The following is a 57332-nucleotide window of genomic DNA, read 5'->3' on the forward strand; positions in this document are numbered from 1 at the left end:
AATGAAGTCTTCATCAATTTCATTGAGATTTTTTTCCACCAGTTCATTATTAAAAATAATCCCTTCTGTCAATCAAAACGAGCAAAATTGTAACTTCTGAGGTTTTAACTGGGGCAAACAGGTGTCCTAAATGTTTCTATAGAGGATGATGACACTCTGTGCTGGGAGCCTGGGTCACCCTATCTGTGTGAAATTATTATTTTCTTTAATAAAATGAAAGGATGATTGCTGTGGAGATCGGTGCAATATAGTTCACACATATTGAAGAGAATATTGTTGAATATTAAATGGTTCCAATTTCACTCCAGGACTGTTAAATTTGCAGGAATAACCTACCCCCACACCACACACACCACACACACACAAACAACAAATTCACTGAAGTCCTAGCTTATAAGATTATATTAATTGAAAAAGGCGCTCCATACTTAACAGATTTTGCATACAAGTACAAGAGACCGATGGTTTAAAAGAAATAAAAAAACATTAAAAAATATTAACTGTAATCATTTGAAGACAGGTTTATGGGCATAAAGTTTTCATTAAGCGGCACTGACGCCTTCTGTGCAGAACATTTCTATGTTAAGGCAACTGCTCACTCCCACTCTGTAGAGTACAGTAACACACTCAAAAAACCAGTTACAGGTGGGTGACCCAAGTGTTAAACATGTACACAAATCCCCTCTCAACAGGCTGTGCATCTGGCATATTTAAGAGCCGCCAGATTGCCTCAAAATGCCTCAAGATAACCAGTATTGCTCAGTATTAAATAGTATTAAAATGAAACACTTGGTACATTGAAAATTCACAACCGCGAACTTTCTTTTTTTGTGGCTGACCCTAAAGACAACTGCATTTATACAGCTCCCCTCACACAGGGTAGTGTCCCAGGCCGCTTAAACACACATTGCCCTGCGCAGGTCCTTGCAGACAGACATGTGCTCTGAGACGCTATCCTGTGTGAGGAGCACTATATAATAATGTGTACATTGCTGTTGTTACATGTGCAGGAATCATCACTTGCACATTTTGCTCCTGCAGATTTCAGGCAGAATTCTCATGATTGCTTCACCCACACGCTGGGGTGAACCCTATATATATATGTGTGTGTATAAAAGTTTACAGATTTGTAGTTCGGGCAGTTCTGGGTGTCTGCCTCTGGGAGCAAACATTTTACAGTGGAGTGTTTTTCTTTTTAAAAATAACACCAGTCGGCCATTGTTCATGGCTCTCTTTTATCCACTCTAGTATTTTATTCGCTGCGTTTGCATTCACCATTCGTGTGCAACAGACACACACACAGACACACACAGAGACAAACACACACACAGACAAACATATGCACACACACACACACACACACACAGACAAACATATGCACACACACACACACAGACAGACAGACAGACACGCACACATACATGGAAATAAAAAGAATGAGCAACAGGCAAACTCGACACGCACTGGAAATGATCACAAAGTTGTTTATACTGTGTTCACATGGCGTAGTGTAAAAAGATGTGTGAATCTCCCCCCCCTCTTCCTTCCTCCCTGGAAAAAAAAGTTACTCTGACCTGCATTTAATCCTGCTCTCTAAATTAACAATGCTCCCCCCCCCCACACCCACACTCCCCCCCCCAACACCACAACCACAACCATCCGCTGGTCGGATGTGAAATAATTTGTAAAACAATATACAGTGCATATCGCCTCCCTTATTCGGGAGGTGGTGATGATGGATGCGCAGCCAGGGGTTAGCTCTTGGGTTCATCAGCTCAGCTGAAGTTAGCAAATAAAGACAGTCAAGTTAAAGAAAATAACACAGGGAGGGAGGGAGGGAGGGAGGGCTTGGCTTCCAACGCAAAGAGTTAGTTGCAAAACGCAGAGAAAGTGTGTGCTGGAGAGAGGAGAGGAAAAAGGGTGGGGAGAGGGAGCCTGAGGGTGTATTTGTTTTTATTTCTGTCACCAGAGAGAGAGAGAAAGCAAACTAAAAAGGAATAATGAAAGCAATAAACACGTTGGCAAATCAGCCCTGGTGGAATGGTTTGTCATTTCAGTTCAGCCCTGACGTCAGGTTAAAACAGACGCCTTTTTTGTGTGTGTGTGTGTGTGTGTGAGTCAGAGAGTGACTGACTGAGTGAGGAAGTGGGACAGCTCCACAGGTTAAAGGCAGGAGGTTTCTTCTGCTGGAGCTGCTTCTGCAAGCCTTGAGAATCCAAGCTCCTGCAAGGAACCCAGGTACTGTGCTTTGCTTTTACTTTCCTGTGCTGTACTTTCTCCATGTTGAAGTTCACAAGCGCTCTCCTCCTCCCTCTCTTAAACACACACACACACACACACCACACACATCGCCTCCTCGGGCTGTGCTGATTGTGCAAGGCTTCTCCTGTGGGTGGAGAATTCCTCCACTCTGCCCAGTCTGCTCGGCTCTCTCTCCCCCTGGGGTGGGTTTTTTTTAATGTCTGCAGATTTGATACACGTTACTGAAATGGACAGGAGCAGCTGATCTGAGCTTTAGTGGTTTTGGGGTGTGTGTTTGTGTGTGTGTGGGAGGGGTGGGGTGGGGTGGTGGGGGGGGAAGAGCCTCGATCGTAGGCAAATACATGCAGCTTTTTTTTAAAAAAATGAAAAAAAAGTTCAGTTGCACAATTGCTCTCAGAAAACAGAGACACACAGAGAGAGACAGGGAGAGGCTGAGCTGGAGAAAAGAGCCTCTTGTGTACGAAAGGTCACTTGCACATTATAAATAATAATAATCCTTGCATTTGATATAGCGCTTTTCACGTCTTCTCGACGTCTCAAAGCGCTTCCCGGAATATACTGTCAAGTGAATTGACCGTATATTTGTGGGCAAATTATATACCTATTTACAATGGGACATATGATGCTTTATTAAAAGTGTGATAAAACAGTAAATATGTATGGTCTCCCAATGCCTAAAATGCTTGATGCATGCATTGTTTTAATGTATGTGCAGCACTGTCGCTAACAGTGTATGTGTGTGTATGCACCAGTGTGGATGTGTATGTGCGTTTGCATGTGTCTCGTACTGTGTGTGCGTGTTTGTGTGTAGCACTGTGTGTAGCACTGTGTGTATCTGTTTGTGTGTAGCACTGTGTGTATGTGTTTGTGTGTAGCACTGTGTGTGTGTATTTGTGTGTGTAGCACTGTGTGTGTATCTGTGTGTGTGCAGCATTGTGTGTGTAGATCTGTGTGTACCATTGTGTGTGTGTGTGTGTAGCACTGTGTGTAACATTTAGTGTCTGTGTGCGTACCATTGTGTAGGGTGTCATTGTGTGGGTGTATGTGTGTACCATTGTGTGTGTACCATTGTGTGTGTGTGTGTGTGAACCATTGTGGGTGTGTGTGTGTGTACCATTGTGGGTGTGTGTGTGTGTACCATTGTGGGTGTGTGCCCAAACCTGCAGATTACTGTGCCGCCCCTGTTATTATTATTTGCCTTCCTGGTGGAATGCGAACTACAGTGACTGCATGGAAGTAAGTGACTGAGCGGAAAGTCCCGGCGTATTTACGGGATTTGAAAGGCTTCGTGCCATTTTTGGAAGCAGGAAGTGGGTGTGGAGAGAGATCACAAGGCTGCAAGTTGTGAAGAATCGAGTTCGCTTTCAGGGGTTCCTATTTCCTACATTTATTTACACGGACACACGTATCTATAATCTCTCTATGTATTGGCAGGAGCTTTTAACTGCGTTTGACTGTGCAATCTCTCTGTGTGTGTTGTGTGTGTGTCACCACCTACCCCCACGCACACACACACACACACAAAAAACAACAACAACAATTTGCATTTGTTTGGTCAGCCTGCGATGCGGTAAACTCTGACTCAGCTTTAGAAATGCAATCATCACCACAGCATTGCGTTCGTGGGTGGTTGGACAGGAGGAGGATCTCTCTCTCTCTCTCTCTCTCTGCAGCAGTAAGTGAGCACATTTCCAAAGTATTTTGCATTGTGTCGGTGCGTGTGTTATCTCTCTCTCTGTGTGTGTGTGTGTGTGTGTCGTTTGGTATGTGTGTGTGTGTGTATATAACTGTATAACACTGGTTGCTCGTTGCTCGGCTTTCCTGAACAGATCGCAAGTTGTGTTGTGTGGAAAGAAAATGGAAAACGAAATGCACAGACTGTAGCATCTCGACTTTTTTTTTGCAAAAAAAACACACTCGCACACACCCCCCCCCCCCCCACCCCATCCCACCATCTTTTAGATGCCCCCCCCAAAAAAGTTGTGCAATTGTGCATCTGAAATCTCCTCCTTGCCCTTTCTTTTACTGTCCAAAACAAAAAAAAGGGGGAAAAAAAGTTTTATTTTTAACACACACACACACACACACACACACACTGGGGTTTGGCCTTGGCTGACTTTTTAAAAAAAAAATTAATTATTTTTTGAAAAAAAGTGAATTAATTTTTTGGTTTTTTTTGGGGAAAAAAATTGTGTTCAATTGCACTTCGTAATGTGGGGGTGTTGGGGGGGGGTGGGTTAGTGGGGAGAGACTGGAAACAAAGTGGAGTTTTTTTTGTGGCTAAATATAATGTGTGTATATATATATATATATTTATATCTAAGCGGATCAGTGTTTATTTGTCAAATAAGTTAAGAGAGAGAGAGAGAGAGAGAGAATAGGGAAATGGGAAATGTGAATGAATGTGGAAGGTGTAAATCTGATCCCCCACTTGGGCTGCTCACTCCAGTTATTACATGGAAAATATTACTTTAAACCCCTTTTTGACTATAGAGAGATATACATATATAAATACCCCCCCAAGGCGGCGATCTCCAATCACCTTCCCCCCACCACCCCACCAACTAACCAACCAACTAACTAACCAACCAACCAACTTTATTTTTTTTCTCTTTTTAAAAAAATACCCGAAGTCTGCATGTTTTTGGAGTGACTGTGACAAGCTGTGTGGGGGCGGTGTTTGTGAGAGATTTTCTTCTGGAGAAAGGAAGTGGTTTAAATGCATTGCACGAAGCCAAGCAAAGCTCGTTGTTTATTACAATAGAAGATACTTTATATTTAATATGACGCTGATTATAATTGCTCCATCACACACACACAGACTCACTCTCTTGCCACCCCACCCCACCTCTTCTGAAAGCTCGAATCAATTACAGATTTGCCCTGTAAATTAGGTCAAGGTTGAAACAAACTTACTCCCTTTGCTACTCACAGTAATAAGGGGATAGTCAAGGGGTCTTGACACACACACACACACTGACATGAGCCACGGTGGCGCATGCAAAGGGCAGCAGTTGACAAATACCACCCGTGATACTCAATACACTTAGTAATATTCTCCTGTGTGGTAGCTCCTATGATCTGTAATTCCTCACGGTGATGAGGAATTTGGGGGGTGGGGGTGGGGGTCGGCCGGATGTCTTGACACCTGCGGAAACCCGTCACCGTGCTTAAGAGTATCCAAACCAAACGGAATTCCATGCATCCCAGCTACACGCGGAAATCCCAGCGATGGATCGTTGGAATGGAATGCGCACTCTCTCCCTGGATGGACGTCTAATTGTGGAGAGTATTAAGCGCAGGAGCGTAAATCTTTTTCCCCTAAATTGACCAATACTGTTTTTTTCACCTCCCCTAGGAGGGGACTGAGTGGCTTGCAGCAGTAGGGCCCACCAGGAGGATATTGTTTGGCAGTGAATGTGATGCACCTGTGCTTCCCCCCCCATCCTATATATCGAATATCAATCTATAATCAGTATTTATGTGCATACTATGCCACATTTTCACACCAGCATGTAAACCAGAAAGAATAAAACAGTGAAGAGCATCTCATAGCTAGTGATTCAACCCTTCACTCAGATAACACTCACCTGCACATCCCATACAACTACTATGTCCCCAGCCTCTGAAATTCCCTGCCGCAATCCCTGTGCTTTGCTCCCTCTTTATCTTTAAATCTCACTTGAAAACCAACCTCTTCGACTGTGTCTATGGTCACCTCAACTCCTCCTCCCTTGCTCGGCAACGCTCCTAGAATCATCCTGTGTGAAAAGGCACAATATGAATGCAAGTTGTTATTGTTGTTGACTAAAGTGTATTTGAGGTGTGGGATGGTGATTTTAGGTATATTGGGGTGGGGGGGGGGGGGGGGCGAGAAAAGGAGAAAATGGTATATTCATGAAATAGAGATGTCTGCTGTTAAAAGGATGTGTCTGATGTTGATCTGTGATCTCAGCTCCAGGTAGATAGTGTGAGATTCCTGAGGTCTTATCAGCAGCAGGTGTTCATATTTGTGAATCCAGGTTGTGAATGCTATCATGTCAAGCCTTACAGCAACTTGTATGTATGTCAGCCAGCATTTGAATAATAATAATAATTTGGTGGTAGCCCCATGTAACACTTTGTGCATAGTAATTGCCAGAGGTTTCTGCTGCATAGCTTTGTAACAATTAGTTCCTTGCCCCCCACACCCAAAAAAAACCAAGTATAAATAAATGGCTGTTTTGGTATTTTGTCCAGTGAAATGTGCATAATACAAAAGTAGAGCTAGATTTTTCGGAGGGGCGGGTGTGGAAAACATCACAAAATATGTTTAAATGCAAGACAAAATAGAAAGATGCAATGACAAAGAAAAAATTGACTTCAGGCCTGGGGAGTGGGGGAGAGGAGTTAAAAGAGGGAGATGGCGATCTCAGTGCTGGGTAAAGCTGAGAGGACAGCTTAGGGAAACCAAGGAGACTTTCCTGCCCCATACCTGCTGTTCCACCCAACAATTGTTCATAGATCTGCATAGGCGCAAAGAGGTCAAGAAAAGACGAGCAGCTTTTGAAAGCTTAGCCTTCAAATGCATTTGTACATCAGACTAGCTGTGGATTAAATTTGCTTTCCAAAACTGAAAGCGATCCCACAGCACATGTGAGTAGAGGGTGGGGGAAGGGAATCAGTGTGCTATATCTCCGTATATAGTAGCTTGTTCAAATTAATTGTAGTCTGGAACAAAAATATAAGCACCAAATTTAAGAATTCTAGTAACTGCAATAAGACGTAAGCATATTTGCTGTTGTGGACCTTATCATCTTGAATTAAATTATATTGATTTGTTTTGGTAATTTGTCAGCATTGGGTTGTGTTACCGTACAATGCAATTTACGCCTGGCAGAAAGAGTTAAATGTCAGTCTCCGTTCCTTTAGGGGCCAGCAGAGACAGATAATTTTGCTGCATAGTTTAAAAGCTGGAAATAAAACTGCAGTAACATTTGCCCGCACAAAAAAAAAAATGCGGACACAAACAAATAATCATAGTCCAGGCAAGCATTCCAGTGCAGTTACTGAGGGTGCATTGCGTTATTGGAAGTGCCGTCCTTCAGATGAGATGGTAAAAGTATTATGATTATTGGTGACACAAGAATTAGAGCTTAAACGCAGACAGTGTGTTTTCAACAAACATACAGATAGCTCTTATGACTCAACAGGTTTTGAAAACGAAAAGTTGAACCACATAGAGCAGGAAGAACCAATCTCTATCTGTCTGGGTGAGCTAGGTTTAATGGGAGTTGCAACAACTGGTTTCAGAATATCTGAAGCTTCCTCGCTCCTGATCACGAGTGGATAGTGAACAGGAGGGGGAAGCTTTATTGGAAAATGCATGTAAATGAGTTTGGGGTTGAGGTCTGGATCCACCTCAACTGTGGCCTCCCTATGGTCAAACAGCTTGAAGATGCCATCCACAGAGATCTTCTTAAATAAGTTGAAGTATCTTTTTATCATCTCATCACTCTGAAATACCACAGAACTCTTTGCAGTAATTACTATCAAGTGCAGTGACTAAAATTTGTAGCTACTTTGCATCAGCAAGTTCATTAAACTGTTCATTAAACAGTGGACCTATTAGCTTCCTGTACTAAATAACGTCTGACTTCAGGTTATCAGCTCATCTACAGATGAATCACCCAATTTATCTGAGGGATTATTGAGCATGACACCAGCAGAAACTTCCTTTCTTATTTAAAAAAATGTCACAGGATCATTAAAGCCCGCCTGAAGACCAGGTAGGTAGGACCGAGGTTTAGTGTCTTATCCAAATCACGGCATTCTCTGACAATGCAGTGATGTAATAATAATAATAGTAATAATCCTTGCATTTGATATAGTGCTTTTCACGTCGGGAGGACGTCCCAAAGCGCTTCACAGAACACACTGTAAAGTGAATTGACTGTATATTTGTGGGCGAACGCTGCAGCCAATTGCGCACAGCAATGTCCCACAAACAGTCGTAGATTGAAAACTACCAATTTATTATTGTTTTTTGTTTTTGGAGGGATTATTATTAGGCGTGACAATATAATTGCCAATCATATTCAGCATCACTCCATTGTCAGCAAGACTATGCATCTTGAACTCGTAACCGTCTGAGTCCGAGGTGATGGTGCTACAAAAAATATAGTTAATTCACTTTACAGTATATTCTGTGAAGAGGCTTTCAGACGTAGGCGCTATCTCAAACCCAAGGATTATTGTTATTATCAACTGAGCTCGGCTGCATCTGGTTCTAAGTGCATTTAGAACCTTACTATAGCAAAAATCAGTGTCTGCAGAAGGGGAGGGGAAATTAGACAAGGACATTACTCTATTTATGGAACATTTCTTGTCATGTAGAATTTGACAAATTCTTAAATGCAACTTTAATTTCGAAGCTGTTTTATTGTAAGGTTCTTTTTAAAAACTAGAGAGAAAAAGGGGTTCAAAGTTAAAACCGAATTAAAGTTAAAACTGAGCTGAAAGCCTCCATAATGCTAAGAAAATAGAGTAAATCTAGACTCGGGGTGGGGGAATTTCTGCATTCGTGCAGCAAGCCAACTTTCTCTCCACACACTGACCGGTTTTGCACTAAAAGGAAAACTGGCAGATGGGAGTTAGGTACTATATCATAGTGGCAGATGGGAGTTAGGTACTATATCCCCACTAATTTCGCTTCCTGTTTACTGCGCATGCACAAAAACAAACAGTGGTATTGCAGATGACCTGTTAACCTGAAGTCAGCCTTTATTTAGTACAAGAAGCTAACGTAGCCAACTTTGGGTCATAATGTCACCGCCAATGTCACTTCCTGCTTTGTGCCTGTGCAGTAAAGAAAGAAGTGACATTGAAGGCAATTTAAGGACACCGTAACTTGTCCATTTTAACATGGAGAGCCAGGTGGTGCATGGGGAGTGCAGTGAAAGGGGTTCACAGCATTATAAGCAAATTCACATGATAGTGAAACACATTACAGTGGTGCACTGTAGTTGCTCCAGTAAACAGGCCTAGTCAGTTTCTCTTTGGGTTTTTATGAGGAACCTGAACCTATGAGGATGTTGAAATTGTGTAACTACAGAAGTATGTTGCATAATCTTCTCAATTCTGGCTGTAAATGTACTGGCTATTGATTTCATTATAACTCCTGAGGGCACACACACACACATATATATATATATATATGACTTTTAAGATTTTTAAAAAACAAATTAATGTTTCCAATTATCTCAGCTCCTACACCCTCGTCTCCTCATGCTGCCTCTTACACAGAATATACTGTAAAGTGGATTGACTGTGTATTTTGTGGGCGAAACACGGTACCTAATTCCGCACAGGAGTGTCTCACAAACAGTTGTGGATTGAGTGACCAAATTATTTATTTATATTGAAGGGATTATTACCCCCGGAAAGCGATCTGCCAATCAACTAACAAGCAGGTTCCTTCTTACTGCTAGTTAAACAGAGTGATGTGGAGAAAGGAAACTTGCCCAAGGTTTCTCCCAGCCCGGGAATTAAACCCAGGTCCTCTCATTGCAAAGTGAGTACTCTAACCAATACCCTGCAGGACTCCAATGGTCAGTAGAAGAAAAGACCTCATGACTGATGGCTTAATTATCTCTTGAACTGGTCTCAGGAGGGAGGTGAAAATCTCCCAAGATTTTTTTTTAGTTCTGATTGGTTCCTGATCAAGTTACGTGTATGGGTGAGGGGCTTGCTTGGCTGTGATATCCCCCCCATCCCTTCTCCATAACACAGTCAAATAGTCTGCCTGCGCTCAGTTTCTGGGCTCACGCATCAAGAGGGGTCACTGAGCTCTCCGAGACTCTGCTCCACGTGAAAGGCACTATATAAATGCAAGTTGCTGTTGGGTGAGAGGGCTTTAGGGGAACTGTACCCAAGTAAGAGAGGATAGAAGGTTGTAGAGAGGTTGGAGAGCAGGAATAATTAGTTATTCAAAGAAAAAACAGCTCTTTTATAAAATGATTTGTTATCTCATCAGGTTTTGAATGAGCTGAAGGTCTCTCTCTCTCTCTCTTGTTCACATCCACAAAACATTTACATGAATAGACAGCAGTTCAGACATTCAGCTGTCTGAATGCATCTGGTTTTATGCAACAGGAGCTGAAGAGTGACTCATCCCTTTGCTGTGCCTGGCTGCAGCCACAGGAGTATGTGCATGCCAGCACAATCTCACAGCCGCCTGCCGTCAACGCAGTGCAGCTGTAATAGGTGCGAGCTTTGAGTGCACAGAGAGCTCGGATGTTAAAAACAGCTCAAAAAGGCCGTCAGTGCTGGCTGGCATCAAACATGGAGTCAGCCTTAGGCTGGCACAGCAGCATTGCTGACATTCTACACACACACATAAGCAAAACTGACTTCCCTGAAAAGAATTAATACCGTTGTGTGTTTGAGCTCAACCTGAACAGGCAAGCTGTGCACACCTGACCTAACTGAAGGATGACAGTAAACAATTCAACTCTGAACACATGGATTTTCCATTTTCGTAGCATTTCAGCGGTTCCAGAATTTTGTAAATTCTTGACCACAGGTTGCTTAAAAGAAGTTACAGAAAACCAGCTTCAAAATGAACAAGAACTTGGATTTATATAGCGCCCTCCATGCCGGATGGCGTCTCATAGCGCTTCACAGTAACGGTTCCCGGGGCCGAGCCAGGGGGAGGGGGAGGAAGGTGACCAAAGGCGCGGTTGAAAAGAAAGGTTTTCAGCAGAGACCTGAAAATAGGAAGAGAGAGAGCGAGGCGAAGGAATTCCAGAGCCTCGGGGCATATTGGCTGAAGGCACGGCTGCCGAGGGTGCAGCGGTGGCATCGGGGGACAAGGAGGAATTCAGACACGCAGGAACGAAGGCAACGGGTACTGTTTTGAGGAGAGAGGAGGTCAGAGAGGTAGGGGGTGCAGAGGAGTGGAGAGATTTGAAGACAAGGGTGAGGATCTTGAAGTTGATCCTCTCTGGGACAGATAGCCTGTGCAGTCTGGCAAGGACTGGAGTGATTGGAGAGCGGAGTTTGGTGCGGGTGAGAATGCGGGCGGCAGAGTTTTGAATAATCTGGATTTTGTGAATGGGAGGCCAGTGAGGAGAGCGTTAGAGTAGTCCAGCCGAGAGGTAACAAGGGCATGGACCAGGGTTTCAGCGGCTTTCGGAGAGAGGTATTGGCGGAGACGGGCGATGCGTCGGAGGTGGAAGAAAACGGTGCTGGTGAGGGACCGGATGTGGGAGAGGAAGGATAATTGGGGGTCGAACCTGACGCCTAGGTTGCGTATGGGTTCGGAGAGTTTTAGGGGGAGGTCGGGTAGGTGGAGGAGATGAGAACCCTGAGATTTTAGACGTTGATGAGAGCCAAAGAGTATGACTTCCGTCTTGTCAATGATCAGCTGAAGGAAATTTGCACCTCATCCAGCCCCTGAAGTCTGACAGGCAGGCTGACAGAACATCAGGGGACTGGGGGTCGCAAAGAGAGGTGGAAAAATAGAGTTGGGAGTCGTCCGCATACACGTGGAAATGTACCCCACATCTGTGGATGAGATCCCCAAGAGGGAGCATGTATATCAGAAAGAGGGGGCCAAGGATGGATCCTTGGGGTACCCCGCAGATAACCGGGTGAGAGCGGGAGGAGAAGCCGTTTGTGCAGATGTACTGCTGGCGCTTTGTGAGGTAGGGCTTGAACTGTGTCGAACGCGGCGGAGAGGTCCAGGAGGACAAGGAGGCAGAGGGAGGCCTGGTCACGGATAGAGAGGATGTTTTTTGTGACTTTCACAAGTGGAGTCTCTGTACTGTGGACAGGGTGGAAACCGGAATGGAGAGGTTTGAAGAGGGAGTGGGAGGAGAGGTGTTACGTGAAGCTGATTGGCAACGATGCGTTCTAGGACTTTTGCGAGGAAGGGCAGGTTAGAAATAGGGCGGTAGTGGCTAGGGGTTTGAGGGATCTAGGGAAGGTGTTTTGAGGAGGGGGTGATGACAGCAGTTTTGAGGGGGGCAGGGACTGATCCGGAGGAGAGGGACTGGTTGATGACATCAGCCAGGCGTGGGCAGAGGAGGGGGAGCTGGCTAACCAGCAAGTTGGTGGAGAGGGGGTCGAGGCAGCAGGTGGTGGGTTTCATGGAGGTGATGGTGGGTGAGAGGGAGGAGGGAGAGATGGGAGGAAGGAATGTAGGATGGGGGTGATGTTAGGAGCAGATGATGGGGAGGGTGAGGAGGACAGAGAGGGCTTGGTGGTGGGTGACAAGAGGCAGGTGGATGAAGCGGCCTAGCGGATGTTATGTATTTTAGATGAAAAGAAGTCCATGACCTCCTTGCACTTGGCATATGATATGAAGATTGAGGAGGCCTGAGTGGGGGTACGGAGGAAGTAGTGGGTGGTGGGAAAAAAGGATTTTAGGGTTGTGTTTAGCCTCCAAGATGACGTTGGAGTAGAAGACCATTTTTGCACGTGTCAAAGAGCGACGGTAGCTGTGGAGATGCTCGAACCACAGTTGTCATTGAACTGTCAAGCCAGTTTTCCGCCATCTGCGCTCAAGCAGCTGGGTTTGGGTTTTTTGGCGACGGAGATGGTTGTTGTACCAGGGGGATCGGGTGGGTTTGGAGATGGTCCTGGATTTTAGGGGGACGAGGGAGTTGAAGGTGGAGGAGAGGCAATCACTGAAGGCGGGTGGAAGGATAGGATGTTTGATGATGAAAGGGCCTTTGTGAGGGTCTCATGGGATAGCCTTTTCCAAGGGCGGTAGAGGATGGTTGAGAGCTTGGTGGAGAAGAGAGGGATGTAAGAGGAGGAGATGAGGAAGTGGTCCGAGATGGCCTATGCTGAAGTCGGAAATGTCAAGGCCGTGGGTGATAACGAGGTCAAGGGCATGACCACGGTTGTGGGAAGGTGAATTTATATGAAGGGTCGGTTTATTTGAAGGTGATGGGGTCGAGGAGAGAGAGAAGGCAGGGAGGGCGGTGGGAGAGAAGGACAGAGGGGGAGTAGTGGATAGAAGGGGGTGGGAGGAGAGACATTCAGAGGGGAGGGGGAGGCTCGGGTCGGGGCAGCAGCCAAAACGCGCACGCAGAGACCGGGAGCGAGCGATCAGCGGGACAGCATCAGCCCGCAGGCTGTGAGGTCATGGCCGAGATAGCAGGGGCTGCCAGGCCATTGTTGTTGCTGCTGTTTTTTTAACTGTGAATCGCGTCCGCCCCGTCACTTATCGCCCCCCACACCACGCGCTCTCCTGACTCTGCTCCTGACTGAGTGGCTCTTCACCTGGCTGGGCTTTATACCCGCAGCTAGGCATCAGATCCGCCCCGCGCTCTCCTGACTCCGCTCCCGCTCCTGAACATTTAAGACTTTTTTTAAAGAATGTAATAACAATATACGTGTTGATGAGACGTCTCAAAACGCTTCACAGACTTAAAGTGATTGACTGTATATTTTTGGGGCCAAAAAACACATTTTTATAAAATAAAACAATTATAGAAATGTGTCAATTTTTGAACAACGACAACAACTTGTTGAAATGAACACTGAAATGCTAAGAATAAATCCGGTCAAGGTAGAATTTCTCTCTTGCAGAGTACAGAGTCTATATTGCCTTCACCTTTACTACAATTTATAGGTGTCAGCCTGACTCAGTTTGTATCACCCTCTGATTCAGAAGGGCGTGGGTTCAAGTCCTAGCTTGACACTCCAATGCAGTTTGGAGGAACTCTACATTGTTAGAGGCCTTGGCCTTTAAATAAGATGTTTTTTTAAAAAAAGGCATCGTCTGCCTATTCAAGCGGATTTTAAAGCTCCCATGGCACTATTTGAAAAGAGAAAGCAGGCAGTTTGTCAACAATCCCAAGAGAAAAAAAATGCAACATTACTGTAGGCGAATTGGGGCCTCTGTTCTTTTACACAGTCTAAACTTTACAGAAAATGTTGTCAACATCAATAAAATTACATTTATATTGCACCTTTCACTTTGGAAGGACGTTCCAAGGCAGCAAAGAGTTTGCACCTGAGCTGGGGGTTGGAAACAAGAGGGGTGAATGGGAGGGGGAAGGAAGGTGGCCAGAAGTATGGACAAAGAGGAAATTCTTCAGACAGGCCTTAAAGGAGGCTAGGGAGAGGTGAATGAAGCTTTTAATAAGGCACTATATCAAATGCAGGTATTATTATTAAATAAGTACAGTTATTTCAGTATAAACAAGCCTGACATTTGATAGAGGATCACATGGACCAAAAAGGACCCAGCTGGTATTTATTTGCTCTGTCAAGGCAGTAGCAGTGGTTGGTATTAATAACTACCAGTTGCAGAACACTGGCCTGGGCTAAGGAAGGAAGTATGAGCCAGTATTCCTGCTTCTGATCATTCTCCAATGACCTCATTCACATCTCCTCTGAATCTCATCTGTTCCATTGGCAAAAGCCCCAATTTAGCAAGCCCCTCTTCATGTTTACATTGTCCCTAACATTATCATCTCCTCTCTTCTGCTCTATGTAAGCCTTCCTGTAATAAGGCACCCAAGATTCAAACCAATATCCTACACAATTTCAACATTACTTCACTCATGATTTGAGTGCAGGCTGACCCTCCAGTATGCAGTACTGGTACAGTACAGTATTGTCTGAGATCCTACCTTCAGATTCCAACACAACTTCATTCTGGAATTCAGTTCACCATCTGGGCTGATGCTCGAGTGCTGTCCTTCAGATAAGAGAGACATCAAACCAAGGTCTGTTCAACTGACGTTAAATATCCCTTTACATCATCTGAAAAGAGGAGGAAGCTTCTCCTGGCGACCTGGCCAAATATTTTCCAGATTAATTGGTCACTGATTTTGTGGTTGGTTTATGGGACCTTGCAGTGCACAAATTAGCTGCCACTTTCACCTATAAAAGCAGTTACCATAGTTAACAGCAATAAAGTATTTTGAGACATTTCAATGTTATAGACACTACATCAAATGCAAGGATTAGTTTATGTTAACTTCTCCAGTTTATAAAGGCAGAAACCAATTTGGCTTCTATCAGTATAGGGAAAATTTAGAAGAATGGGACTTAACAAATAACTCCTTCAGAGAGCCTACAGACCTCAATGCTGTACATTTCTATGCCTTTAGATGGCTATCTACCTGACGTGTCACATAATGATTATGTAATTGTAGCCTCAGATCCATCTTCTCCACTAAGTGTTTTACCTTTCATTGCTGAAGGCTACCCTTCTGATTGCACACCTTATTCTATTCCCTATATGGGAGTAGATTAAGGTGGAATTATAGCCTAATTTACTCCCTCCATTTGATTCCACTTCTTCCATTCGGAGAGAAAGAAATTAAGGAGGGGTAAACAAAGTCTGCAGTTGCCATTGTTTTAACTGGTGGTCATAACACACAAGAGTCAACAGATTAGAGAGTTGGCTGGCAACACCCATCCCACACCTGAAGGTTTAGGTGATAATTCGTATTGTATTCACCAATGTACTCTATATCCAGAAACTCCCTAAGGATTGGACGTACAATCAATGAATGTGGGGGAGGTGTGAGTGCATTTTATGAAGCTTATGTTGGGCTCACCTCACACAACGTCTCTTTACACATCTGAAGCCAGGGTCTATAGTATCGCAGCCCAGTGCAAGATAGAGGGAGGAGTTAATTTGTTGTGGAGTGTGTGTGTGTTCGCGTGGTGGTGGGGGGAGGGGGGTGAATTAAAGGAAGCTGTAAATGTTTCCTTTTGTACTCTGTGAAGTCTTTGCGCCATTCCACTATTGTAAGTTCTCATGACAGTCAAGGCACTGCAGGTAACCCTGAACAAATTTTATTGCACAGGAGGCCATTCATCCCTTTGTATGAGTGCTGTCTCTCTGAAAGAGTTTTGCATTGAGTCCCTGTACTCCCCGGGCTTACCCCCAAACGCTTTTATATTGATATAGAGGGGTCGGGAGCAGGAACCTGAACCTTGTCTAGGTACCGTTACCCAATGAAATCCCAACTGAGACCAATATTCAAAGCATCAATCTCCTGGTCCATAAGGCACAGCTCTCCTCACTATAACATTGGAGACTTGAAACTCCACCCCCGCCCCCCCCCCCCAAATAATTGTGCAGTGGTTCCACCAGAACGTAATGTGGAATTCATCGGCTGCTGCTTAACTTTGCACACCAGTCAAGATAGATACCAAGCTCTGGATGTATAAATGTTTGTTCAACCCATAGTCCAAGTAAAGCCTTCTAGCAGCTGTTGTATCTGTCAGTATAATTTTGCTCCCTACCCCCGCAACGTAAACAATTGTGGAGACCGCTGGCTGGAAAGTCCCACCACGTGGTTCAAATCAAAACTGTCATCAGTCGAGCAGTTAATCATTTTTACAGAAGAAGAAAGCTTGGGGTGATACAGGAGTACTTTTACTTTGTCAGAGGATCCTGACACATGCGAAAGCTCATCACCATGCTAAATAGTATCCATACCAGCCTGGGCCATCTGTAGGCCAGCTACACCTGGAAATTTCCTGCGTTTGGAAAGCGTGTCGCAGGATTTTATTTTGAAGTACAGTGACTGTACGCAAATTGACTGTCACATTCTCCTACAAATGCAGACTTATTACACCTTACAGAAACTTTGTGAAGCAATTTGAGATGTTTGAAGTTGCAGGCATAATGAAATGCACGTATTAGCTGCAGTACTCTAATCACATTGTCCTCCTCTTCCCTCAAACCCTGTAATATTGAATTGCAAGTGAACACCGTAAAAAATAAAGCCCACATCAATGTGAGATTCCCTGATTAATTTCAGGAACAAGCTCTCTCTGCTTTCAATTACAATACAGAAGTGCCAGGGGCTGTAAGTTAGTCACCACAGCTATAATGGTGGGTGTGGGTGAGATAGCTCCACTGTGTTTCAATGAAGCCAGTCTTTCATTCAGAGGGCCTGTGGTAGCTAATATTTTTGCTCAGACTTTCAGACTATTTTATTCAAATATGTTCTGTAAAAGGAAACGGGAGGAGCAGTTTGGATTTTTATTCTTTCATTGGCTATCTTACAGCTGGGCTCAGGCCAGGTCCCTGTTGTGTTGCATCAGTTTTTATGATTCTTCACATAGAAGCGTCTCAAAGTGATTCAAACAGTGATGTTTTGCGACTTATTATTAATAATATAATTATCCTTATTTTTGGTATAGTGCCGTTCATATCAGTCTCTTGCATACTGCAAAGTATAGTGACTATCCAGATGAAACGCGGCAGCTAACTTGCGCACTGCAATGTCCCACAAACAGTCATGAAGTTAATGACCAATTTTATTTGGGAAATTGGTGGCCAGAACAAACAAACAACAACAAAATTACATTTATAAAGCGCCTTTCACGTTGGGAGGACATCCCATGGCGCTGGACAGTAAGTGTTTTGGACCCGAGCTGGGGGTCGGGATTGGGGAGGGTGGAGGGTAGGTGAGCGAAGGAGGGTGATCAAAAGCACAGTCAAAGAAGAGGGTCTTTAAGGGAGGGGGGCGCGGGTGAGGAAGAGGGACTGCGGAATGATTTGCAGCCTGTGGAGGGAGGGGTTGGGGAGGACAATAAGCAGGGAGTTTGCATAGTCGAGCCTGGATGTTATGAACCTTGTATGAGGGTTTTGGTGGCCTGCGGTGTGAGATAATGGCAGAGCCAGCGATGTTGTGGAGGTGGGGGAAGGCAGAGCGGGTCATGGCATGGATGTGGGATAGAAAGGATAAGTTGAGGGTTAAGCAAGACGCCAAGGACTGGCTTAGTAAGATGGAGTGTCCTTGGATGGTAATGCTGTCAGCGCCTGAGGTACGGAGACGCTGATGGGAGCCAATCAGGAATGCCTCGGTCTTGTTGACGTTCAACTAAAGAAAGTTAGCTCTCATCCAGGATTTGATGTCTGACACAGATTCTGTCAGGACAGCAGTATCCTGGAGTGAAGGGTGGAGGCAGAGAGATACAGTTGAGTCATCCGCATACATGTGGAAGTTGATCCCATGTCTGTGGATGATGTCACCAAGAGGGAGCATATAGATGTTGAAGAGGAGGGGACCAAGGACAGAGCCCTGAGGAACCCTACATGAGATGGTTTGGGGGCTAGAGAAACCGTTTGTGGAGACGGTGTGAGAAGTACGATCTGAACCATTCAAGGATAGAGCCATGAAGGTTGAGGTGAGAGGAGAGGCGGTGGATGAGGATAGAGTGTTCGACGGTATCAAAGGCAGCAAAGAGTTCAAGGAGGATGAGGAGGCCATGGTCGCAGATGAACAGAATGTCATTTGTCACTATGACCAGAGCTATTTCTTCCTCCTAAATACAATTGGTCATTGGACATTGAAGCCTGGGCATCCCAAGTGGGTGATCCTTGGTCCCAGAAAAGTTTGGGAGCTCTTGAGATAATGAACTGTCGGAGTAGGATAAATGTACCTTGAATGGCTTCTTCCTAGAAGTTTAATTCTTTGGACTGAAACCCACAGACTTCTAACCAAGGCGAGACTGCTAGCAACTGAGCCAGAAGAACATTAAGTTTCCCCTTCAGTTCCTCCAGCTTTCCACTGCCCTGGTTCAGCCTGTGCACCAAGCCAAGCGACCCAGGAAATTATTCCTTTCCTTCCTTATTTCACATCATCCTATTTTTTACTGTCGACATTTTTTATCCCTCCTCTTCCTCTGGTGGTGATGGGGGTGGGTGGGAGAGATTCATGTGCATGCTCCAGTAATCATTATTTATATGAAGCTTGACAGTGAGATGTTGCAATTGAACGATAATACAATGATGGAATATGGCATCACTGAAACGATCTGTCAGACCTGCAATGTTGTTTTTCCAGTCTAGTTGAATCAGGCAGTCGGTCTCATCTTTCGCAACAACCACAGTTCTGTATATCTTCTGTAAATCGGAGTGGGGGGACCCTGCATTGTGTTCAGGAGCAGGTACCTTTATAGTAAGNAAAAAAATTAAAAATCTTCAGGAGTGGAAGTTATACCAAATGAATGTAAGCATCATTATTAATAAATGTTTCAAACACAGCTTTCCCAGAGTCCCTGTGAACGTCCTTTTAAAAGGGGCTTGCAAAGATATGCAGAGCCCTGCAGAACAGCAGTGAAATCTAATCAGACAGATAAACAGGTAGGTGGGTGGAAGAACTGAGTGAATACATCAGGTTCCTTTACAGGGAGTGGAGTGGAGAGACTGAGCTCTAAGTAATTCTCAAATTGTGAGCCTTGCAGGTTTGAGGCTCTGATTGATCCTAGGACTAATGAGGGAGACGGAGTAAAGGGGCTGGAATTATCCAGCATTGCATGTACAGTACAGCTCTTGCATCATGTGTATCTGTGTCTGTCACCAATTCATTTCTGGCTACAGACCAAGAGCAAGATTCAGGCTCCAAGCTGTTATATAACTCAGTAAACCTGAAGAACACTGTCAGAAACTTAAGGTCATCCCTCTTATATTAGATAGTGTGTTAGCTCTTCCCAGCACAGCCCTTGGTTTGTACTTTGAATCTTTGCTGATCCTGAAGGGTACAGATAAACTGAACCCTTGCAATGGATTTTCCGTTATCAGTGACCTCGAGGCACAAATCTGGCACATTCAGTGTGACTCTCTCACCAGCACAGTAATGTTTTCCTTATATATTTCCTGATCTACATTTATTTTTCTCTGATTCCCATCATCTCCTTTGCTGCTAGTTTTCAATTTATAATCCTTGCATTATAAGGACCACATCACTCAAACCCTCGCTCACCTCCACTGGCTCCCCATCCCCCAGAGGATCGAATTCAAGATCCTCATCCTCACCTACAAGGCCATTCACGGCCATCCACCCTCCTACCTCTCCGACCTACTACCCCCCCAAGTATCTGCCCGTACCCTCCGTTCCTCTGGCTCCGGTCTGCTCCACATCCCCCTCCCTAACCGCCCTACCATCGGTGGCCGGGCCTTCAGCCTCTCAGCCCCTAGGCTCTGGAACTCCATCCCCCAGTGCCTTCGCCTTGCTTCCTCCCTTTCCTCCTTCAAGGCCGGTCTCAAGACCTTTCTCTTTGACCGTGCCGTCAGCTCCCTTCTTGACTCTCTACCTCCTACTCGCTCCCTTCCTTCCCTCCCCGAGCATTTCCTCCCTGCTCGGGTCCTGACCCAACTGTCCAGCACCTTGGGACGTCCTCCCGACGTGAAAGGCGCTCTATAAATGCAATCTTGTTGTTGTTGTATTTGATATAGAATCTATGACGTTGAAATGTCTCAAAACATTTCACAGAAAATTCATGTCAGGTGTACTGACTATTTGTGTTTTTGCATTAATACTAATGATAATTCTTGCTTTTGGAGTCCTGTAGCTCAGTGGTTAGAGCACTTTGCAAGTGAGAGATCTGGGTTCGATTCTCGGCAGGGTGAAACCTTGGGCAAGTTTCCTTACTTCACACGGCTGATGATAATCCCTCAAAAAAATAATAAATTGGGCATTTCAATCCACGACTGCTTGTGGAACACTGCTGTGCGCATTTCGCCCACAAATATATATACAGTCAATTAACTTGACAGTATATTCTGTGAAATGCTTTGAGACAGCTAGAAGACATGAAAAGCGCTATATCAAATGCAAGGATTAGTATATTATTTTTGATGTATCTCATTTCCCATCAGGAGGACCGCTTAGAAAACAATTTACTGTAAAGTCGAGTGACTGTATTTTGTAAGTGAATGCAGCAGCTATTTTTGCCCACAGCAATGTCCCACAAGCAGCCGTGAATTGAATAACCAATTTTATTTGCGAGCACTGGGAGAGGGCCCCTTGTTTTTGCATCAGACCAAGTAGTGTGCTGGTCTGCCTGTCTTTTATGTGAGCTTCAAGTACTGGCAAGCATCTTGAACCCACAACCTTTTAACCCAGAGGCAAAAGTGCTATAGTAGTCTGGGTTAATTTATCTAAACCATTAAATAGTTTATAATCTTTGATGAGTTTCCACTTTTGCTGCGAGGGTGAGCTACATGCAATGATAGTTGCTGTACTCTCCATCGCTATCTCCACATCTAGTTAATCAGGTTAACCACAGGAGGACTCAGTAGAGGAGGCCTATCAGCTTTGAGAAGCTTGTGGGTACCTTCAAAAGACAAAAAAAATACTTTTGACACTCAAACAAAACATTGTCTGCTTACAGTTGTCAATGCAGGCAACTGGAGGGAGAAACATTCCATCCTCCAGCATGTAAGCTCTTTGAAGGCTTCAATTCTGCTCTCAGCAGATCCCCCGCTCTCTTCCTTCCCGACCACTACTGAAAATTGAAGCCAACCAGTCACAGAGGGACAAGGTGGAGTGCCATTTTAGCTCAGTTCGTAGCACTCTTACTACTTGGTTAGAAGGTTGTGGTTTCAAGCCCCACATTGCGACTTAAACAAGCATAGGCTGATTTTTTTTCTGGGTTGGTCAGCCAGTTATCAAACTTCCTTAATTCTCTCCAGACTAAACAGATTACTATGCATCTTCAATATTTCTATTTGTCTGCAATGGAGAGAGCACTCTCTCCTCTGCTTATGTAATCCTGGAAAGTTAGGCACAAGCTGGCAAGAGCCAAGGCTCGGGGACCTTGAAGCATGCCTTGCAGGAGTTGAACTAGTGTCCATACTACCGATGCTTCATTTCAGTACTGAACAAGGCATCAGCAAACAAAGTACTGTCAGCAGGCAAAGCAGGATTGTCTCCTGGGCAGAAACCCTGTTGTGTGGGATGTGGCAGTGATAGCTAAAGGTGAATCAAACCCATTCTTTTCTGAACAATTGGGTCAGCAGAGGCCGTGTGTGTGTGTGTGTGTGTGTGACTTGGCCACAAATAGATGGCCTGCTATATCTGACTGTACTGCATTGTTATTCCCACACAATATGGAACTTCAAATAAACTGTCTCTTCACAGTCAATTGAAGCTGATACATTTCAAGCAGGTGGATTTCAGTGTGGGACTGAGGTCCCATTTGCCTGTTCAGGAGGATGTAAAAGAACCCATGGCACTATTTGAAAAGAGAAGGGAATATCTTTCTGCCACTCCACTTTACAGCATATCCTGGGAAGCGCTTTGAGCCGTCTCGCCAACTTGATAAGGCACCTCAAGACCCTCCTCTTTGACCATGCCATCGGCCACCCCCCTTCCCCTCCCCTCCCCAACCCCAGCTCGGATCTGAAATGCTGTACTCTGTCCAGAGCATTGGGACGTCCTCCCGACGTGAAAGGTGCTATACAAATGTAATCTTGTTGTTATATAAAATACAAGGATTATTATTATTATTTCTTCACCATAAGTCTACTTGAAGCAGCAATGAGCTGGGAATGTGAACCAGCTACTTACCTCATTGTATGAGCACTGTCTGTCCAACACATATACTGAGCTTCAGCATTATAATTCCAGAACATTTCTGGTCAATTTTCTCCCTGATTAAACTCCAGCATTACCCCCAAGGCGGAGATTCTCAAATCTCGGCTCATTCCAACCCGTGCCTAAAGTATCTGGAACTAATTAATTAAGCAGACTGCATTCCTCTGGCGAGAAACTATGCGTTCCATTCAGAACAAACAGATTTCTAATCACATGTTGAACTCTCAGGAGCTCGGTTTGGAGGTGTCAGCCTAGCTCAGTTATAGAACTCTTGCCTATGATCCTACATCAGGCCTTTGAACTCATAGTACAGGCTGACACTCCAATATAGTGCTTAATGCTGTTGAACACCCCTAAGTGAATGGTAGGGTAATATCTCAGAGCACTTAATGGAAATGCAAGTTTTTATTGGGGAGTGCTGCACTGTCACAGGTGCTGTCCTTCAGATAAGATGCTAAATTGACATACAGTTTCAGGTGGATGTTTAAAGAGTCATTCAAAAAGAGAAGGGAGTGTTTTCCAATGCCCTGGCCAACAATTCCCCAGACAAAAATAATCATCATTTCATGGTTGTTTATTACACATTGTTTTGTGTAAATTGACTGCAGTATTTGCCTAAATAATAATAATAAACTTTGCATTTGATCTAGCGCTTTTCACATCTTCTAGAAGTGTTAAAGCGCTTCACTGTAAAGTGAATTGACTGTATATTTGTGGGCGAAACGCGGCAGCCAATTGCGCACAGCAGTGTCCCACAAACAGTCGTGGATTGAATGACGGAATTATTATTATTTATTTATTGCAAATATACAACAAATTACATTTGTATAGCACCTTTCACATAGGGAACCTTTTTCCAAGGTTCTGAACAGGATTTGGATCTGAGCTGATGGTTGGGCTCAGGAGGGGTGGAGGGTGAGTGTAGGAGGGTGAATAAAGGCCCGGTTGAACAGGAGGGTCTTGAGACTGGCCTTGAAGGAAGCAAAGGAGGGGCCTTCACAATAAAATCCGACGAAGGATTTAAGATGTTTCGACAATGGAATATGGTGCATTATCAAATGCAAGGAATGTAATTATGCTTACATGTGTCAGAGACAATGATGCTGTCAGATAGCTGACAAAAAAAAACTTTCAAACACCTAAATATGCTGCTGCAGAACTGTGTAAATGGAGCCTTTCTGTCAGCAAGTCAGGCTTCCGTCCTAGTTAGCGGTTAACATTGACAAGAATCAGAACAAAGGTAAATGATGAGTTAAGGAGGTGCTAATCATCAGGGCATTTCATTGAAAGGAAATTCTTGAAAATCAAACACAACCCGCAAACTACCTACTAAAAGGTACTTAATAGATCATTAAGTACATCACTGTGTGAAAATGGTCTTCCAAGTTTGCTACAAATTACAGTCACAACACTTAACAGTAATTACTGTAATGCGTTCTGGGACATTTCAATGTTGTAGGTTCCATTATTAACCACCCAGCAAAACACTGGGAAGGGGTATTAAAGGCCGTACCTGAAATACATGACGTCCTGTAGCGTATTGGTTAGAACACTTGCCTCGCAAGCGGGGTTCGATGCCTGGACAGGGCGAAATCTTAGGCACTTACTCCACATGTCTTTGTTAACCTAGCAGTAAAGTAGGAACCCAGTTGTTAAATCGACTGGCGGATGGCCTTCTGAGTGTGATAATCTCTTTTTAAAAGAAAGTAATAATTTGGTCACTCAATCCACGACTGTTTGTGGGACACTGCTGTGCGCAATTGACTGCAGCATTTCACCCACAAAATATACTTTACAGTATATATATGGTATATTCTGTGAAGTGCTTTGTGATGTCTCAACAACGAGTTAAGGCACTATATCAAAATGCAAGGATTATTATTATCATAAAATAATAGGAATCAGATATGAAGCCTGTTGTCAACACTTAGCAGCAAGTAACAGTGACCCTTGCCTGCCTGCCAGTTATATTGTCTGAATCACTGCCTCAAGTCAGATCAGTAAATTCCACACAGATCAAGGATTTGAAACCCAGGACCTTCTGCTGTGATGACTTTACCCACTAGGCGATCAGGAGAAGCAATCAATTCAGACTTTAAATTTAAAGTTCAGCCGGTGAAAGGGAAATACAAAAAAATTCCATGCTTTCAATCATCTCACTTTCTCCCCCCTCCACCCCCACTTGTGCTCTCAGTCAATTGTATGAAGCACTTTGAGATGTCTTCCTGACGTGAAAGGTGCTGTATAACTAAATTGTCGTTGTGAGAATATGGAACAGACGGCTTGTTAAAACATGAATGCATAATCCATTGAAGTATTCGAGAGAGAGAAAATAGATTAAGGATATTAAACAAACCAGAATTAAAGCACTTTCATGGGCGTAACAGGCTTGATAAGTCATCTTGTTTCTAGTTTCACATCCAGCGTTGTATTTTAAATCCCTTGTAGGTTAATAGCAGATATAGCATTTAATATTATGGGCTAATGTTTAATGTTACATGGCGACACCTAATAGGTTCCAAGGCCCTGAGTGTTAGTGAGTTCCTGTAAGGAACACTATTGGGGGAGGGAAAAGGAAATCAGCCACAGTTCCCATTCATGTGGCTAACTTTGCTTTTGCTTTTTAAAAAAACATGAGGGGACACACAACTTCCAATGGGAGTCTATATCATTTGATCATTTAATTTAGTGTGACACAGAGATGTAAAATTCCTAGTTATTCATTTCATGGTAATTCTCGAAATTGGTATAGCGCCATGTATCAAATGATCTCAAGTACTGTAAAGTGTAGTCTCTGGATTTGCACATGCACACAGTAATGATTCACTAACAACCAGGAGGTCAATGACTGTAGGATTGTTGGCTAGGACCTCAGGAAAATCTTTCCTTTCTGAATATTCCTTTGGGAACTTTAACATCCACCTGAACAGGCACAGATGTCTTCATTTAACGTCTCATCTGAAAGAGTAACTCTGACAAAGCAACACACCCCCAGTGTAAACTGCTGTCAGCCTAAACTGTCAGTGCATTCCTGACGTGAGGCTGGAACCAACAACAATAACAAGAAATTACATTTATACAGCATTGCGCCCTTCATGCAGGCCTCGCAGTGCTGCACAGTGGCAGGGTTGGACACCAAGCAGGGGAGAAGGGGGAGGTGACCATAGTCAAAGAGGTAGTTTTAAAGGGGGATGTAAATAAGAATAATAATGATCCTTGCATTTGATACAGAGCCTTATCATGTCAAGGAGACATCTCAAAGCACTTCACAGAATATATTGTAAAGTGGATTGACTGTATATATTGTAAAATGGTTTAACTGTGTATTTTGTGGCAGCCAATTGTGCACAGCAATGTCCCACAAACAGTTGTGGATTGAATGACCATTTTTTTTAAGGGTTTATTACCCCCAGAAAGTAATCCGCCAATTGGCTAACAGGATTCCTACTTACTGCTAGGTAAATAGAGGTGTGTGGAGTAAGGAAACTTGCCTAAGGTTTTGCTCTGGGAAACCTAGATAAAGGGGGAGCAAGCAAAAGATTAAGGTAGAGACTTCAGGGATGTAGAGGTTTCTGACCCAGTGAGATTGTGAACGGCTGAGATCAGGCTGATGCCTAACTGAGCCTCCAGAGAATCGGGTAAGCAGATAAAATCGGAGAGAAGACTAAACAAATTAAAAAGCTGCAGCTAATGGAAATGGTGCTGTGTAAACATTAGGCTTTGATGAAGCAGGACATTTACACAGAAGCAAATAATCTTAAAATGCAAAGATTGCTGTCCTGAGGCAAAATGCACCAGTTGATAGGGGAGTAGGGCCTTCAGACTGGATTCACTGTGTGAAAGTAGATAGGCTAGATTCTTGGTATTGGGATTCTCTGTCCTGAAGTATTTGAGCTTGTGTAAGGAATGCTGGTGGAAAGGGGCTCTGGTGGCTTGGAATCCGTGTGGAGGCTTGGAGTGAATGGGTTTTGTCCGACATCAAAAGGCTTGTGTAATTTCTTCCTTCCCCCAAAAATAACTACCCCCCCCCACACACACACACACACTACTCACACACAACCAGTCTATCTCTGTTGGGTTTCAGCACTCAGGCCTGTATCATCTCTAACCTCCTGACCCCATAATCTGACAATGCTGAGTGACAGGAATGCATCTGTCAAATGGTCTGAAGGTTACCAACTGATTTCCCAACTGAGTCAGAGTGCAGTTTAGACCTGTGTGGGAGCTGATTAGAAATACAATACCTTTGGACATGGCTATTTGGGAAAGCTGTGGGATGGCAGTATTTACTTTCAGTGTCTGAATGAGACTCATAACTCATATTTCAGGAATATGAACTAATTTTTGGAGCTGGTATGAACAGTCAGACTGCCTCCTTTCACACGTTGGTTCCTTCCAATTTCCCCATCCTTTTTTCTCCTCCTCCATCCATCTAATTCCATTGAGTATTTCGATACATATGTTGGAGAGAGTTGAAGAAAAATCAGAAATAACACGGGATTCCTGAGCAGACCCTCAGACAATGGGAGTTGTTGTTGGAAGGATGCATGATCTGGAATCTGTAGTTCTCAAAAACCTGAGAATAGCTACATTTCTTGGGATAGCCACATTAATAATACTACATGTATAAAATTTATGATCATATCTGGTTTGTTACAGATTACTGTTCTATATGTACGGATAATATAATTTTTACAAGGGACAGTCTCTAAAGTGATCGGTTTGATTGAAAGCATTTACATTGGTTGCCAGGCAAGTGAGGTTTCCCTTTCATTCAGGACATGAGGGGGCTGGAAGATAAAGAAAGGAAGTTCTGTCATCCTTTCCCAAACTTGATGACAAATATTTGTCTGTACTTCTTACCAGAGGCTGGATAACACTGGGCTGTGAAGGAATCTCGACTGATTGATTCATCTGCTTCATTCATTCTCCCACTCAGTCTTGCTGGCTTCCTTTGCTCCTCATTCTAACCATCTGCCTTGGCATTCGCTCTGCCTGCGTCCTGAGCACTCGTTCCACTTCTACAATGGAAAAAGGGCACAGATTATCTGCCATCACCAAGCCCCCACTTCTAGATGAACTTCATTAGTCAGAAAATGTTTTCTTTCTACCCCTCCCATGACATAAAGGGAAATGCATTCCTCAGATGCCCAATTGGCTGCTGTGTTTTGCCCACAAAATACACAATCAATCCATTTTACACTATACTCTGTGAAGCACTTTGAGACATCTCAACGACGTGCTAAGGTGCTATATTTAATGCAAGTATTATTATTACTGATACATGAACCTGTATAAATGTCCTGACCTGTGTAGTCGTTGATAATAAAAAGCACTGTAATTGACCTCAGTGCCCCTGGGCTAGGGACAAACAGAGAAAGTACAAACAAGTCAGACAAGGTTCCTGCTATTCAGATTGCTATTCAGAGACCATGTGTGCATGTGGACACAATGCAATAAGAGATTTGGTTAAAATGCCCTCACATAACAGGGAAAGGCAATAGAAAGTTTCATGGAACTACAAACACATAATCCAGGAAAGGCTATCCGAGACAACGTGCTTGGCAATGGAATATAAAAATTGAGTTAACCTTCTGTGGCAATCTCGATAGTCTGCTTCCTGAGCCAGGAGTGGTGCTCCAGGGTACTGTCAACCATTGGCTCATTGGTAGGACTTGGAGGAGCAGACTGATCACTGGGAGCAGGGATTCTTCCCCCTCAAATCTTTCACGTTAGGAGGATGTTCCAAAGCACTTCAAAGTTAAAAGTCACCATGGCAGTTCGGCAGAGCAACACAGCGGTAGAGCACTTGAATGTTTCGAGCTAACTTTTAAGATGATAACAGTGGCAGAGCATTGTGCAACATTCTTTCAAGCCAGGCAGGCTGCGTGTAATGACAGGCAAGAGGAATTACAGGAGCAATCCTATCCTCCCACAAATATTTTCCATATGCTTGGCCTCAGGAACAGGCAACAAGAGTCAGAGCCAAGACAACAACTGGTGCCAATCGGCTGAACTTTTCATTGAGGGTCAGGGCTGTTGACGCTGGGGTGTGAAGGAAAATGGGCGATGTTTGTGTGCAAGCTTTTTAAACCACTTTCTCAAGAACAGCGACAGGATTGGGGTCTTCATGTGCTTAATAGTGGAAGGAGTGAAGTAATTCCGTGGGACAGTATACACATGGCACACAGTCCCACATTTAATGATTACAAAGATTACATTTAATGATTACAAAATTACAAAGAGGTTGGTACTGGAATCTCAACTGTAGCTACCTTTCGGCAGATACTAGTCTAGCAATGGCTCTGAACACTTCTGATTGAGTGTGTGTATATATATATATATATATATATAACAATCCTTGCATTTGATATAGCTCCTTATCACATCTTCAAGACGCCCCAAAGCGCTTCACAGAATATATAGTAAAGTGAATTCACTATATATTTTGCATATAAAACACATACACACACTAAAAAATCAACACTTTCTAATTTATCAATAATGTTTTCACAGATTGGAACAGCTACTCTCTGCACCTGTACCTACAAACCCCAACGAAACGCTGACCTTGCTCAACACTTGTCTTTGTCTCAGAGTGCAGTCATTTGATATTGTGGGTGAAGAGATCGTTCAGTGATTCATGCAGATCATATACTTGATGCATATTATTTTTAGACTGGGAATACTTAAGTTCTATGCCAATTAAAGGTAAAGATATTTTTGACGGGAACCCTGAATAGGGGCCATTCAGTCAGTGACAGATCCCTTTAACAATGAATATTCAGCCCCCGGGGAAGAACTCAGTAAAACGAAAAGGCAAACAGATATCAGCCTTTGGTGAGAGAGTTTCTCTTCAGCAGGAGCCCTTTCCCCAGACAAAGAATGGACTGCTTTATGCCACTGGCAGCAATGTGCAGATCTCAGATGGTGGTTTGAATCCACATTCGGCAGAATCTAAACCTCTGAACGGATCAGACAGTGTGTTGATGGATTCAGAAAAAAATGACATAAATAGACTTTCACAGAAAAGTGCAAATCAAACCGTGCCAATGAAATGGACACAACCAGTTTCAAATCGTCATTCGTCCGAAAAGAGCAATGTTAACTGGCAGCTATCCAATCAGGGCAGCTCATGGACTCCGAGCACAAGTTTTGGTGCGAAGAAGGTAGCTATGAGCAGTGTTGATTCAAGTGCCCCAGGACCTTTCGTGCAGACTTATGCCAAGCAAAGACCATTAAGCCAGCTGCCGCATGAATCTTTTCAAAGGCACCCAGATGCAGCTGTCAATGTGTCGCAACTGGGTTTATTTGGAGATGCAATAAAGCAGATAACTGAGAAGGCTCAGCTAGCACAGAAGCAGGCTGTGACCAAGCAGCAAGTTGACTCGCTCAGTCTGGCACAGCAAATACAATACCAGCAGCACCCACACCATCACCAACAGCAAATCTTACAACAGCAACGCCAACACCAACAAACTCAACACCAACCAATCCAGCATCATCATCAACAAACCCATGTCCAACTCCAACAACAACAAACCCTTGTCCATCATCAGCAACAAACCCATCCCCAGCACCATGAACAAACTCAACCCCAACACCAAAACCACCAACAAACTCAAATCCAATCCCAACATCAACACTTTCAACAACAAACCCAACCCCAACAACAAACTCAACACCAACACCTTCAGCTAACTCAATCCCAACACCATCAACAAATTCAATCCCAGCACCAACAACAAATTCAACTCCCAAACCACCAACAAACTCAAATCCAACCCCAACATCAACACCATCAACAACAGACCCAACCCCAACAACAAACTCAACACCATGAACAGCAAACGCAACACCATCACCAGCAAATCCATCCACAGCAAAATCAGCACCAAAATCAACATCAACTGCAGCTCCAACATCAAGAGCAACAACATAATGAAGCTTTGCCTCACCACCCATTCTATCAGTTTCCGTACGATCAACAGAGGCAAGACTTGCCCCCGAATACGGTTATGAAGTTGTTCCGTCAAAGTCAGCAGCCTCTTTATAGCCATCCAACACAAAATATGTCTCAACAGCAGATATTTCAAAAATTCTTCCCTCACCAGCAACCTCCTCAGTCTCTTGGTCTTCAGCGGCTTCAAGCCAGCCGGATGCCCGATCCTTCCCAACCTCAGGTGCAGTCAATAGCAAATCAGTTCCAGCAATTCGCTGACACTCAGGTCAGCCAAGGGCTACAGAAGGTGCTGGTTTGCCACAAACAGGAACCTCCTCCGATTCAGGCGCCCTTAAAATTTCAGGCACAATTACCAAATCGAGTGGGGCAGGCCTGTAAGAAGAATGTGAAGACATCGAATAATACAGAGAACATTGGTAACCCTTCACTGCAGCATTGGCCTCAGGCATTTGGACCAGAGCTTCAGAAACTACTCAACGTGCCACTTGAGCATCATAGTACGCTCAGTCTTCGTCACAAACCAGAGGTGGATTTACTTCAGACGAAGAACAAGCAGTGGCAAGGACAAGCAAATCAAGTTAAGCACTTGAGTCAGAGAGAAAATAACACGACTCAACCTGCACAAAATGGTAGAAAGCAGCAGGGGACAACTACCCAGAAAGACATCACAGGAGAGGAGGTGCAAGCGAACTGTATTATCCAGAGCACCCCAAAAACTCAAATAATTTCTAATGATTTAAAGGTACTTCAAGCAGGTCAAAGAGAATCACCAGATAATTGGAACCGTTCGGTTAAGGTGAGTAAAAACCATCAGGTGAATGCACTGCATAGAAATCCAATTCATAGATTCTTAACTGAGCTGGCTCCAAGGTCACATGACTTGGTGTGGGAATCAAGTTGCCCCTCTGTGATGATCTCTGTATGGGGCAGGTCAGTCTGCAGTACTCCAGAGCATTGCAAACAGAACTTAGAGGGGGCACTGGGGGAGGGATTTTTCCCCACTCAGCTCCCATCAACCCTACAATCCAAAGCCCTAACTATTAGAGTAGTCCTAAAGGGACAGCAGCAGGAAGCTTGCCAGTTTTACTTCATGGTCAGCGTTGTGGTTTCAGCTGGTTGGACTCAACAACAACTTATATAGTGGCCCTCACTCAGGATAACACTCTAACAGTGCTTGACAGTGGCAGAGCACAATGACAAGCCGGGGAGAGGTGACTATAGGCACGGTTGAAGAGGAAGTTCTTCAGGTATGACCTGAAGATGGGGAAGAAGGGTGCAAGGCAACTCCTCCAGTACCCAAAATGCGCACTCTTGACTCTCCAATCTTTGGCTCTTGCCAACCTGCCCCAGAATTAGGGAAGCAGGAGCATCTCTTCAGGGGGAGAATGCACTTTCCATTCCAGTCACAGGGAAGTTTCCATGTGTAGGTGACACATTCATATGGAAGCCTGGTTTGGTTACTCTTAAGCATGATACTGGGTTAACACTCATGTCAGACATCTGAGTGACCAAAAAAAATAGTTTTCTGGATGGCTTTTGCCAAACCTAAACTCAATTTTTACTGTTTTCGTTCTGACTCAGGGCAAACCCGCTCAAGAGAAGAGGAAAGTGAGGGCTGCTGGGAACTCAAAGGTCATCCCACAGGTTGCTGACTCTACACCATCCACAGAGTCACAAAATGAAGGTAGCCTGATGCCACTTATAATACCAGTATCCGTGCCTGTCAAAAAGGAAAACTTAAGTACTACGAACAACAGAAAAGGTGAATCCAAGGACTCATCAGACAAAATGGAAACATCAGAACAAGGTCCGTCATCAGCAACTCGCAAACGGAGGTCTAGTAGGGGAGCAGTGCCAGAGCCTTCAGCCCAGGTAGGATCTCACCTGCACAAAATTAGCCCAATGGCCCTGGCAAGTTCCAATTGTCAGTATCTGTTAGTACAAGTCTCAAATCTGCATCTCGTGAGATTATAATATAAAAGTAGTAATTCTTGCATTTGATAAGAGCGCCTTATCGCATTGTCGAGATATGTCAAAGCGCTTCACAGAATATACTGATTGAGACAACTATCCTACTATCAAAGTAACGAGTAATTTAGAGCTGTGGAGTAGATGCCTGACTAAGACAGTAGCTGCTAAACCTCATATCAGTGAGGAGATTTAATGGGGAAAAAGTAGATAAAAAACGAAGTTNAAAAAAGATACATTGCTGCTTTGGGCATTCCTAGTGCAGATTATTTGGTGTGTTTCCTGATATAACAATCACTAGACTTCAAAGTGCCTCATTGTGCAGCTCTTTGTTGATGAAGCACAATGACAAAGTGTGGTTATTATTATTACATCCGAAACATTTAGCACCCACGAACCTCAATTGCTCAAAAGTACTACCTAAGTCCAATGTATGGCTTTTTAAAAAAAAGTCTCGCTGAAGTGACTTGTCTGTCCATCAAAACATGTCTCTGTTTACCCAGCAGTAAGTAAGAATCCAGTTGTTAGTTGATTGGCAGATCGCTTTCCTAGTGTAATAATCCCTTTTTTAAAAAAATGTGGTCACTCAATCTACAACTGTTTGTGGGGCACTACTGTGCGCAATTGGCTGCTGTGCGCAATTGGCTGCTGCATCTTGCCCACAAAGTACAGTCAATTCATTTTAAAGTAAGTTCTGTGAAGTGCTTTGAGACGTCTCGAACATGTGAATAGGCACTATATCAAATGCAATGATGCTTATTATTATTATCACTTTGCAGAACAATGATGGTCCCAGGAGGGACGAGAATCTGTCGGCAAAGTTAAAACGAAGGCCACGGCCGGAGCCACTCTTCATTCCGCCCAAACCTCTCAACCACGTCTCTGTCATTACCTACCCGCCAGGAGCTATCTACCAGAGCAACCTGAGGTCGCCGGTCCGATTACTCGACCACCACCCCATGGACAGGAACTTCCAGCCTCCACCCTACACCCCTCCCCCCATCCTCAGCCCCATGCGGGAGGGCTCGGGGCTCTACTTCAATGCTTTCCTCTCGTCCAGCCGGTAACACCAAAGTCTACGACTAAAACCTACCTGTACCGATCAAGTGAGTTCAATTAATTTGAACCTCAGGTTTGATAGCTACGTGCATTTTACATAGCCCTACTATGCTGGAATGTTATGTACCTTCCATTTAGAGAGGATAATACTCTTTTGTTAAATATGATTTCCCTTCCCTGGCTCTAACTAAAATGACATGCCACATCTCAGTTGGTAAGTAAATCCCATCTGCCATATGGAGCTGAGCAAGACGGACCCAGAGCATCCCAATGTTGAACTCCCAGTATGTGCCGTTTACTCTTCAGTGTACAAGTGCACAAGGAGGCTGGCAGGACAAAATCAGTCTCGGCTGTAATATTTGCATATTTATTTTCCTGCTCTACCTTCTCTCCTAGAAATGGTGACTTTTATTCTGCTGGGCTATAATGATTCTGTGGCTGCTGTGTACTTTGACAAAGTGGCTGTTAGTAATTGTTACTGAGTGTTCGTTAGCAGGTTATTCAACTGTAGGAGCCGGATCTTGTTAATTCCGTCATCACAGATATCAAGGGATATGGAGCAAAAGTGGGTAAATGGAGTTGAGGTACAGATCAGCCATGATCTAATAGAATGGCGGAACAAGTTTGAGGGGCTGAATGGCCTACTCATGTTCCTATGTTTCCTATGCCAATCATTGTCACACATGAAGCGTGGCCTTTGGTACAAGATACTGGATGGTGCTGTACTGTACCTTGCATGACCAAGCACCTTCAAAAGGAGAAGCACCTCGTCCTCATATATCATATCATGTGAAGACTTCTTGTAAACATGTATGTAGCATTAGCACACTGTATAAACTGAAGGCTTCAAATCTTAAATCTTCCCCTTTGCTACACAACCCAGTCCTTTAATATTGGCTGACACATCTGTAATGTGCTGCTTCTATTCTAGAGAGTGCTGAGACTCCTCCTGTTCTCTCCAACGTAAATGATGCAACACCGGCCTGCATTGAACCGTAAGTAACTTGTGTCATGGAACTTGTTTTGACAGAGTCTATCTCCAATATAACTGAAACAGAGATCTTTTGGTCTGTCTCTAAGGTCTGATTTACCCACTAAGTCATCAGTGTTCCTATGGCCCATTCGGCCCAACTAGTCCATGTTGGTGTTTATACTTCACATAAACCCTTATATTAGGAGTCCTGTAACTCAATGGTTAGAGCACTCATCTTGCAAACGAGAGACCTGGGTTCTACTCCCAGCAGGGTAAAAACTTGGGCAAGTTTCCTTACTCCACATGCTCGATAATAATCCTTCAAGAAAAAAATCAACAATAATAATTTGGTCACTCAATCCACGACTGTTTGTGGGACACTGCACAACATATATAATCCATTCACTTTACAGTATATTCTGTGAAGCGCTTTGAGACATCTAGAAGACATGAAAAGCGTCATGTCAAATGCAAGGATTATTATTAGTATATTTCCATGTCCCTCATGCGTGCATTAAGTTTCCTGTTTGCATCAACCATAGGTTCCGGCATTGAGTTCCAGATTCTCACCACCCTCTGCAATAAAAAACAGTTCCTCCCAAATTCCCTCTTAGATCTGTGACTGGCTGTGTTCTGTTTATGTAATTATACATATTTATTGATAAGAAATATATCATTATTGAATTTCTAAAACATCAAGTGCCGTTCTTCACCGCATTTGATGCTTCTGAAATTTGCTAAAGACACTTATTAATTCAATTAAATGCTGATTGATAGGAAGAAATATCATCCGGGTCTAGATTTATTTATATGCTGCATTTAGAGCATCCAGAATTTGGCTCATTGCTAAATGCAGCCTTAATTTTAATGCTAGATTTCTTTAAGTTGTCTTAAGAAAAAAAATTGGTTACTCAATCTACGACTGTTTGTGGGACACTGCTGCAAAATACACAGTCAATCCAGTTCACGGTATATTCTGTGAAGTGCTTTGAGACTTCTCAATGACATGATAAAGCACTATAACAAATGCAAGCATTAATATTATTATTAAGAATATAGACTGAGGTTGAATTTCTCCCCATCTGCACCTAATTACACGACAATCTTTTTATATCCTGTCTCTCAGGCAGATTAACATTGGTCCCCGATTCCAGGCTGAAATACCAAGGCTGCAGGACAGGTCCTTGGCAGCACTGGATGACAACCACGCTGACCTTGTGTGGAAGCCATGGGAGGAGCTCGGAATCAAACACCTTACTCAGCAGACAGGTCAGAGTGTGAAGCTTAATTAATTTCAACTCACCACAATCACTTCAAAATCCTCTTCCAACGCAGTGAACTACCAACCACTTGTGAGGATAGGCACCTTCTAGCTAAGGTCTACCATGGCTTCTTCCTCTCTCCTAGTAGATTGTGGTTATGGACATCAGTCTGCATCAATTGATAGCACCTGGCCATCCCCATTTCACCCTTGGTGGTAGAACGCAAGCCAAAGTGAAGGAGAGCAGACTTGAGAGTCACTTCCAGGTTGCTCCTGCACATCTCATACAGCCACACTACCTAAATAACAGGTTGCATATCTATAGCGCCTTTCATGCAGGATAGTGTCTCTGAGCGCTACACAATGGCGGGGTTGGACACCGAGCAAGGGAGAACAGGGAGGTGACTATAAACCTCAGTTAGATCAGGAGAGTAAATAATGGGCAAAACCGGATCGCTCTATTTAGGGAGCCTCTTCCTGTGCTGTAAATATTCTGATTCTAGATTACTATTACGTATATAAAATTAACTTAAAAAGTTGACTTACATTAACAATAATCAGAGAGAAGTGGTGTCAAGAGCTTTGAGACGTCCTCCGAAAGTGAAAGGCGCTATATATAAATTGTACTGAATTGTATCACATACCTATGACACATGACCACATCCGCCTATTTTATCCTTGCAGTAGACGATCTGTTGAACCTGTCTTGCTCCAGTGTATTGTCAGGAGGAGGTACAAACCAGGAGCTAGCCTTGCACTGTCTGCATGAATCCAAGGGCAATGTTGTGGTAAGGCAGCTTGGTATCCTTTCTCAGTCCGGGCATATGTATTATTTGCTGTTCTTTCATGAATGTGCCCTGACATATCCTTGGTGTGCTCCTCTCAGGCAGCCCTGAACATGCTGCTACTAAGAAGGACCCCACGAGCCAGAAGCCAGGTGATGTCAAGTTATCACTACGCTGGTGAGCATAGCCTCTTTACCCTGCGCACTGGATGGTTTTTTCTGCTTGTAAAGTGCTCAAACAAAGCGATTTAATTTGCAATACTTGACAGATTTCTTGCCAACCTGTACCTAATATTCTCCGGCATGAGGTAAGCAGAATGCATCCCTCCAGAAAAGTGGGATCATTTGATTTGAATAAATATCTTAGGAATTTCCATGTATTGGTGGGATCCATGGAACTCAGTTTCGTTTGGAAACTTTTAAGCATGGTAATGGGTTTCCGCATGTATCAAGACACCTGACTGATCAAACAAAATCACATAGGGTAGTGGGAATGTCGTACCCTAGTGAAAGTAGGTACAGATACAATTGAGGTGTTTTAAGAGGGAGATAGACAAGCTCCGGGATATTAAAGGATATTAAAGGATATGGAGAAGACAAGGAAATGAGATAAAGAGTGGATCTGTACTGCCAAACCAAGCTCCATTGTTTTGGGCATGTTGGAAATAGAGGTTGTACTCCTTTGATATCATGTGGCTGATGCACTAGATTCAGCCATAAAGAATTTCTTTTACTATCAGGGAACAAATACAGTTTAAGTAAAACATTTCTGTATGTACATGCAGTACTGAATGACATCTGTTTTCCTGAATTGTCCCCAGGTTCAGACAAGTGGACGGTCACAGAGAAGAGGTTATTCAACAGGGGCCTTGCGACGCACAAGAAAGATTTCTTCCTGGTTCAGAAGCTGGTGAGAACTGTGTTGACGAACTTCCATCAATGGGAGAGTGGGAGGGGAAGGGATAAAGCGGTGGGAGGGGGGAATGATAAAGCAGGGGGTGGAGATGAAGCAAGGGGTAAAGTGGAAAAAGTGAGGGGGCCCACTGGCTTAGTGATAAGACAAATAACTGGCGATAAGCTTGATAATTCTCCTCGCAGGTTAAAACGAAGACGGTGGCGCAATGTGTGGAGTTTTACTATACGTACAAAAAGCAGGTGAAAATCAGCAGGAATGGCATGCTGGTGTTTGGGGACAGCGAGGTGTGCAGCAGGAGGAACGTGGAGGAGCAGGTTGAAGTGGACAGGAAGGTAATGTCCCCTTTCCGACTTCTTAAATTCAATTTTTTAAAAAAATCCAGAAATTATTTCCTGTTTTTTTCTTATGTATTTTAAAGTGTTTAGCCTCCACTCACTCCTCCTTCCTCTCCCCGCCACACCTGGTGCCCAAGAGGAAAGTTTCCGTGCTCCAGAGTCTCCCTTTTGTTTCTCTGTAGGATTCTCTCCATCGTAAATGTCGAATTCCACTCCCCCTTGACATTGAGTGGGAATCAGAGGAAGAGGATGAGTCAGCCGATGGGAAGCCAATCCTGATCCCTCTGAAGGTCACACAGGCAGGACGGGCATCTGAAGTGGTAAGTTCAACCGGGGTCAGGAGTATATGAATGATTATACCCACAAGGTTTATTGATTTAAAATGAAAGTGTCAGGCAGCCGCTTGGCTTAATTGAGAGCATTATATCTTTGGGCCAGAAAGTTCAAGACCCACATTCTGGACTTTGAGCTCACAGTTGACTCCACTGCATTCCGGCATTGTTGGAGGTGCAGTCCTTTGAGTGAGATGATAATCTAGGGTGCTATTTGCCTGTTCAGGTGCACGTTAAAAGATTTGAAGACCACTACTCGAAAAGAGAAGGGAAATTTCCCTTTGTTTCCCAGCCAACAATCCTCCAGGTCGTTCAATTCGTGGCTGTTTGCAAATTGGGATATTGCTGTGTGCAAATTGGCTGCCACATTCGCCTGCCTTTGCAAACAATTACATATAAAACAATAAGATGTTTCGACAATACAGGTGCTATAACAGCAAGGATTATTTACAATAAAACTAAAACTAGCATTAAATTGTAAAAATCGCCTAAATCATACATGCACCCAAGTCCCATTCAGTTTCTTATCAAAACTACTTAGCTTACTTTGCACTAGTCATATTCATCTCCTAACACTGCTCCCTTATCCTCCATTACTCCTGTACTTACCAACTGCATTGAATCATAGGAAATAATGTCCTGACCCTTCAACACAAGCACACTTAACAGCTGACTGCATTGAATCGCGGGAAACTTAGTCTTGACCTGTCATTGCATGGGCAATTTCTGGCTACAGTGACGAAGTACCACATGCGCAGTGTAGATTATTGATTAAATCTGATTTTATACAACATAGTTTGCCTGTAACTTTGTGCAAGTGTTTGTGTTATGGTTCCCACTGATACAACTCATGTGACTTTACTGTACCACTTTCTTTGACTAATATAAAGAAATACACAGCATCACTCTTTTACCAGTCGTCTATCTCGTGCTCACCAGACTCCCTATGGAGAGGGGGCTCTTTTTTTTAACAAGGTGGAGCATTCTCTTCTGACGCAGAGCAGCACTCCCACAACCCCAGGTATAACAGGAATGTAGTCATTGAACACTGGATTACTATAATGATAAGAAAGGAAGGGACAATTAGAGGATGATTTTTAAAAAAATATTTATATGAAAATATAATCAAACCTGTCTCTGGGGACCGGGCCAAAATGACCTTTATGCCATATAAAAAGAGTCGCCTCCTGAGTAAGAGTTTGTTGGTGTGTGAACTGGACTGTCCCAGGGTGGTTGTTAACAGGGGTGGTTGCTTGAATAGGTTTGACTGTATATCAAGACATCTATCTCTTGGTCTTATCAGGCATTGAGAATTTAATCATATTTGAATTGTCTGTTTTGTTTTACCTTGCTGGTAACTCAGGTTTTGCTTCTGTTCTTAAAAGGGTCATGACGTTCGTGTGCGGAGGAACCATGACCCCACGTACAGGAGCTCTTGCAGACAGAGGCAACCGGCTGCTGTGGCCAGACCCTTGCCTCCCACCGGAGACAAGCTCCAACCGGACGTCTTGGCCAAACGCGTCAAACAGGATCAGGAAAACACCTTTCCTTGCAAGAAATGTGGCAAGTAAGTGGAGACTCAATTGAGGATTCATTTGGATTTGTGGACAGTATTTTTCTAAACTGGAGGAGGGTGGATACTCGCACTATATTTTGCCACAAAATACAGTCAATCCACTTTTTCAATATATTCTGTGAAACACTTACAGTTGTCTCAACGTCATGATACGGCGCTAGATCAAATGCAAGGATTATCATTATAATTTAATGGATTTTCTAATTAAGAAACCGGAATTGGGAGTCCCGATAATGGAGAATACATGACTCTGGGAATGGCTTGAGATAGAATGATGGATTCCACCCAGGCACTTACTGTTCCGCCAGGTTTAATGTGATCACTTTGGCTGTGAAACTCTCAACCCGCTTTCTCCATTCTACTCTAGGGTTTTCTCCAAGGTGAAGAGTCGCAGTGCTCACATGAAAAGCCACAGTGTTCAAGAGAAGAAGCAGCGGGAGGCGGAGGAGCAGGAAGCCGAGAGCAGTGAACACACAAAGGACCAGGAGGAGTTAGATGACCTTTATTACTACTATGACCCTGCGTAGCAGCAATGGGCTTGCTGTTAGAAACGAACTTGGAAAGCCTGATCTGCCCAGGTCAGAAACGGGTCAGTCACAGCCTGACTTTTGGGTGACGATTCCAATGGAGCAGATCCCCTTAGATTTCTTCTGTTGCCTCTTGATCAGCCCAGTGACCAGTCACATTGCAGCTTGGACAATACAGGCTGCTGTGGGGAGTTTGACTCCACTCATTGTCACATCCACTGCACACGTGGCTGGTGAACAAAAGCACGAAGCCCTCACATTTGACTGGACAGCACTCCTCCTGACCCCAGCCTCTGCCACCGCCTTGGTTTTGTGCAATCCTCCTGACGTTCCTGATGCACATCCTGGAATGTGTAACGTGGGTTCAGCTGCACATTTTGCTGAGTGTAGAATTCTGAGTCATTCATTGGTAATGCTGACTTGGAAAAAATACATGTATCCCACAATACCGCACTATATACATACATATATATATATTCTATTTTTTCATTACACTATTTAGACTGAGTTGAATTTTCACATCTTAAAGCTGCAGTGTCACCATTGAATGTTGTACGTGAGTTTAAAAATGCCTTCATTGACTGTTCGACTGTGGTAAATAATTCTTGCTACTCAAGTTCAACAACTATCTGTAAGTCAGTTGTCTACAGAAGTTCTACCCACATAGATCAGAATGCCTTAAATTCTAGATAACGATAAGTAAGCGAGTTTACACCTCAGCCTATTTAATTGTCTTGACACCTCAGCCACACATGAATTGAATCATAAGGAAACTTGGCAACGGAGCAAATTCAGCTCTGAAACCTGCTGCCATCTGCCTGTGCTGGGACACTGGTTGCTTCCACTGTGTGAGGTTTTATTGAAGGACTGCTGAGGCAAGCAGCCTCTTAGGGTGAAATAATCAGCTTGGATCAGCAGTTTTGCACAGCAGCAATTGGCTGGTCTATAATATCAGAAGTATTGACTTAGCTACAAAGTGCTATAATTGCCCTCAGAGCCCATTTTGGAGGGGAGATGGGCTAAAAAAAATAATCAGCCAGGCTTCCTGCTGCTGTTGACTATCCAGCAACCTATGTTAGCTAGTGTGAAGACATTGAATGAGGACAGGGTGGGGCTCAGCTGTGATCCCCTTCCCTGGCTGTTAAATAACATGACAAAGTTGACCGATTCGACTCGCAAATGAACAACGGAAACCTGGGCGAGGTACTGAAAGATGCCCACGAAACCCTATCCTCAGTGGAAAAAGGAGTCAAAGGAGAAAAAAAACATTTTGTTTAAAGTGAATGCAGGTTGATAGGCAATACACCCCCATCAGCATTTTGCTCACAAAATACAGTCAATCCACTTCAGAATATATTCTGTGAAGCGCTTTGAGAAGTCTGCAGGTTTCCTCTGTGATAAGGCGCTATCTCAAATGCAAGGGTTATTATTATCTTTGCACTCTACCGTTTAGGAAGCAACCTGTGCCTAATACTTTCTGGAATTAGGTAAGCAGGATGCATCCCTCTAGGGAGAGCGTGTGCATTTCATTCGAACAATCTATCTGTGGGATTTCCACATGTAGGTAGGATGCATGGAATTCTCAGTTTGGTTTGGAGACACTCTTAAGCACGGTGATGGGTTTCCACATATATATATCAAGACACCCTGCTGACCAAAAGAAAAGGAAGCAGTTAGAAAGTCTCCACATCTCTAACACAGGACTCATTCAATGTGATCATGCAGCTTTTTGAAGGGAAATTGTGCCATTGTGCACAATCCGTGGCCAGCATCCCAACGGTAGCTAAAGGTACTGTGCTTAACCACAGGCCTTTGTAAATAGGACTATTTATCATTCTGGCTATGCTTATTTGATTTCTTCATAAACCTTTTTTTCAAAAAAAGTTTTATAATGTTGATTAATATTAATGAAATCAGAGAGAAATTTAAACTATGTTTCTTTTGTGAAAGGTTCTATATTTCACGTTTATTCTTTTGCCCCTATTTAAGGTCCTAGAGCTGGAGAATATTTGTCCAGTCTCCCATCATTTGCTGAAGATGTCAGTCGTTTTTCAAATGCAAGATTTGTACATGTGTGTGTTCTTTTTTATATCACTAAAACTTTTGCAAGATAGAAAAAAAGATTGAAAATACCATTATTAAATATGGCTGACAGCAAAATTCATCGAGGAAACTTGCTAATGAACTCTGTCTTTAAGCACTCCGAGACACTGCCCCACATGAATGGTGCTATATAAATTCAACTTGTTCTTGCTGATTCTTATAAGCCAGAACACTAGAAAATGCACTTACCCACTGAAACTTTTCTCTGTGCTTCAGTCTCCACATAAACCTTCTGTGATGACACCTTGCCTGTAATCCATTCCCTCTCCTCCCATCACTTTAAGAATGTTCTGGTTCCTCTTGATCACGATCTAGTACAGCAAGATTTAAGGTAGAGTAAACTCCTGATAATGTGACCCTGGCTTAACATGCCACTACTACTTAAGTCATTATGCTGTCAATATTCCAGCTGCATTTATTTATGTATTGATGTGTCCCTGAGCCCTTTGCCCTTGGAGTGACGAGTTATCAAAAGAACAACAGAAGAGGTTTGGAGAGACATTTTTCTACATGGAAGGTGGTTAGGAAGTGGAATGCCCTACCTGGTTGAGGCAGCGTCCAGGTTAAGTTTTTAAGGGGGAAATTAAGTAAATACCTAAAAATATGGTATGTGGTGAAGACGAGAACTGAATGGGTTGCTATTTCTGAGAGCCAGGTATGAAAGCACAAGGGTCTCTTTCTGTGCTGTGACAGGCACCCCTGTTCTGCTTTCTACTTCACACCCATCATCATCACCACAGGTGAACAGGCCATTGATCACTTGCTTTCTGGGCTTACTTTGGTGAGACAGACACAGGTAGCTCAGAATGATTTATCACCTTTAAAATAATTAAATGGGGCATATGTATAAGATAGCTAGTGATCTAATAACTTTAGGGGGAGCTTCTTCATGCAGAGGACAGCAAAATTGTGGAAATTGTGGTTCAATCAAATAGTATCACTATATTTAAGAGAAAAATTGATGCGTACATGAAAGGAATAGAAAGGAACAGGGAGAGGTAGGGGCTCTTCAGCTTAAATACCAGCACGGATTAGTTGGGCTGAATGGCCTGCTTCTGTGCCCTATCACTGTGCAACTTCAGGAGAGGAAAATTATAAGTTATTTTCTTTAGAGCACCCAGAAAGCACTGTTGATACTCACCATTGCGGTTCACACATGAAAGGCCACTTGGGTGAAGCCTCATATTAGTGGCCATCGACAATAGAAGCAAAGCCCAGTGAAACAGTGTCCGCTGAGAGAAAAAGGGAGAAAATTAATAGGGACAGGGAAAATAAGAACTAAATTTGCCTCTTGGTACAAGTATAATGAGGTAGCCCTTTTGAAACAAACAGATGCAAACACATCATAGTCTCTGTGTAGCAATTCAGTCACTGATTATCAGAAAGAGACCGAATAGGAAGTTACCAACGACCCTTTAATAGTTATTAGAATAAACCATTTTTCACAAGATAGAACACTGTGATGTACAATATCTTCTGATAAATAATTTTGTATAAAAACATTTTAAAAAGCACCTTACAAAAACACTTTTCAAAATCACGACAACAGTGGGGTGCAACACACAGATGGAAGGTTCTGTTCTATCACATGCGTGTTCATTGGAAGAGAAGAGAACAGTCTGGTTGAGCACAACATCACGTCCCTTACAACAAAGCTGCCTCAGAATAAAGCGCAATTAATTTACAATTACAAATAAGTTAAAAAAAAACTTCAAGTACTGTACTAGAAAATAACAAAAAAATCTCACTTTGACTGTTTTAATAAGTTAACCATTTCTCATATGAAAGGAACAGTTTTTAAAAAAAATTCTTATAGTTTAACAAACAGTTGTGTTGCCCATTTTAAATGGTTTAAGAGAACAAAATGAGTCTTGGAATATTTGTGAACAATATCAAAGGCTTGGAGACCAGTTTAATGCCATAACCTAGTCCTTGTGCAATTGCCTTAAAACGCTAAGTGAAAATGGTTTTGAAAGGTCAAAAAGCCTAGCAACTGTGATTTGATACCAGTTACTGTCCTGTAAAAAGGATGTTATAGAAAGATAGAAAGTGCAATGGGGAGAGGAGGGAAGCGGGAGTGGGTGGGGGGAAAGGGCACACGCATGTGAGGAGGTCTTTAAGAAGTTAGCTTATGTAACGTGACTGTTCATTTCCAGATTGGCTTTAAGCCTCTTCGTCCTCTTCTTGTTTGATCACAGTGTTCCCTAAAATTGAAAGAAAAACATACATTTATGAGTGCAATTTAATACAGAAGAAATGCTTAACGAGAGCAACACTGAGGAAGAAGAGAGAGGAATGTTTTGAATACAGGGAGAGTGGTAGCAAGGTGAAGTACTTTTAAAGTGTGTTCCAAAAGAACAGAAGTGTGTGGCAGGTGATAGCTTTGCTTTTGATGGTAGAGCAGAAGCAACAGGGCAACGTGTAAAGGTTTTAGCACTGGTGAGTGTCAGTGGGCAGTGTTCCAGAGATGGAAGAGGGCAACAACAACCACCACAAATTACATTTGTATGCGCCTTTCATGTCGGGAGGATGTCCTAGCGTTAGTAAAGAGATCAGATGTGGAATTCTCAGCTTGGGGTAGATGGGAATACCCATGGTACACTGGCCCAAGCTCAGCCTGAACGAGTAGTTAGGAAATTAAGCACTCCAGGTCTCTACCTGGCATGAAGGGCCTATATAAATGCAAATTGTTGTTGGAGTCAGAGACATGGAGATGCTAGCCAAAGTGGCTACAAGCTGGCTACAGACCTGTCAACATTGAGCCATCAGTTGCAATTCTCCATTTTTATAACAGGAGCAACAGGCAGATACAACATACCGTCCAGCTTCTTGAGTTTGGGGAGCCTCTTGGTTGCCTCGTCTATCCAAGTCCCATCAGATGAATGTTTCTCTTCCAGAGGGTTTCCTACAAAGACCAGGTCAGTCAAGACAGGCAAATCACCCAGCTTGCTGAACTCCGCTTTGGGTCAAGAAAAAAAATACAATCAAAGTGAGAAAAGTAGGCGAAACGATGAGATTGTTGAATGCACGAGCCATTCAAAAAATCTAATCACTGGGCTATTCAGTATCAACAACAACAACTTGGATTTATATAGTGCCCTCCATGCCAGACAGTGTCTCAGAGTGCTTCACAGTAAAGATCCGAGCCAGGGGGAGTGGGAGGAAGGTGACCAAAGGTGCGGTCGGAAAGAAAGGTCTTTAGCAGAGACCTGAAAATGGGAAGGGCGGGAGCGAGACAAAGGGAGTGAGGAAGGCAGTTCCAGAGCCTCGAGGCATAGTGGCTGAAGCCACGGCCGCCGAGGGTGGAACGGAGGACTCGGGGGACAAGGAGGAGGCCAGACCCGGAGGAATGAAGGCAACGTGCTGTTTTGAGGAGGGAGGACGTCAGAGAGGTAGGGAGGTGCAGAGGAGTGCAGGGACTTGAATACGAGGGTGAGGATCTTGAAGTCGATCCTCTTTGGGATAGGCAGCCAGTGCAGTCTGGCAAGGACTGGGGTGATCAGGGAATGGAGTTTCATGCGGGTGAGAATGCGGGCAGCAGAGTTCTGCATGAGTTGGATTTTATGGATGGTAGTGGATGGGAGACCAGTGAGGAGGGCGTTGGAGTAGTCCAACCGAGAGGTGACAAAGGTATCATTTAATCCTCATATAGGGATTGCTACACAATGCCACAATATTTTCTAAATGGCAATGACTACGGTACTGTCTCAATGCAAAATGCACATCTGAATGTACAAAATGACAAATTGAGAATGTGTAGACTATAAAGACCATAAATCCTTTAGGCTTTGGACCAAATCCAGAGGTTTTTAAGGGTCTAACTGGTGAGGTTTAGGTCTCTGGCTACGGGAATGGTACCTGGAAATGCTTGGTGATAGTCCTGGACAGAAGTGGTCGAATTCTAACACCAAACACTGGTCATTACTCACTTAATGTATGACATAAATATGTACATAGATGTAGTTGGAAAGGAATGAAGATAGCCTCAGGGGCCTATCGATTCTGCACTTGGAGACATCCACCCACAGCTAACCCCCTTACCCACTCACCCACCTCACACACCACCCCTCACACACACACACACTCCACTTGCCTCACAATATACATCTATACCTGTCCTGGCGCTGTCCATTCCCGGGGAAGGTGAACAAACAGAGACAAGCAAAATCCAAGAACAATTTTGGGGGGGGGGGAGAGACATTACCCGGAAATTGCCAAGAACAGTGAAGCAAGTCACCACCAATACAAGATAACTGCTAACTAGTCCACAACGGTTGACCTTTTTTCTCTCCTGAATTCAATTTTGTGCTAAACAATGTGAGTTTTAGTCAACATTGGGGAATTGTAACACAATCTAGTAGTAATTGACCGTGTAATTTGGAGGCGAATAGAAATTATTTGCCATGAATATAAAGTCTCCTGGAACTGTTACAACACAGCAATGTGCAGAATAAAGCTCCCACTAATCATCCCAGTTTCAGAGAAGCATTCCATCAACTGTATCCAAGTACATTTCATTTCCCTCACTATTCATTCTTATTGGCTGTGAAATTGCAAATTTATTTTCAATTTCTGCTGAATTAGTCTTTGGTTTGTGGTCTAAGCTTGCGATTACTTGGAATAGAGTTGGCCGGCCCACCCCGACATTGGTCTCTTACAGCCACTGAATGTGGAATTTGGATGCAGACCTAACAGTGAAGGAACAGTACAGTTGTCAGTCACTCCATATGTTATCTTGAATTCTTAAGACTCTGTATTAAATATCAGTTTGGCTGCCACCAAGGTGCAGATGTTGCCTGGCACACCCGATGAGTTTCAAATTTCTGAAATAGTAGTCTTGTTCCTGGAGCTTACTTTATTTCTTTCAAGCAGGTAAACCTCAAATAAGCGCATGTCATCTTAAGACTGTATTAAATATCAGTTTGGTCTCCACCCTTCAGGTAGACGTTGCCTGGTGATAGTATGGATTAGGTGCATTTTTGCAGTTGTGTTAGGGACAGGGGAGGAGGAAACACATCAGCCAACAATCTCACTTTTTATCTTTAGCAAATCTTCCTGGAAGGAGAATGGGTTCGGTCATCCCAAGGAAGGAAGGGATTGGATCAGGCTTGGATGCTATGGTTGTCATCCACTTGCAAAGCCTGCTATAATATATCCGGCAGATAGCTGAAATGCCTTGATATTTTTCCTTTTAAATTAAGTGGGCTTTTCAGAATTCAGTGATTGATGCTTAAGAGCGACAATCACAGATAATCCTTGCACAAAAAGGAGTGGGTGGCGCTGAATGAGTATTTCAAATAAAAATCTCCATCTGACAGGTTAATGATAACATGCGAATTCTGCAACCTTTGTGTCTTGTGAATAGGTCCCCCTGGAGGTCTTTAACTCAAACGTATGTCACAGTTGTCAACAAAATCACTGCCTCCAGGAAAAATTGATTGAAATCCCCTATATTTTTCAACAGAAAGACAAATATTCACTGGATTTGATGCAGAAGATCATTCTTCTTCTGCAGCCAAGCTGTCAGGAAGTAACTACTGATGTAAATCAACATCCATTTTCCTTGCTTATACCTTTCATTTAGGATTTTCCTCTGAGACGCACATTCAATTTCTGACAAGGGTTAGGTCACATGCAGGGAGATTTAAGCACTGTGCAGGCTGGGGAAAAGCTGGGGGGGTGGTCAGAGCACACTTGCAGTCCAGAGTCGTAATTCAGCAGCAAACCACGGGTATAAGCAAAACAGGTGTTTTTTTCTTTAAGTGCATCAATTTCCCTCCTGAAGGTATTTGACTGTTTTCCCCTCTAATACCTTGCCCAAGTAGCCATTATGAGCAGCAGACTGGCGAGCATCACAGCCAAGCTCAACACTGGCCTCCCTCCTCATCAGTGCCAGATGCACACGCACACTCCAGCGTGACTCGCTCACAGGAACATTGGTTGATTTTCCACTCCTGAACCCGGAGTACTTAAGCTAGTGCAGTAGTGACCAGCTTTTTTGGTCAGCCAACAAAATACATTTTCTTGATATTCAATCAAGAAAATGTATTTTCTTGGCCGACCAAAAAGGCTAGCCATCACTGTTAAAAAAGCATATGGGATACTAGGCTTTATAAATAAGGGCATAGAATACAAAAGTCAGAAAGTTATGATGAACCATTATAAACCGCTGGTTAGGCCTCAGCTAGAGTACGGTGTTCAGTTTTGGGCACCACACTTTAGGAAGGATGACAAGGCATTGGATAGGGTGCAAAGGAGATTTACCAGGATGGTACCAGGAACGAGGGACTTCAGCTATCAGGAGAGGCTAGAGAAGCTAGGATTATTCTCCTTGGAGAACAGAAGATTAAGAGGCGACTTAATAGAAGTTTCCAAAATGATAAGGGGTTTCGACAGGGTGAACAAGGAGAAACTATTTCCTCTGGCAGGTGGGTCGGTAACCCGAGGACACCGATTTAAAATAGTTGTTAAAAGGAACAGAGGGGAGGCGAGGAGAAATTTTTTCACACAGCGAGTTATTCGGATCTGAAATGTATTGCCTGAAAGGGTGGTGGAAACCAATTCGCTAACAACTTTTAAGAGAGAAGTAGATAATTATTTGGGGAGAATAAATTTGCAGGACTATGGGGAGAGAGCGGGATTGATTTGGACAGCTCTTTTAAAAGAGCTGACACAAGAAACAATGGCCGAATGACCTCCTTCTGTGTTGCATAATTCTATGATTCTATGGTATACCAAATACAAAGATTATTATTATATATTATTATCAAAGAATCATTGAAAAGGGAACTGGATAAGCACCTGAGAAGTACAAGCATTGAAGAGTATGATGGAATTAGCTAAAGCTGGCTTTTTAAAAAAGTGCAGTTTATAAAAACAACAGTGGCACAGACACAATAACCTGAATGGCTGCCTTGCGTGCAGAAAATACGTAGGTTTCTGTCAGTGACTGCAGTGTGTTCTCATACGGCCACTCAAAAGACAGTTTCCTGTCCTATCGCGCCCCCTAGAGGCATAAACACCCAACCAAAACATGTTTTCATTGGAAAGATTGGACCACTTTGACCCAATTTTCATTCCCATCCTCAAAATCCTGCAAATTCGCAGTAGCCTAATTCTCCGTCAACTCTCTTCTCATCTGTTCAATGACCAAAGCTGCCTTTCCATCCACAAAGGAAGCAACCCTTCAGAACGCAGTAACAATTTCTTTCAAGTCTCTGCCTCAACCTCTCACTCTAGTTTTTGTGTCACTTACACAAGCTAAGAATGAAGGCATTGGCAATTATGATTCTGAGGTCTCTCTCCATTAGTGCCTTCAACCCCTCAGATGCCTTATGCGTGAATACATAATGTATATGTGATGCAGTACCTCATGCTGAAATGTCTCAAAACACTTCACATAATGACTTACAAGAATGTCAACTATTATTACCCACTAAGTACTACAGTTAGTATAGCTGACCAACAATCCCCCAGATAAAACTGGTCATTCATTTCCTAGCTGTTTGTGAGACATTACAGTGTGCAAATTGGCTTCTGCTTTCACTTACAAAATACAGTCATGACATTTTGCAGTAAATTCTGTGAAATGCTTTCAGATGCACTGACAAAATGATGAGGCTGTATATTAAATGCAAGGATTAGAATTACACTGCAGTAATTAAATTATTCACCTACCCCAATCTTTCACAAGGTTATTAGCCATGTACAATACAAGCAGTTTCTTCATTGCATGTACACCTTTCAGCTTTTCAATCAGGTTATAAGAGATCCATAACTCTTCCAGTGTTTCACCTACAGTTTCCTGTAGAAGGAAAATAAAATTGTTTCTTACAGCTAGATCTGTAAAGATATTCCGACTTTGAGAGTATCAATGAAGTGATAAGGCGCTATGTCAAATGCAAGGATTATTATTATTAAGTAAAACAACGACACCAAATATTCCCCGTCCTCCAACTCAACTGCCAGGGAGTAATGCATGGCAACAAGAAAGCTCATGGATCAGTTGAACAATCCAGTATTGAACACTGATCTTTCAGCATGAGGTACTGCATCACATATACATTATGTATTCACGCATAAGGCATCTGAGGGGTTGAAGGCACTAATGGAGAGAGACCTCAGAATCATAATTGCCAATGCCTTCATTCTTAGCTTGTGTAAGTGACACAAAAACTAGAGTGAGAGGTTGAGGCAGAGACTTGAAAGAAATTGTAGCAGCTACAATTAACCCTAAACGAAGTGGAGTGGAAAGGGAAATAATCAGGCTACTGCTCCTGATTGTTACCAGTGGCTCAGGATAGGATAGATTGCACTGCAAGGATCTGTATTCGAGCAAAAGTCAGCACCTTCAGGGAAGGGGGTAGAAATAGAAAGAGGGGAGGAGAATAGCAGCACTAAACACAGTTTTCAACAACAGGATTAGAACCAGAAATTAAAAGGTATATTTACGTACCAGACCATTCAAATTCTTTATGTTGTTTCTTCCCAGTGATAGAATTTTTAGCTTCTCTGCAAAGCACAAAACAAAGATTTGTTCAGGATTTAGCCTCTTGTTACACATTTATAATCACTCGATTTAAAAAAAAAACTGCAGTGTAGTACAAGGTTGCCCAGCTGTTGGCTTGCAGGGTGAGGATATATACCAAGTCTATTTAATGATGTCAATAATGGCTCATAATGTAAATAATAGCACAAATTTACTTTTGCTTGTCACCTCTAGTTGGAGTAAGTTGAACTTCTCGGAACTTTTAAAAAGACATAGTATTCATTTTATGAAAATCAAAAGCTCTGTGCAGACCCACAGGGATTTGAACCAAAACCCATTTGTCTCAAATACAGTGCTCAATTAAATAAATTATCTGAGAAGTTACATTACCATTTAACCCAACTCAATCAGAGGAAGGTTCTCTTGAATTTTAATATGAGCACTAAAAGGGTCACGCATTATTTTCTTTGCTTTCAAACACAGTAAGTCTTCATATTCCAACAACACTTTAAAGGTGTATTTTTTTTAAAAAATGGAGATATCTTGAGCCAAGCAAAGCGCAGCTCTCTTTGCAATCTTTTGATAAAGTAGAGAATTAAATGTTACTTCCAGCAAGGAAAGGATCATAAGACAAAACATACTTAGCCCATTCAGATTAGCTATCTTTTCAATGCAGTTAGTCGAGAGAGAGAGTTTTCTGGAAAACAAGAGAAAGCATGTTTCAACACACAATATATTTTTGTACAAATTGATTTTTAATCAGTTCAAAGCAGGGAAACCATTAACAGGAAAACAATCTTATAACATTTTTTAAAAAATATGTCTCGCTCTTCTAATTCAGGCATGCTCCACCATTAGTGGTGATCTTTCAGCCACTTTGGCCCCTCTTCAGAAATCTCTCTGAATACCCACTGCCTCACCTTGGCTAAAGGGGCAATGAGCACATTCCATGGGTGAAGATAGGTTGTTTTGGTCATTACAGATTTTGTTGTTGTTTTGGTCAAGCATCAGATATACAATGTAAGAGAGCCAATAGTCGACCAAAACACTAAGGCTGTGTACTGGCTCTGTAAAATGGATTAAGCAGCCTAAGGAGGTTGATGGGTTAGAGCTGGAGATAAGAAGACATTGACAGGTAGCACCCAAGCAGGATGCCTTTGGTTTTCTTTACAAAGTCTTGTGTTTTGTTCATGCATAAAGAAAGGCCACTTGAGAGAAGTACTACCTATCTGTGTTTCTGAATACCAGCACAACTGAGCACCTTCAGACCTGAGAGAAAAACTGGGACAAAAAAGGTGAGCGAGCAATATCGTGATTTTACAATACTGCATTGTTACATTCATAATCAGACTTTTTTTTACTATTTACCACAATGAAACAACTCAGCACTCAGCAAGGCTTACTCGCAATTGGTTAGCATGGAGAGAGATGCATCCATCTTTTCAATAGGGGGGATCTGGCCGTACAATTTCACCTCAGTCGCTTCATTTGCCTTCTGACCCGTTCTTTCCTCCTGAAAATAATGAACAGTGCACCAATGTCAGTTCCCTTTTTTATGGCCTTTATACCACTGACACTATGTTTATGATAAGAGGAATAAGTATCTGAGATATCAATTTGAAACAACATAAAATAACAGAGGGCCAGAAGGACAAACAGCAGGTAACTGGAGCTCAAAATGCCAATGGCAGATGGAATTCCTCATGTGGTCAATTTAGAACAGCAACCGGTCTGTCATTGAGAGGCTGGCCAGAGATACTTCACACCACAGTGAAAGAGGGAAACTCCTGGGAAAATCATCTTGACTTCATCATTGATACCTCTTAGCAATTAGGACATTATTAAGACATTCTATAATAATTCTTATAACAACAATCCTTGCATTCAGGAAGACGTCTCAAAGCACTTCACAAGACATACTGTAAAGTGTATTTGTGACTGTGTATTTTGTAGGTGAATGCAGCAGCTAGTTTTCCCACAGACAGCCAGGAAGTAAATGTCCAATTTTATTTAGGAGGACTGTTGGCCAGGATATCAGGAGATATTCCCTTTTCCTTTTCGAACAGTGCCTTGGGATCTTTATTGTTTCCCTGAACAGCCAGATGGGACCTCGGTTTAACACCTCATTCTAAGGATGGCCCCTCCAACTATGCAGCATTGCATTCAACTATCATAGCCTACAAGTTCAAAATCCTTCATGAGGCTTCTGACACAGAGCAGAGCGTGCTCAGCCAGGCTAGATGCCTCCTTGCCTCACTCGTTGGGCATGGGGAAAGATTGTTTCTGGGACCACTGAATTTACTTACTCTTGTGTTACAAGCTCAAATCCCTGCTCAGCCAACCAACAATCTATTACACTACAATCTTTTTCCCCCCACCAAAACATATTCAATGATACACACGTCACTGTGTAATTGCATTTGCTATAAAAACATCCGTATTGATTATGTATACTCGTACAAAATGCCATTTCCTATTGAGCTAAACGTCTGTAGATTTTATTCTCCGTGAAACATCCTGTTTCCCATACTGTATGCAGATCAAGGTCATCAGTAAGCATTAGGAATAGAGAGGTCCTAGAATGAGTATCGAGGGAGTTGCTCTGCCTGTCACATCTGCCTGATCACTGATCGCACTCCTCCCATGCCTGTTATTTAACCCATTCACAACGTAATTTACAACTTCCTTCTTGGCTCACAAGCTTTTACTCAAGCCACAAGTTATTTATGAAAGAACCTAACAAGTGACGCCTTATCATTCAGAACGGCAATCCTGAGGATGTAAATTTCACCAAATAAGTAAGTACCTAAATGCTCAGAAAAAATTCTCAATCCTGATTAAGTGCCAGATGGGCAGCACAAAGGGATAAATCAGTGTCAATCTGTACCAAAGAATTAAAAAAAACTTCCTCTTCCCACTTGAATTCCATACACTCTTTCTTAGTTTTTCAGGAATTTGACAGTATCAAATCACAGCAAATTTAGTACTGATCCATCCTTACTGTGTACTGAATAGACTCTTCTTATTGGCTTCCCACTACACACTCTACAAGTTTCAATGCATCCAAAACTCTGCAGCCAGAGTTACTCTCCTGCATAAGGCTCTGTGCCCCCATTACCTCATTCCCACCAAACTCCAATAACACTCCTTTCATTTGATATATAGATCCTACAATGTTGAAATGTCACAACAAGTTTTTCAGTAATTATTGTCAGGGGCATTAACTGTGCAATCAAACACGGCAGCCAATTTATACATAGGCCCATCTATAGCCTGGACGCAAATGCCAATTTACTTTTGGAGGACTGTTGGTCAATTATAATGGGTTCCTTAAAGCCCACCTGAACAGACAAACAGGATGGGATTTTGACAATAAGGAGCTTCCCCCAACACTGCATTGGAGTGTCAGCCTATTCTGTGAGCTCAACTTCTCTGACTCTGTAACTCAGCTGAACAAATTTAACAGCCTTAGCCGCTGTCTTTAAGTCTATTTCATATAATATATGCACAACATTTCTATCAAATGAAAGTTGTTATGCTGCCTCAGCAGTCAAACATATCTCCTCCCCCAACAACAACAGTGGTATTAATCACCAAGATTACCTGACATGTGCAATCTTAAGAGAAGCATCTCCTGCACAGCAACATTTACATTAATATAACATAATAATCATATAATTATATAACATAATTCATGCAAAGGAAGACTTCAAAGCACCTGGTAAACATAATGCTTTAGTATAACCAGCAGGGAAACCAGATAAACATTGATCAAACAAACAGTCAATGGGATGTGTTCTTCAGAAGCTTTTTGAAGGCAAAGGAGATGGGTAAGCACAGTTACTTATATGTGCATAACAGTTAGCCTGCTCGCCTCCCAAGCGAGAGGACCCAGGTTCGATTCCCGGGTGGGGCAAAACCTTCAGCAAGTTTCCTTACTCCACACGCCTCTGTTTACCTCGTAGTAAGTAGGAACCCGGTTGTTAAGTCAATTAGAGAATTGCTTTCTGGGGGAAATAATCCCTCAAAAAAACACACACAACTGTCTGTGGGACACTGCTGTGTGCAATTGGCTGCCGCGATTCACCCACAAAATAGGCAGTCAATCCACTTTACAATATATTCTGTGAAGCGCTTTGAGACGTCTCAATATATCGCGATATCAAATGCAAAGCTTATTATTGTTGTCTCTGTGGAGTGCTTGGAGATGTTCATTCTTCAGGAAAGCTGCTATATAAGTACGGATTGAGTGTGCTTCCACAGGGACAGTACGGTTGTTCAGCCCGCGCGCTCAAAAACAAATTGCGTCACTCAATTCCACGACTGTTTGTGGGACATCTCTGCGCGCAGTTGGCTGCCTGCTGCGTTTCGCCCACAAAACACACAGTCAATTTACTTTACTGTATTGTTTTTGAGACGTCTCAACGATGTGATAAGGTTCGATATCAAATGGAAGGATTATTATTATTATTATTTGCAAAGCAAAGAAAAATTGCAGACAAACGGGAAGAGCTGGGGTGGGGGGGGCTGGGGGGGGGGCCTGGAGGCTGGGGGGTGGGGCCTGGAGGCTGGGGGAGGGGGGGCTGCGGGCTGGAGGCCTGGGGGTGGGGGGGTGTGCGGGCTGGGAGGCTGGGGGGGGGAGGCTGGGGGGGGGGGGCTGGAGGGAGGCTGGGGGGGGGGGGGGGCTGGGAGGCTGGGGGGGCGGGGGTGGGGGGGCTGGAGGCTGGGGGGGGGTGGGGGGGGGCTGGGGCTGGGGGGTGGGGGGGCTGGAGGCTGGGGGGGGGGTTGGCGGGGGCGGCTGGAGGCTGAGGGAGGCTGGGGGGGGAGGCTGGGAGGGGGCTGGAGGCTGAGGCCGGGCTCTCTCTCACTCACCCACTTGATCAGGGCCTCTTTGATGGTGGTGGCTTTGGCCTAAAGGAGAAGCAAAAACAGCCAAGTTACCCGGAGGCAGAGCAGAGAGAGGAGAGGGAAGAGAAAAGTACAAGCGCTCAGGGCCGGAGACATCCTCCCACTCCCTCCCTCACCATCTCCTCGCCGCCGCCGCCGCCGTGTTGTGGTTGCTAGGCACACCGCCAGCCCTGCGCATGCGCACCTTCCGTCGCAGCGTGTCAAAGGAACACCGAACCACTTTGCACCGTCTTAAAGGGGCACCGCCTCGCCACACCGTCTTAAAGGGGCACCGCCTCGCCACACCGTCTTAAAGGGGCACCGCCTCGCCACACCGTCTTAAAGGGGCACCGCCTCGCCACACCGTCTTAAAGGGGCACCGCCTCGCCACACCGTCTTAAAGGGGCACCGCCGCGCCACACCGTCGTAAAGGGGCACTATCTTACCACACCATCTTAAAGGGGCACTATCATCTACAACAGCAAAAAAAATTACATTTGTATAGCGCCTTTCACAGCGGGAGGACGTCCCAAGGCGTTGGACAGGTAGAGTTTCGGACCCGAGCTGGGGGTTGGGGTTGGGAAGTGTGGCGTGCAGAAGAGGGGGTAGCAGGGAGATCGAAAGCACGGTCAAAGAGGAAGATCTTGAAGGAGGCAAGGGAGGGGGCGAGGCAGAGGGCCTGCAGGATGGAGTTCCAGAGGGTGGGGGCAGAGTGGCAGAAGGCCTGTTCGCCAATAGTGGGGTGAGCGAGGTGGGGGACATGAAACAGGTTGGAGCCCGCAGAGCAAGATCGTAGGGGGTTAGGAGGTTGCAGAGACGGGGGGAGCAAGACCATGGAGGGCTTTGAAGGTGAGGACCAGGATCTTGAACTGTATCCTCTGTGTGTTGGGAAGTCAGTGGAGTTGGGCGAAGATGGGGGTGATAGGATCACAGAGCCTAGTGCGGGAGAGAACACGGGCTGCAGAGTTCTGGATGATCTGCAGCCTATGGAGGGAGGAGTTGGGGAGGCCGACAAGCAGGGAGTTTGCTTCGTCAAGCCTCGATATAATGAAAGCATGTATGAGGGCGGCCAGCGGTGTGTGACGTGGCGGAAGCGGGTGATGTTGCGGAGGTGGGGGAAGGCAGAGAGGGTCATGGCGCAGATGTGGGGTAGAAAGGATAGTTGAGGGTCAAACAAGACCCCAAGGTTCCAGACTGGCTTAGTAAGGTGGAGTGTGTAACCATGGATGGCGATGTTGTCAGTATCTGAGGTGAGGAGGCGCTGATGGGAGCCAATCAGGAGAGCCTCGGTCTTGTTGATGTTCAACTGAAGAAAGTTAGCTCTCATCCAGGACTTGATGTCTGACAGAAATTCTGGCAGCACAGCAGTGGTCCTGGAGTCAAGGGTGGAGGCAGAGAGATACAGTTGGGTGTCAACCGCAACCATGTGGAAGTCGACCCCATGTCTGTAGATGATGTCACCAAGAGGGAGTATATAGATATTGAAGAGGAGGGGACCAAGGGCAGAGCCCTGAGGAACGCCGCACGAGTGCTAGAGGAGAAACCATTTG

General features: G+C 43.7%; 2 protein-coding genes across 3 annotated transcripts; one reads left to right on the forward strand and one right to left on the reverse strand.

The window, feature by feature from the left end:
• The first annotated feature begins 2101 nt into the window (after positions 1-2101).
• Positions 2102-40886, forward strand: mideasb (mitotic deacetylase associated SANT domain protein b). The gene is given in 14 exon segments (XM_042338129.1): positions 2102-2238; positions 29127-31369; positions 32155-32445; positions 33321-33594; positions 33597-33647; positions 34532-34595; positions 35700-35842; positions 36519-36622; positions 36721-36796; positions 37440-37528; positions 37717-37866; positions 38052-38189; positions 39587-39768; positions 40145-40886. Coding segments are annotated over 13 exon segments (3705 nt in total). The 5' UTR covers positions 2102-2238; positions 29127-29386; the 3' UTR covers positions 40305-40886.
• A 2917-nt stretch (positions 40887-43803) lies between these two features.
• Positions 43804-56122, reverse strand: dnal1 (dynein, axonemal, light chain 1). Of its 2 annotated transcripts, XM_007893224.2 has the most exons (8): positions 55920-56122; positions 55768-55806; positions 52299-52408; positions 51537-51592; positions 50863-50918; positions 50085-50211; positions 45226-45366; positions 43804-44611 (listed from the first exon to the last, which is right to left on the reverse strand). In XM_007893224.2, the coding sequence occupies exons 1-8, from the start codon at positions 55920-55922 to the stop codon at positions 44571-44573; spliced, it is 573 nt and encodes a 190-aa protein (XP_007891415.1). In that variant the 5' UTR covers positions 55923-56122; the 3' UTR covers positions 43804-44570. The 2 variants fall into 2 exon arrangements, with proteins under 2 accessions (XP_007891415.1, XP_007891416.1); XM_007893225.2 differs by lacking the exon at positions 55768-55806.
• Between the last annotated feature and the right edge of the window lie 1210 nt (positions 56123-57332).

Source organism: Callorhinchus milii, unplaced genomic scaffold, assembly GCF_018977255.1.
Source record: "Callorhinchus milii isolate IMCB2004 unplaced genomic scaffold, IMCB_Cmil_1.0 Scaffold9, whole genome shotgun sequence".
NCBI classification, from domain to species: domain Eukaryota; kingdom Metazoa; phylum Chordata; class Chondrichthyes; order Chimaeriformes; family Callorhinchidae; genus Callorhinchus; species Callorhinchus milii.

Excerpts from the sequence above, each read along its gene's own strand:
- dnal1 (XM_007893224.2), bottom strand. Across the intron at positions 50,212-50,862 it reads TAAAGAATTTGAATGGTCTG|GAAACTGTAGGTGAAACACT; the intron begins GTACGTAAATAT and ends TTCCTTCTACAG. Across the intron at positions 45,367-50,084 it reads TAACCTTGTGAAAGATTGGG|CGGAGTTCAGCAAGCTGGGT; the intron begins GTAGGTGAATAA and ends CTTGACCCAAAG.